Here is a 72,089-nt window from a genome sequence, read left to right as displayed (position 1 = left end):
ATCCCTAGGCGTATAGCGACGCCCCAGGCCTCACACTGCTAGTGTCCTGGATTTAGGAACATCTGGTCGGTCCGTAGGTCGGTCCTCGTCGTCGTCTCGCGATGCGACATAAAGTCTACCTAGAAATGGCTTTACACGATTGACATGAACGACAATCGAACGAAAAGGCGGTTGGTGCTTAAGAGTAACTGGCGACAACACCTCCAAGATCGGATTCGGTCCTTTCCAAAACTTCTTAAACTTTTTTAGCTGTCTCTCCTTTAACACTACGATGCTCAGGTGGACAAGATCTCCGACTAGGTAGTGTGGCGCAACTGCTTGGCAATCGTGTTGTTTCGCGGCTGATGATCCCGCAGTTTCACTCCCTTCCATGCCTCCTTTACCTTGCGCGCTAATTCCCTTACGTGTTCATTGCTGATTCCAGAGGACGATCATGCAGAGTCCAAGAGTGACTGCATCCTTCTTCCGTATACGATTTCGTGCGGACTTAGGCCAGCTGATATGTGCATTTCTGCATTGTAAGCGCTCACGACGTACGGAAGACACACAGCCCAATTATCATGCGTGATACTTACGTAGTAGCTAACCATCATAATGACTGTTCTAAGAACTCGCTCATTCTGGGTGTGCTGTTGTAATTCTTAGTTGCGTTATTTGCATTAGCTTACAAGCCTGTTTAAGCAATTCACTCATGAAATTTGAACCTTGGTCACTGATTATGCTTAATGGTGATCCAAACATCAGAATCCACGCTTTTACAGAAACCTTATCCGCAGTCTCGGCACTCTGATCAAGTACTAGTATCATGAGAAAATAACTGGAGAAATGGTCTGACAAGGTGAACAAGTTCCCATTTTAAGTCTTAGGCAAAGGTCCAGCGATATCAAGTCCAATTCTTTCGAATAATTGACTAGTCTCTGACAGTTCTTGTAATGGTGCCATAGTTTTTCCCGAATTATTCCGTCTGTTGCAGGAATCACATTGTGAAACAAACTCAGAAACGTCAGCTTTACGTCTTGGCCATCAATATACCACAGCTATTTTAATGTTTGTCGCTTTCATACCGCAGTGTCCAGATAATAAACAATCGTGTTGTTCCGTCATGATTTGCTCTCTCATGCCTTCCAGAATAACTAGGCGGTTTCCTCTACTAGTGCTCTTGTACAGTAATCCATCTATTTCGACAAAACGTTGATCTATTTTCCATATTTTGCTTTGTGGACCCTCCTCCAGAGCTGCTTTTAGCTCTTCCCTGCGACTTATTGTAACACAAAATGGTTCAAATGGCTCTGAGCACTATGGGACTCAACTGCTGTGGCCATAAGCCCCTACAACTTAGAACTACTTAAACCTAACTAACCTAAGAACAGCACACAACACCCAGCCATCACGAGGCAGAGAAAATCCCTGACCCCGCCGGGAATCGAACCCGGGAACCCGGACGTGGGAAGCGAGAACGCTACCGCACGACCACGAGATGCGGGCTATTGTAACACAAATCGCGTCAGTATTTACGTGTAATTTGCCAGGTCGATGAATAAATTTAAAATGAAAGTCTTTGCAGTCTCAAAGCCCATCGTGTTAGTCTGGACCTTGGGTCTTTTAAGCTCAATAGCCATTTAAGCCCGGCATGGTCTGTGATCCCTGTGAATTCTCTTCCTGTCAAAAAATATCAGTTATGTGTTATACCAAAAACCAAAGCACAAAGCTCCTTTTCTGTTGTAGTATAATTACATTCTTCTTAGTTTAATTGTCTGGAAGAAAATTGTATTGGTGGTCATGGCCACCAGTTTCTTTAGACAAAATAGAACCGACAGCGAAATTTGAGGCATCTGTTGAAATAATGTAGGGATAACTGAAATCTTAATAGACTTACACTGGAGCTGTGGTTAGGGCAGTTTTAAGTTCTTTCGTTGTCTTCGTACGTTCTGTTGACCAGTTGAATATAGCTCCCTTTTTCAGTAGCTTCTATATTTGCGTAACAGGCTATGAAATGCCTATAGAAATTTGCTAATCCCACGAATTGTTGTAATTCCTTTAAATTCTGTGTTTCCGGAAAATTCTTGACAGCTTCAATTAATTTTGGATCAGGCCAGACGCTTTCACAAGTTATAACATGACCAAGGCAATTCACTTGATTTTGTGCAAAGTGACATTTATCTATTGACAAGGACAGATTTGCACTTCTCGTACGCTCGGAAACTGCTTGAAGTCTCTCAATATGCTGGTTCATGTTTTCACCGAAAATTATTACATCGTCGAGGTATACGAGAGCTTGTGTTGGTGTGAGCCCTCGTAAACCCGAATCCATCAGGCGTTGAAAAGTGGCTGGTGCATTGCGAAGTCCAAATGGCATACGCAAATATTTATATGCTCCTGTAGTAGTAACAAACGAAGTTTTCACTTTATCGACTGGATGCACTGTCAACTGATGATATCCGCTTGTTAGATGACAAATCGAAAAAATTCGACATCTGCCCAAGTAATCCAGGATTTCTATCAGATTTGGTAAGGGGTAAATGTCTGGTGTGGTTACTGCAATCAGAGAACGATAATCCACGCAAAAACGGAACTGTGGTTCTCCGGAAACAGATTTCTTGTTTCTTCTTAACAATAAGAACCGGTGAACACCATGGTGGATCTGCAGGATCTCATGGTTCTATAATTCCGGCTTCCAGTTGTTCTATAATCATTTCTTCTACCAGCTCTCTCTGACTTAATGGTATTCTGTAACGTCTCTGAGTGATCGTTGCTGCGCTTGGTGTGTATACGATGCTGAACCAGATGAGTGACAGGTAACTTTGAACGTTCTCGGGAAAGATCTGCATACTCCAGTAAAACAGGTGCTAAAATCTTCTGCTCTTCAACTATCAAATGTTCTGTCGTCTGCCAAATCTTGCGCTTTAGCTTATTATTAATTTCGACTCCTGATTGCAGTTTTTCGGTACCACTGGAAAAATCTGTCTTCGTAAGTGTGACATTTGAAACTTCATTTGGAATCTGTATAACATCACTTTTACATATGCTCGACATTACAGCAACTTTTATTCCTAGTGGCAATACAACGTCTTAGTTGCTCGTGTTCGTTATTGTTATTGGGACTTTAGCTACACTCTGTCTGACAACTGCAGCTACTCCAATGCTTCTGGCAGCATAACAATGCATTTTGTCCAGTAACTCACATTTATCCGACCGCTCAGTAAATAACAAAGTTCCTTCTTTGCGTCGGGGCGACTTGACTTTGACTTAGATTGTTTTTCGTGTTCCCTGGGGAATTTGCTGAGGCTGATCAATCTGTTCATCGAATCGGAGTGTTTGAACTGATGCGGCGGTCGCGTTGATACATCTCACAACGTCAGTGTTGTTGCTTATTTCAGTACGGCCTGAAGAATGATTTCTTACATCGTAGTCTCTACGGCCAGGTCTGATCCTTCTATCTGCGACAAGTATCTCTGCCCCGTTAGCGGGCAAGAAATCAAATCCAAGTACACCGTCGTAGCGCGTTTCATTTTTTGTAACAAGTTGCACCCTTTCCGTGTAGTTTTCTTGGCTAAACTTAATTCTACGTCAGCCTCTTCGTGGTTACGTAAATTCCCGCCGTTTAACCGGCGCACCTTTACCTGTGGCGGTCTTAAAGTACCCCTTTTGTCAATGTAACACCAAATTAGTGAGATCTGCGCTCCTGTGCCAATCTTTAGCTTTATCTGTCCTCCACGATATGCAGCACCTATCACGAAGTCATTGTCGATCTGATTTTCAGTGGAGCTAACAGGGATCACTGTCTTGGGCAGAGCCGGCCGTGTTGGCCGAGCGGTTCTAGGCGCTTCAGTCCGGAACCACGCGACTGCTACGGTCGCAGGTTCGAATCCTGCCTCAGGCATGGATGTATGTGATGTCCTTAGGTTAGTTAGGTTTAAGTAGTTCTAAGTTCTAGGGGACTGATAACCTCAGATGTTAAGTCCCATAGTGCTCAGAGCCATTTGAACCATTTTTGTCTTGGGCAGAGAGCCCACGTACGTCCCCGCACTCTTTTAACGATCTGCCAAGTTGTCTGCTCTCGCATTACTCTTTCTCTTATTGCGGCAATCTTTCGACATGTGGCCCTGTATCCCAGAGTTGACACAAAGTAGTTTTTCCTTATAGTCTTTACGTTCATGACCATGCATGTTACATCCGTTCTGATGGTTCAAATGGCTCTAAGCACTATAGGACTTAACATCTGAGGTCATCAGTCCCCTAGACTTAGAAATACTTAAACCTAACTAACCTAAGGACATCACACACATCCATGCCCGAGGCAGGATTCGAACCTATGACCGTAGCAGCAGCGCGGTTCCGGACTGAAGCGCCTACAAACATTCAGCCACATCGGCCGGCATTTACATATGTAACATTCTGCTTTTGTATTGAATACGCGACGCTCTTCTTTTCGTAAATCATATGGCCGTCTTAATGCTTCCACGAAGCTAACAGCTGCTTTTGCTACTTCCCGAAAGGTGTTACATCGAGCCAATCTACCTGTTTTGCTTACTTCATCACCATACAACCTGTAAACGAATGTTCCTAAAGCTCTCTGATCGGCTTCGAATAGCTGAATGCGATTTTCATTCTCGTCTTGGGACAGCTCGTATGTTTGAGCGGTAGTGTTTCGAATTCTGTCAGCAAACTGCTCAATAAATTCGTCCCGTCGCATCCGTAGACTCACTGTAGAGTCAGATAACATTTTTGAGTTTGAACCTCTGAACAATTGTCGCTTTGAATTCATTGTAAACTTCTGATTTCACAGAAGTGGGCTCCGCTCTGATTAAATCTTGTGCGGCTCCCCGAATTCTTAATTTAGCAACAGCTAATTTATCAGCATCCGTCCACGATCCCAACGAGGCAGCTCCTTCGAGTTTACGGAAGAGTACTTTCACGTCTTCCTCGGGTTTAACACTGGTCGTGATGGAAATAATGAGAAATTCTTTATCGGATCAGCACTGCAAGAGCTATCATTTGACAAGTCGTGTGAAAGGCAGCGCTCATTTCGGTCTGCTTTTAACCGTTGAATCTCTTCCCGCAAATAGTTTATAACGGTTTGGAGATCGGCAGTATCATCCGGGTTAGATTCTGTCATACTGCTTTATGTACGCCAGTAAAATCGCTCTATTACAGCAAAAGTTTTACGAATCCGTCACTGCCTTTCGTGTTGCAGCCAAATTTGAGTAGACTAACCTGAATTTCAGCGTTGGATGACCCCGTGTTGTCGGATGCCGTCCTCGCTGCTCTTCCTGCTGTTGATCTGCCGGGCACTCCGAAATTCTCTGAAGTTCACACTTCACTGCACCTCTTCAGAACTGCAGGATTTCCATAATTGATCACCACGCTTACACCACTTCTATAAGGCGTCTATGCGGTTTCTATCGTCAGCTGAAGGTCTTCAGTGGTATTTGTCAGGATTATTGCGAAAATTGGGTCCATGAGGTACAGAAATACGCGAACTACGATTTATTAGCCATCACAACTTTATTTCTATGAAGAAGTTTATGATAACGTGCTCGCTACGCCGACCCGTCGTAATTGTGTCTGACATCCTAACACGAATAAATACGGATTTGTCAATACTCCATTGTGAGTCAAAAATACGTAATTCCGCGTCAGAAGCACGCCCGCTGGAAACCGTTCCGCAAGTGCAGGCGGCCTGCGACGCAAAACGCCCGCGCGCGCGCGCGAGGCGCTCTGCGCCCGGCGCCCGGCGTATGCTGACGCCGCAGTTCCTCAGCATTCCACGATAACGCCAGCTCGCACTCGTAGCCGTACCTGGGGGCTGCGTCCAATCCTGTGACCCTTAAACTGTTAAATGAAGTGGATTAAGAACACATGTGTCTACCGCGTGGAGGAGGGGAGAACAGCAGAAGTGGGAGGGAAGGTCAGTCTATGGTTTGTGGTCATGCACTTCCCTTCATTATACGTCTGCAAACTGAAGAGCGAGCAAGTGATTCCTCGCTCTATCTATCCCACTACATCTACTTCTATACTTTACAAAACACTATAAAATGCACGACAGGGGATACGTGGCAAAACGTACATGTAGGAGGACAGAAAAAGATCAGGTAATAGCAAATCAGTTACATAAACATAGTGATTCTTTTATATGGTAAACAGAGACGATTTATTTGCAGCAACAAATAAGGCACGTGCGGTCGTCACGAACAGAACTTTATACCACTTTTATCCAATAGAAACGGAAATTACAGGTACGAAGACATTATTACAAAAGTTTATTCCTTGGAAGTCTATGAGAGCATTATTATAATTGAGCTACAAGTTTACGGGGAACATGGGTTGCACTCCGACTTACATCAGAGAGACTAATATTCCAAATAGGGTCATCACAAGGAATCATGTAATTCATGCAAATTCATACCATAATGAAGGCGAACAAAGATTTACTTTATCCTCATAGACCATTAAACGAGGCAGAGAACCAAAGCAGAGGTCGGTAGCCGTCGTTATTGGAAGTGTACGCAATTTCAGTTATTTTGTTAAAAATAGAATGTGATTTCTGAGGTCCCCCAAGGTAGTGTTACAGGCCGTCTGCTGCTCCTTGTCTAAAGAGAAAAACGATTTAGGAGACAGCCTGAGCAGCCGTCTTAGGTGGTCTGCAAATTATGCTGTCGCTTATCGTCTGGTTAAGTCATCAGAAGATCAATACAAATTGCAAAACGATTTAGAAAATATATCTATAAGATGCGAAAATTGGCAACTGACCCTAAATAATGAGAAGTGTCATGTCATCCACATGAGTGCTGAAAGGAATCCGTTGAAATTTGGTTATAATGTAAAGGTCGTAAATTAAACTAAATACCTAGGAATTACGATTACGAACAGCTTAAATTGGAAAGAACACATAGAGAATATTGTGGAGAAGGCGAAACAAAGACTACAATTTGTTTTCAGAACACTTTGAAGATGCAACAGATCTTCTAAGCACACTGTTGCACTACACTTCTCCGTCCTTTTTTGGAGGTCTGTAGCGTGGTGTGGTATCCTTACCAGATAGAATTGACAGAGTACATCGAAAAAGTTCAAAGAAGATCAACACGTTTTGTATCATCGAGAAATTGGGGAGAGAGTGTCATGTATATGATACAGGATTTAGGGTGGACATTATTAAAACAAAGGTATTTTGCATTGCGGCGTTATCTTCCCATGAAATTTCAATCACCAACTTTCTCCTCAGAATGCGAAAATATTTTGTTGACGCCTACCTACATAGGGAGAAACGACCATCATAATAAAATAAGGGAAATCAGAAATCGCACGGAAAGATATAGGCGTTCGTTTATTTCGCGCGCTGTTCGAGAGTGGAATAATAGAGAATTATTGTGAAGGTGGTTCAATGAACCCTCTGCCAGGCATTTAAGCGTATTTGCAGGGTATTCATGTAGATGTAGATGAACTTCACAATAAATTCCCCAAAAACGTCTCCCTACAAAAACTAATACGAAACAGAAAAGACAGCGCATTTCTACAAATTTAAACTAACACATTCAAATGTCTGGGTCCACACTAGAATGTGCCAGGCCACCAGAGCATGCTCGTTCCCATATCTAGCCACCGACATGATGCCTAGCTGAAACGGTCCCACTTTTTAAACCGCGGTGGTGGGGAAACGTCTCCCTTGACTCTGGCCAACAACAGCACGAATAAATCTGAACCTAGGATTTGTCTTTTGCTCTACTCTCAACTTTCTTTATTGGCTTAATGTTGTGTACATAGTTCCGCGTAGTCAGCGCGTACACCCTCCACAACACCAACTCCCGTATCTTTTATCCCACAGCTGGCGTCCCCTAGGGTTCTGTCCTTTCCCCTATCCTTTATCTCTTGTATACAGCTGATATGCCCAAGCCACCCCCACCAGTCCACCTTCTCCAGTATGCTGATGACACTGCCTTCCTGGCTCTCTATCCTACCCTTCAACGGTCTCAACGTACCCTCCAAACCCGCTTTAACCAGTTCACCACTTGGTGTAACCAGTGGTTCCTCCGTCTCAACCCCTCCAAAACCGCCGGCCGAAGTGGCCGCGCGGTTCTGGCGCTGCAGTCTAGAACCGCGAGACCGCTACGGTCGCAGGTTCGAATCCTGCCTCGGGCATGGATGTGTGTGACGTCCTTAGGTTGGTTAGGTTTAACTAGTTCTAAGTTCTAGGGGACTAATGACCTCAGCAGTTGAGTCCCATAGTGCTCAGAGCCATTTTTGAACCTCCAAAACCCAGGCAATCATCATAGGCCGCACCACTCGCTCCTTTCGCCTCCATGATTTCTACCTCACCCTTCATGGTCGTCCTATCCAGCTCACCCCCATCCTGAAATACCTTGGCCTCACCCTCGACCGACACCTCACCTGGACCCCTCATCTCCAGACCGTCCAGCAGAAAGCCCATTCCCGCCTCCGCCTTCTGAAACTCCTGTCTGGCTGGACATGGGGATTGCATCCTTCTACCATCCTCCACACCTACAAATCCCTCATCCGTCCTATCCTCTGTTATGCCAACGTTGCCTGGATCTCCGCCCCCACCCGCTTTTACAAGGCCCTCCAAATCCTTGAACGCCATGCGCTCAGCCTTGCCTTCCGTATCCGCCTTCCTTCCCCCACACGGCTCCTGTATGAACTGATCCCCTTCCCCCACCTCCTCCTGTTCCTCCAACATCTCCGCATCCTTTACATTATCCGCAGGCTTGATCCCCCCCACCCTCTGGTTTCCTCCTTCCTCTCCAACCCCCACCCGTTGCCGCGCCTCTATCGCTGTATCCCTCCCTCTCTCCACCTCCACACCCTCCATCTCCTTCATCAGGGCAATTTCCAATGCCTCCCCCTCCCGGATGACGAACTTCGCCGTGACATCTACCCTTCCTTCCAACTATAACCTGGCCTTGTTCCCCCCCCCCTTCCCCAGGGCCCCCTTTTTTCTTCTTCCCTCCTTCTCCCAGAGCGGATTTTCCTCCATCCCCCCCTCCCCTGAGACCCTGCAGCCCATACTTGCCTCTTTCCTTACCACATCCCTCCCTACCTGGCCCTCTTCAGCGCGCCCCCTGCTCATCTCCCCCATCTCTTCCCCTCCCTCCCTTCTTCAGGTCTCCCTCATCTCCTAGCGCCTGGCAGATCCTCTGTATTGATCATCGTCAGTGTGCCACATCAGTGTTGTGTTTAGTGCTGTTTCTCCTGTGCGTCAAGAGGTGTGATTTTAATTCTGTACTGCCTTGAGGTTCGCCGTCAGTGTTACGTTATGTGCTATGCCATCCGTCGATACCTTTATGCTCCAGTCATACTGTGCCTTGTGTTCTTTTAATCGTTGCAGTGTGTGGCTTTTTGTGTGTGCTAATTTAAACAGTTTTTTATCTCCATTTTACAGTCACCCCGTTTTTTGTCTGTTGCCTTCCATGATGTTCCCCCTTTTTTTATATCTATGTTCACCTTATACTCTCCTTTTGCTGTTTTTCAATGTCTTCTATTGTTTTGTTCTATGTCTTTCAGCTGAAGAGCAGTGCATATGCTGCTGCCAGCCCGCCCCGATGGGGAATTGAAATACAATAAAAAAAAAAAAATCAGCACGTACGCAACTTTCCCACTAGAGCGCGCCCCACTAAGCACAACAGCGCAGGCGCAGCACTCGTCCGTCTCCGCACCATGAGATGGCGCTGCCTTAGAGACGGACCAAATTCTGCTTCTGCCGATCCGCGTATTAATATGTAATGCAGCCAATTAGATTTCTGCTAATGTAGAACCTTTTCTCCTCGTGGATCACACTCGCACAGTGATACCTGAACGCGCGAGGTATTATAACGAGTGTACAGACCTCCAATTAGTCAGTCTGCATTTGTCTGCACCAGTCCGTACCAGTCTACATTAGTCTGTACCAGTCTGTAGTCAAGTTTCAGTCTGCGCCTAATAAGATTATCATATTCCTGTACATAGCCATGAAGATAAATGTATAGACACTTTGTCAAGTATCAGAGATATGTGAGAATAAGATTAACGTACCAAGACCAAAGGAACTTCAGATTGTCAATTGTAAACAGCATCCAGAATCCAGTTACGTAATGTCTATGCTTTTTATTATTTTAATAAATGTGTGTGAAAATTAATCAAGTTCTATTTAAAGTTGGTCACCGTCAATCTGCTACTCTAAGCGTGCAAGTGGCATTTCTATCGTCTGACCTAACGGCAGAAGATAAACACGCCACGATAAGACCACGAGACATATTGCTGACACTCGCCTACTTCGTTAGAGCGACAAGTAAAATAATCTGATGGTGTGTGTACCGAAGGTCTTACAGTACGCACACCACACTTAACCACCAGACCATGTTAAGTTGGCAGTAATTTCACATCATCCATGCAACCTGAGGTTGTACGCAAAAACATTTGAATTGCAGACACACTCATATCAACTCAGTCATGTTTAAACGTTGGATTGAGTACCGACAGGAAAGGATATTTTTTGATAAATAAGTGAACAGATTGGCCTATCTCTTCGCCAGAGGCCACTGGCAACTCGAACTGAGAAACATGTATCACGTAATCCAAAACAAATATATGCAAGATGCATCGCGAGTACGAGAATTATGAAACAATTCTGATTGAAACATATCAGTGTATGGTACCGATTGTTCTGAATTCACAAATTTATTGATATACTAGACACCTAAAGTAAACACAGAGATGACTGAAAATCAGCACTGCTTTGAGGAGACTGTATGTCCAGGTTAACTGAATAACTAGTTAATTTTGCAAAGTGTCGTAAGAATGGTAAAGAACGGAAAATATGTATACAAAAGGCTGTTATACATGGTGTTCAAAAAGAAGGTAAATAATACTTTGAGAGGTGGTAGTATTTATAGAAACAAGAAGAATAAAACCAATACACATGGATCCGGAAATGCATGCTTTCTGTGATAAACACGTGTCTATAAAAGGAGTTCAACGTGGCGTCCATTAATGACAATGCACCCCTCTGGCCTCCGGCGTAAGGAATGACGCACCCTTTGAAGGACATCTACACCTACATGGATACTCTGCAAATCACATTTAAGTACCTGGCAGAGGGTTCATCGAACCACCTACACAATTCTCTGTTATTCCAGTCTCATATAGCGCGCGGAAAGAATGAACACCTATATCTTTCGGTACGAGCTCTGATTTCCCTTATTTTGTCGTGGTGATCGTTCCTCCCTATGTAGGTCGGTGTCAACAAAACATTTTCGCATTCGGAGGAGAAAGTTGGTGATTGGAAATTCATGTGAAGATTCCGTCGCAATGAAAGACGCCTTTCTGTTTAATGATTTCCAGCCCAAATCCTGTATCATTTCTGTGACACTCTGTCCCATATTTCGCGATAATACAAAACGTGCTGCCTTTCTTTGAATTTTTTCGATGTTATTATTGTACTTGCTGGCACCCATTGAAGATTCGACCCTGTAGTCGAATCTTTCGTTGACTGACGTGGCGTAGACCAACTCCTTCAGGTGTCCCCATAACCAAAAGTCAGCAGGCTATGGTGTGGGATCCCCCCGTCCCCCTGAAAAATCTAACGGTCCCGAAATATCTGTGTCAGATGTTCGCGCACATCTTGGCAAAAGTGTGTAGGTGCTCCATTATGCATGAACCACGGCTGTGTTCGTTGTGCAGTGGCACAGCGTCCGGCAAGGTAAACAATACCTCAATGAAAAATTCCAGATAATGCGCCAGAGTTAGCTTTTATGTAGCACGTATGGCCCTATTAATCTATCGCCAAGTACGCCTACCCACACGCTGATTGAGAATCGGTGTTGATGCCCTCTTTCCTGAATTTCTTGGGGATTTACATCTGCCCATACATGCTGGTTATGGAAATTCACAACACCATCTCTTGTGAGCCCTGCCTCATCGGTAAATAAAATCTTGGATGCGAACAGTGGATCTGCAGCACACTTCGACATCAGTCCATTGGCAGAACCGCCGTCTGCCATCATGATCCTGTGGCCTTAGGACCTGAACGCGCTGTAGATGACATGGGTAAAGCAGCTGTTCATGAAGTACCCCGCCCTCCCTCCCCCAGATAAGAAAGTGAGACACGCCCTCTGCTCCTGCCAATCGACGCACACTGGTCCCAGGCGTTTCTTCCACCGAACTTAGCACACTCTTCTCCATGTCAGGGGTGCAGACTGTTCAGGGCCTTCCACTGTCACTCTTCCGAGGTGCAAGGGAACCTGTGTCCCTCAGACACTGAAAAAGTTTGCCGAACAGCTTATCAGAGGCCACTCTGCGCTGTGGATATTATTCAGCGTAGAGGGCACGGGCTCGCAGGCTACGTCCATTTGCTAAACCGTAGCAGTAGACTTCGATGGCTAACAAGTGGTGGAAGAAAGAAAACGAAAATGTACTACACCATTTGTATATGCGAACAGGACAATAACAGTGAACACACAAGTGAATCCGCATTTGAGCCGGCCGCGGTGGCCGAGTGGTTCAAGGCACTTCAGTCCGGAACCGCGCGACTGCTACGATCTCAGGTTCGAATCCTGCCTCGGGTATGGATGTGTGTAATGTCCTTAGGTTAGTTAGGTTTAAGTAGTTCTAAGTTCTAGGGGACTGATGACCTCAGATGATTAGTGCTCAGAGCCATTTGAACCATTTTTGAATCCGCATTTGGAAGAAGTTAAAATACGATGATACGTACCCAGCGTTGGCAGTACTGTACAATAAGGCACACAAACACGACGAAAACTAAAGTAGCCTACAGCACGACTCGACCTGGTAACGGGCTGCAGACCACCTTATGGTAGGTTTTGTTTAATTTTGTCGTACGGCTAGGGCCCCTCGTCGGGCAGACCGTTCGCCGGGTGCCGGTCTTTCAATTTGACGCCACTTCGGCGACCTGCAGTCGATGAGGATGATGATAATGACAACACAACACCCAGCCCCTAGGAGGAGAAAATTCCCCGACCCAGCCGGGAATCGAACCCCGGCCCAAAGAATTGACAATCCGTCACGCTGACCATTCAGCTACTGTGGGCGGACTTATGGTAAGTAGAGTACCGTGAATAAGACATCATAATACCCTGTCGACACATTTGACGGAGCGCCAATGGAACGACCTTGCTCATATCCGAAATCAAGCGTCGCGCAGCCCTTCCTATAAACACGTGTTTATCTTGGAATTTATGCGTTTCCGAATCCTTGTTTATTGGACTTACTTTTCTTTCTCTATGAGTACTACCACTTCTCAATGTATTCAACATATTTTTTTAACACCCTGTATAGCACTGATTCCGCATTAATGCTGAATAAGATGAATGAGTCAATTCTTGTCTCTCGTTTTCAGGCAAGAACGTGATATTAAATAAAGGTAATATAGCAACAATTCCAAATGTGCACAATTAAATTCATAGCGAAGAAAAAGAACTGAGAATTTTTTCCAAGACAACCCTGAATAACACCTGAAGTTTCCTTGATGCAGAGAAAAACTGCTGAGGTCAGCAACAATACAAAAAATTTAATAAAAAAACTGAATATATCGTACAGAAATGAACATGGCTTGAGAGGAATAATGATCATGAATAAGCTTTGTTGCGTAAAATAGTTACCGTAAGGCAAAGAGTTTCTTACTGACTGGGAATCCTGATATCACTATGGAAACAATTGCACTGAGAAATAGGCCAAACTACCCTCTGTCTAAACGACTTATAGGACGAAGAGGTTATGAGCTCTGAGGTCATCTGAGAGTGTAACAAAAGCGAATTTGTGTTCAGGCAAAAGCACGCGCTTTTTATACGTGGTATGCACTTATAGCTGGAGTATCACTTTTTTACGTTTTACAATGCTGACGTGAGTTTTTAATGTCTGCGGATCATGTTCAGGTTCACTGAGAGATATAGAGCTTTTTTAAGAACCATATTTGCACTAGACTATCAAACTGTAATCCGACTTGCACACTCAAAGTAATACGGCTTGAATCTGAATGGACAGTGTGTCAGTTAGAAATGAAAAACTAGGTCAGTTCTTCAAAGAATCAGTGGAGGAAACAGCTGGATGGACTATTCCAAGGTCGGCCGCGGTGGCCGTGCGGTTCTAGGCGCTGCAGTCCGGAACCGCGGGACTGCTACGGTCGCAGGTTCGAATCCTGCCTCGGGCATGGATGTGTGTGATGTCCTTAGGTTAATTAGATTTAAGTAGTTCTTAGTTCTAGGGGACTGATGACCTAAGATGTTAAGTCCCATAGTGCTCAGAGCCATTTGAACCATTTTTGACTATTCCAAGACTTTTAGTCTACTGCGGCAGAAATAAATAAAGACCGGAGACTTGGAGTCCTGAACAACTCTACAAAGTTTCTAAGAGGGAACGATAGAGGAATAGTCTCAGAGTGGTTCTATACACCCTCTGCGAAACACTTCAGTGTGAATCACAGAGTAATCATGTAGATGTAGAGTGCATTGCAATATACAGTACTAGGTGTACAATCAGTTATTGAAATCAGAGACACCATTTATATAAACTGATCATGTTCGTGTAACAGATATGCTTGTACTTACAATAAATGTTTGACCTGGATCCCAATTTATTGAATTATCTGTTACAATTTCTGTATTCCGATCCATGCCATCAGCTGAATGCGCGATAACCAAAAGAAAACTACAATTTTATGTAGCTAAACACAACACAATGACAACATTTATAAACCGTTACACATTGCAGAAATAATGACTATAGCTACTCAGTAATCACGTAAGGATTAGTATTTCGATCTGAGATCAATGTGTTGTTGAAATAGAAATATCAAATACATTTTCTCCAGTATGCATAGTCAAGGAAATTACGACAGAGTGACAACGACACTGTGTTTTGTGCCTCAGTGTTTTAGGTGACTCCTCTCGCAAACGAGTGACGACTACGCAGTCCCAGTATGTGGCGCAAAATGTGTGATTCGGTAGCGGGAGTGGGCGAAACGGCAGTAGTTGAGATGTTTGTTCGGTGTCGCGCCGCGGACATCTACATAGAGATTACACATTAACGTTCGGTGCCAGAAATGTGCCACTTGCCGGGAAACAATGACCAGCATCCCTTCGAATTCGCCCTATAACCGCGTTACGGCGCCCATTTGCAAGTCAAACACAGCACAGACTGTGATTACTCCATTTAACAGACAGAATCTATGCAGGGCGCTAATGGTCAGCTTTGTGCCGGGTAATAGCAAGTGATAGGCGCTGGCCGCCTCCCCAAAGACGCGGGCGCCTGATGATAGCTACTTACATCTTACATCTAACTCTGCCCACTCCGACAGCACACTAATTCTGAGTTTTCTTTCCTCGCGAGTTGTTTGGAAGGTTTATGTCATGGAACCGCAAGCGCATTACCGGGCTTTTACGCACTATTACACCCTCGCACCGTGCGGGGTTGGCGTAAACAACCGAATCGCCATCACGGGGAGTACTACAACTGCACTAAACAAGTTTAGATCCACTCTCCTCTTACAGATCTCTGCTCTCCGAAACTTCATTAAAGTATTCGCGAGAGAAACCAAACTGGGGAAACTGGAGGAGGGAAAGACACTTCACAGTCCTTACAGAAACCTGAAAGACATAGTGCCTACAGTATTATTGCTTTAGCAATTTTTCTCCCGTAATTTATTTGTATATGTTCTAAAATAATGTACTACGCTTTTAATAGTACCAGAAGAAGAAAATTCTTTTGTGCACAGCTACTCTGGCACACACTAACTGAAACACTACGACTTAATAGCTTTTTCGTCTTTGTATTTATATATGAGATTCATTGGATCGTTCGCAATACTTCCACATTCTTGCATAAGTAATAAGAGTATGAAGCTTTTGCCCTTTAGTGTTAGAAATCTCAGGTGTAAACTGCGTATCGGTCCAGGATCACATGTAAAGGAGAAACGTCGTTTCCCCGCTTATTCTTAGTTTGAAGTCATCGCTAATACAGCATGTATCAAAATTTATAGGTCGACGGCTAGAGACAGACGCTTTAGACAGAAAATTCACCGCTTCGGATCCATTACTTGTTTGCTTAGTTCAGCTTTAAAAGTAAAAATGAAAGCAAATATGACGTGGTTCACAACGTCATATGAAGTCAAATACATTACAAAGGCCGGCCGGAGTGGCCGAGCGGTTCTAGGCGCTACAGTCTGGAACCGCGCGACCGCTACGGTGGCAGGTTCGAATCCTGCCTCGGGCATGGATGTGTGTGATGTCCTCATATTAGTTAGGTTTAAGTAGTTCTAAGTTCTAGGGAACTGATGACCTCAGAAGTTAAATCCCATAGTGATCAGAGCCATTAGAACCATTTGAACATTCCAAAGCAAAGTATATTTTATACTTACCAGATGTTTTAAATATGTTTCATTTGCGTAGACAGAAATACTCTGCGGAAATTAGATTTTATCGTTACCTAAACATAAGTTGTGCGTTATACATAAATTGCGTTTTATTTCAGCCCGTAAGTTACAAACCAATATGTCAGATTTTACGCATATTAAATAAGAAAAATGTTGTAGACTGGTTGAATACGAATATCACCGTACCAGACATGTATTAAATCTCATGCAGCAGTAGCAGCCCAATTCGTAATGGTGGAGATCAACCTAAGTTAAAGAAAGAAAAAAAATCAACATATAAGTCCACGAAATTATAGGTGCTTCATAGCTGCTCTACAGAAATCGTTGTTAAGTATTTAAAATGCAAAAGCTCTTCGTAAGCTTTAACAGTGTAGTCAAGAAGTAACTTTAAATTGTGAACAACAGTATTGTCCTACGCCTCTATGAACAAAAGTCGTTCACTACACTTTACACAAGCAGCAACCAACCACATATTTTTTCAGAATATGTGAGTTAAATACAGTTTGTACTACAGACACAAAGAATCTTGAAATAAACATTTCTGAGACAGACATCGTTTGTATTACACATTTACATACAAATGTAGCTAACTGCACTGATATTTATCGCACTGGGCATATGCAAGCTTGTACTTTTCATTTTTGCATCTAGATTGTCGAAACTGGAAAATAATTGCATATTTCAGAGCCAGGATGACGAGGAGCCGAAGAAGCTACTTTTGACTTCACCGTCTCACAAAATACAAAGCTTGCTACAGCCAAACAAGACCCAGGAGATTTATATACGTGTCTCTCTCCACTCAGTCTTTGATCGAATCGGAATCATGTCACCGTTTGAGTCTGTTTTCGTCGTGGTACAGTTTATGTACCGACACACTAACTTCTACATAGTCTTAAGAACTGATTATGGTATACTGCCACCGAAAGCGCTAACTGTTCGTCAGTACCTACGGCTGAAAAGGAAATACAAAGATTTCCGTTACTATGATCGCTGCATTTCTAGAGGTATTTGCTGAATATCTGTTCAGAAAGTTCGTGATACGTTCTAAACACGTCTTGTTCACATATTTCAGTGAACAACAATCCACATGTCTGCATTTTTGTTAGTCGTTGAAACTGACGTTCTTGGGAAGTCACAAATCATCAGTCAATGGCTTCGAATCCATCACAAAAATAAGTTGTTGTTGAGGTTTGAGTTTCTCCAAATAACGGAAAATCTTGTTTTGATCAGACGTGACAACATTTCATTTAGTCTTTAAAAATATATGTCATTTCTGCTACAGCAATTTATGTTTTGTGTTTTCAATTCACATGACAGAATTTTCCAGAGAAATATACGAAATTTGTTCACTTGATGGCAACTTCTATTTTTCCTTTCCTTGATGTGCTACTACGTCATTGCAGAACACAATACTTAAAATAATGAATAACCAATGACATATGTATGTTCGTACTTGTGTTAAAATTTATGTTTACCTCTGTCCCTGCAAGACCGACCAGTGTGTGTGCTATACGATACGGCGTTTCATCTACGGAGTAGTCAAGGCGTTTCTCTCTGCAGTAGCAATGTGACCGGGTCAGTCGAGGCTCTTGAGAGCGACTGAGAGGGTGGGCCCCCACTTCAACGATAATTACTGTCCTTCGGTGTCATGAAAACACAAAAAAATGGAAGCAATGCTGATGTCTCAAAAGGAGGTAGCATTATGGACGGCAGTTTTAATTTGTTTTTCATTTGTTGAACTTGTTAGATCGCTAGTTCCTTACTAGGAAAAGATAGTGTTTTTTTTATTTCCATTACAAACTACTAAAACATGTAGTTGGCGCTTGGTACGTAATAAATACAAATCTATGTCCTGCAAGGAATGTCTCAGGAAAAGTCACGACACTTTCAGCTGGTGATTGACACCTGTATGTGGCGTGCATGTGGTTTCAGTCATATTTCACCATGTATTGCAATCTATCCTGGCTACGAGGAGACAAGCTCTGATATTTGCGTACACTTGTCTGTTTTATCGGCCCATTGACGTACACAGGCCCTGCTATTTCTTTGAAATTTGACATTGTAAAACAGCTTTATAAGAAAGGTAACAGTAGAGATGGCCATAACTTCTGACTTATTTCAGTACTCACATCAGTTTCAAATCCTTCGAGAAGTTGATCTACTTCGGAATAGTATTCTATTGTTGTTGTTCTGGTCCCCAGTCCGAAGACTAGTTTGATGCAGCTCTTCATGCTACTCTATCCTGTGCGAGACTCTTCAGCTGCGAATAACTACTGCAATCTACATGCTTCTGAATTTGCTTACTGTATTCATCTCTTGGTCTCCCTCTACAATCCCCCCCCCCCCCCCCCCACCAAACATTGCTCCAATACTAAATTGACGATCCCTTGACCTCTCAACATCTCCCATCAAGTGATCCCTCTTCTTGGTTAAGTTCTGCCACAGATTTCTTGTCCCTCCAGTTACATTCAGTACCACCTCATTAGCTACGTGATCGACCCTCTAATCTTAAACATTCTTCTGTAGCACCACATTTCTAAAGCTTCTGTTCTCTTTTTGTCTAAACTGCTTTCGTCCATGTTTCACTTTCATACACGGCTATGCTCCATACAAATACTTTCAGAAAAACTTCTTGACACTTAAATCTATATTCTATGTTAACAAACTGCTCTTCTTCAGCAATGCTTTTCCTACCATTGCCAGTCTGCATTTTATGTCCTCTCTACTTCGGCCATCATCAATTATTTTGCTGCCCAAACAGCAAAACTCACCTAATACTTTAAGTGTCTCGTTTCCTAATCCAACTCCCTTGGCATCACCTAATTTAATTCGACTACATTCGATTACCCTTGTTTTGCTTTTGTTGATGTTCATCTTATATCCCCTTTTCAAGACACTGTCCATACTTTTCATCTGTTCTTCCAAGTCCTTTTCTATCTTTGACAGAATTACAAAGTTATCGGCAAACCTTAACGTTTTTATTTCTTCTCCCTTAACTTTAATTCTTACTCGATATTTCTCTTTGAAAATGTTCCACTCACCTACTTCTATCTGATGAAAGGGCGATGGTAATTTTACGTAACTCTGGTGGTTATTACATTAGGAACCAACTAACAGCGTCCAATGCTAATTGCTATTGTGGAGAGGGATGCGGACCATCAGTGTGTACTGTGCCAAGTGAATAATTATTTTCATGCAGATATTAGCACCTTAGATAGTTTGTTACAAGTGTCATAACTGTCAGAGCCAAAGTTAATTACTAACTCTCCTTCAGTCACAAGGCACAGAAGACCTAAAAACTACATTATGCACGATTGCTCTCGATGCGCAGAAGCAATTTGTTTCTCGAACATGGCCTCTTCAAGTCATTGTTTATACACTCATCCACGTCCTACGAGATGTAACAGTATCTCTAAAACCATCATGCTTGTAATTATTATTAAATTAACTTATTTTATATGTGACATAGCATCTGGGTATCTGGTGAAGTTGGTGTGGCGCACGCCAGACATTTTTTTGTAGTTCATACACAATAATTAAGTCATTAATTAATCTTGCTGAACAGAGTTGAAGAACAACTTGGTTCGGCAATAGGAGTGTACCAGTGTGGCTTTAAAAAGGGAGCAATTGTACAGAACAGATATGTGGAATAGAAAGGATAATAGAACATAGACACAGGAAAGGAGAAAAGACAACAGTGACATTTTTGGACATTCAGAAGACCAACGATTCAGTTGACAGAAGTATTCTGCTTAATGTGTTAGAAGATAGAGGACTGGATGCTACAACACAAGCAATAATAAAGGAAACGTTAAGAAGCACTATTGCCAGGATCAGTCATCGCAGCATGCTGTCAGACAGCTTCGAAATAAAGACAGGAGTCCGGCAAGGAAGTAGTGAGACGGTGGAGACAACTAAACAGTAACATGAAGATGAAAGGTGTGCAAATAGGGTACAAGGACAAAAATAGTGCAACAGTGGACTGCCTGGCATTCGTAGATGACATGGCACTCTTAAATGATACCGAAGAAGAGGCAAAGACAGCACTAAAAAGTCTAGCCTACACAGCAGTAAAGTTCGGACTGAAGATTGCATTAAGAAGACCAAGGTATTGAATACTGAGTCTGACGGGAAGATGTGGTTGAGAAAGTCAACAGTTTTCTCTATTTGGGGGAGAAGATAACTGGCGGCATATAGAGCAACAGTAGCGCAGTAGACAGGGCACAGCTTTTGCAGAAGCTTCGGTATGCGGTGAAAACAACAAATGACAAGAAAAATCTGCCACGGAATGTCAAATTGCGACATTATACAGCAACTGTAAGAAATGATGCTCTGTATGCATCAGAAACAATCACTATTTTGTCTGAAGCTGACATGGTGAGACCGTGGCTGCGTACAATTAATGTAGGTTGATTCTTACAAAAAAGAAGACAGAAACCAGCCACTATTAATACTGCTATTTATTTAAGTAAATAGCGCCGTAACCGGTTCTGAACTGACAAGTTCATCATCAGACGACTGTTCACAAAGTTTACAAGAGTTTTAATTGTACACAGCCACGGTCTCACAATGTCTGTTTTAGACAAAATAGCATTAAGCTTACCTCGCCATGTAGTGAGAAATGTTCACGATTTCAAAAGATGCAAAAGAAACTTAACGAAGACAATCCGCAACATCAAATATAACAAGCAATATCTATTAGCAGTAGTAACCCCAAACTACATAAAAGTGAAGATTAATGCAGGTAGCAGCACTGCAAAAATAGTCAAAGCTAAATGTGAAATCATGTGGCTCAAGACAGAGATAAAAATGCAACACATAAAAAAAGAGCTGATCAGCAGACAACCGCACAATCTTCACTTGCAACTTAGCAATTGCCTTTCCAGCCTACAGTTCTCCGACATGTTGCAATTCGTTGAAGACATCATTTCTAAAGAACATCAGAAAATAACTTGTAGGCATAACAAAAAACTTGATGGTCTGAAAAGTAAAAAAGGCAGCTTCAGTGCCAAAAGTCCCCTAGCTAACCTACATCAGTTCTATGAAAGAGTTATTAATTCAACTAACATCACTTTTACAAATACTGAACATGCCCTCATAAACAAAGGCCTTAAGCACAACACAGAAGCAAATCTTAATGGCAATAACCCCAAAAACCTTAATGCATCCACTAAGCTTGCATGTGATGCTGCAAAATTAAATTCCAGTGAAACCAATGCAATAGCCTTCAAAGCCAATCACAAGACACCTAAAAAATAGTTAACATCAAAACAGTGACCAAAAGACACTGAATTTTATCAACTCCAAACTTATTAACAGTAAAGCTCTAATAGTGAAGGCCGACAAATGTAACTGTGCAGTTGTAAAATATGAAAATAAATATGTTGACAAAACCCTGGAATTTTTCAGTAGTAACAACATAATCGAATTAGACTTTCATCCAACTTCTAAATTTCAGGCCAAACGTAAGAAAACTCTTAAGAACTGTAATTTCCTTCCAGCTAAGTGGGAAGTGCGTTACTGGATTTTATGAACCCCACTGAATACCTATTATACTTTTGAAACCAACTATTCCATTAGAAACACATATGAGCTCATTGACAAAATTAAGGATGTGCTCCTTCCACCAACAGCCACATCTGCACCGCTTGACATTGGTAATCTCTATACTAACGTCCCTATATAGTGCACCATAAATATAATCAAGAACAATCTGTTTAAACATAAGAAACTGAGCATGGCAGAAACCTATGAGCTCATTGGTGCTGTCATACAATTATTCAGTTTTAATAACAATATTTACAAACAGAATTATGGGTTGGCAATGGGTAGTAGCCTAGCTGGGTATTTAGCAGACATTTACCTTCACCACTTAGAGCACACATTTTTCAAAACTAATAGTCACATCAACAGCAAAATCATCTATGATAAAAGGTATGTAGATGGTGCAATTATTCGTTTTGATAGCACTAATGAAGAAACTGACACATTAGCAACCAAGCCGAGCAGCATGCATAATAACATCAAATTCACTGTTGAACATGAATCTAATAACAGCATCAATTTCATAGATTTAAAAAAATTTCCAGCAAAAACTAGGAACATCACTTTGAAATTTACAGAAAGCAAACAGCCACATGCATGCATCAACAGCTCATCTGGCCGTCCAAACCAACATAAGATAACATACTTCAGGCCCATGCTGAATTGCCTGCATAAAATTCCACTGGAACCAGTTGAACAACATAAAGAAACCAATATCATCAAAACCATAGCTCTAAACAATCTCATGATTGACAAATTATCACAAAAAATCCAAAAAACAGCAGACAACAAAGCCCCACACCAGACACCCAGACACCTATGCAGTCAACACAAAAGTCTGTAGAAAGTAGCAGTAAATACATCTCACTTCCTTTTCTAGGGAGCATATCCCGTAAAATAAGTAATCTTCTCAAAAACACAAACATAAATATAAGCTTCCACACAAACCATAAACTTCAGCAGCTAAACATTCATAACATAATAACAACTCCCCCCCCCCATGCAAAAGATCAGGTATATATAAACTCAGATGCCAAAATTGCCCCTCCTTCTATATTACACAGACTGGAAGAAAATTTGAGATTAGATTCAAAGAACATTTAGATGCCATAGATTTGAACAATCCTTCAAAATCTGCATTTGCAATGCACACAACTCTCAGTAAACATGGAGTAAGAACAATGAAGACCACATCCAAATACTGCATCATGCTGAGAAAGGTAGCCTCATGAATCTGCTTGAAGAGATAGAAATATATACACATAAAAGCAAATCACCACATCATATTCCCAATGCAACCTTTCTACAAAATTTCACTCACCTATTATCCAATTTAAAACATAGATAAACACTACTCCTTTTAACAAAAACATGCAATCAATAATCCAAACAAAGTATTATATCATAATATGGCTGCCTGCTCAGTCACACATTACTGTAACTGCAAACTGAATTATAAAAAAAAATAAAAAACGTTGTGTGCCATACTACATTAACGTAATTCCTACCGTCACATTAGTCATGTATCTCATCTATATGTTGTTGCCTGTTTATGGCATAGTGTTTACACAATACCATATAAGTAACATTCGTACTAACTGGTCACCACATTTTTTGGCGAATGACGCGTGCTACCTAGTTAAACTTCTCGGTCTTGTTACGTCGATTCAAAGAGGGATATTCGAGTCGTTGCTTTTGGTACGTTTTCTTCAGCTACCTATCTATCGAATAAGTGATAATTGATCAGTTATCGACTGGGGTTGAAAATTATTAAATTACTCAAATCTGTATTAAAAAGTAGGGATTGGTGGTAGAAGGGTGAAAATTTAGGGTTGCGTGTATTTTGAAATGCCGCATCATAAAAAATACAAAAAATTTCCGTCCAAAAAATAAGAAAATTTTTTTGGGGTGGACCACCCTTATCATTTAGCGGTATGAAAAATAGATTACGACCCATCTTCAGACGTACCGAATATACATGTAAAATTTCATCAGAATCGATCGAGCGGTTCAAAGCAATCTGTATACTGTAATACCTCTGACAGAGAACATCTCTGACACTGTTGTATTTGTAAAACTGCAATCTTTGTGTCAACTTCACATGTATCAAATACTTTTGGATGTGTGTGTGTGTGTGTGTGTGTGTGTGTAGTGCTTTGCACAATATGGTGATACGCAAATCATATAAGTGCTGCATATATTTGCAATATTTCAAAAATACAAGCCCGCAACTTTGCAACAAAATTGCGCGGAATTTTCCATGTTAGTACTATAATCACTTAACCATACATATTTGTTTACTTTGTATTTCATCGTTTGGTGGTTAGTTATGTTCACATAGGGCGCTTCTAACACTGTTTTCTACCGTAGGGCACCAACACACCAAGAATATTTCGCTACAGTGGAAGAATGAAAGTGGACAACTGACGATTATGTAAAGTGCATCTTGTAAACCTTGTGAACAGCCGCCTGATGATGAAATTGTCAGATAGAAACCGGTTACGGCCCTATTTACTTAAATAAATAGCAGTACTAATGGTGGCTGGTTGCTGTTTCCTTCTTTGTGAGAATCAACCTACAGAAACGATCACACTCGGCAAGAGAGCTTGCATATAGCTGGAGAAGAGGAGCGGAAAATTCTGAGAGACATGGGGCACCTAAAAGCATGGTGATATCTGGATACACAGAACACGACAGGAACTGTATACAAATATTGAACCCATATCGAGTGAGATACGGAATAGCAGATTACGATTTGTTGGGCACCTCATCAGGATGGACGTAGAGAGGTTGACTAAGAAGATATGGAATGCAACATGTCATACGGGAAACAACTGGGTGAATTAAGTCAGAGGTGACTGGAAGACTGTAGGAATAAAAGAAAGGGATCTGCAGGCAATAGTACAGGACAGGGAGAAGTATAAAGGGTTGGTGGATGGTCACAGGTGGCCGGACACCAAAATCAATGTTGTCTTAACAGACGAAGAACGAAACAGAAGAAGCGAAAGAATGAATAGATATTGAGAAGAAAGAAGACGTGCAAAACAAGCCACACGCGATCCTGAAGGGTCCTGACGAAGCAAATGAAGAAGAATTAAGTCATTAATATAACACTACCATACTTACCTCCCATCTCACTTTCCTGTCAGCACTGAAGAGGATTTCACTAGCTTAGATTAATTTAATTTACTTAAATACAAATTATGAGTTAGTGGAAGCAAAACTTTCTCACGTGTCTCAGGGTTTCTACATTAAGAACTACCCACTCCTTCCGTTAAGTTCGTTTTCCGTTAGAGCAATGCGAACGCGGATTTTCAATTTAAAAAGTCACAAATCATTTTTCTGGCGCCATTTGGTGATTTTATCTGAGGGCATGAGCTCCCTTTAGACAGCGATAAAAGCAATTAGGCGATGCAACCCTATCCGGTGTCTGCCCGGGGCGGGGATTTGCTGGAGGCCCACGGACTGTGAACCCCAGACTCGCACCGCGGCATCCGGTTACTTGCAAAGGCCAAATAATTAGCCCCGCCCAGCGCACGCTGCAGGTAATAATTAACTCCTGCTTCTCTGCCACGTTAAACGTTTTTTCCGCTTGCCTGGCCCGATATCTGCGGTGGATTACTTCGTTTCACTCAAGTATGAAACGAAGTTTAAATGCCTTTTAGCAGCCAAAGAACCGTGAATGAAGACTGATGGCAAACTCCCTGCCTTGAGCGCTGAGAGTGGCTCCCGATTTCCTTGCGACTAAGAAGAGTCTTAAACAACAAGTTTGCCTGCCAGCAAATGAGGAACAAAACTCGGTTTTAACCTCTGTAACGCGTACTTCAAAGTTTAGAACTAAGAACTATAATGTTGAGAACTACTGAGTACTGTAAAATTCCCACGAATATGTACTGTGTGTTTTGAACTGCTGTTTTATAGAATGTTAGTATTCTTTAACAGTCACTTTGTGGGAAGGGAACAGCGAATGAAACTCTAATATCATCTTCACAAACATTTCCTCTGATTTATTGATTTAATTTACTTATTCATTTATGTAACCGACAATTTTAGGATTCTCAAATTATCTCTTACATCCAAACAGATATCTTTCACAGTTTCGGCTATAATGAAGTATAGCACATTGTTGTGGATAGCACAGCTGATAAAAGCGATGATGAGAATCAAATAAATTATTTGCATCCACAATAAGAAAAAAAGTAGTAATAATATTTATAGCAATCATTTAGGCTGAGAAACAATAATGGTTTCAAGAAAGCACAGTGAATTTTTACTGTGGTCCGTGACAGCAATGGACGCAAAGAAAGCAGAATCAACAGGATGAACAAAAACAGTGCAGGAGTAAAAGACTGAATATGTAAATTACAAGTCAGATTTCAGATACCTGAAGAAATATAATTATCCTGGAAGTGGACTTCGTATTGATTAAAAAATGTTTCATTGGATAATTTAAAAGAAAGAATGACGAATAAAGAGACAGAGGAACAGCGAAACGAAATATAAAGTATTGTGGTTTTGGGCGTACGATTGTAGTCTACATTGTTGCCAGGTCTCCTCCGTCCGTATCAATGTTTAATGACGCCTCCTTTCCCCACTCCTGCCCTCCTACCAGAACCCTACTAGACCACTTGGCCTATTGGTGGGAAATTCAAGGGCAGTTAAGCTACTGGTCGGGGGTTTCAGCGCAACTTGCGTAGTTCTCAGATAGCAGAAGGTCACGAAGTTTCCAGAATAGGATCTTGGATACTTTATTACGGCAGAAGACCACCACTGTGATGTCATTCAAATGTAAAAATAGCCCCAAATTCTAGTGAGTCAGCTTGCATAATGCATAGTATATTTATTTAACCATTTAGGAACGATTTCGTGCCATGGAACACATCATACCTTTTAAGGGCATGCATCTAGTAGTATTTAATAGGGAGGTGGTATCCAGGATGATTTATTCTTATTACAGACTAGTTTTTTGAACAAGGGTTATCAAGATGGTGGATCTAGCCCACTAGTTTGTGTGAGATCCTTTTTTTTTAACGTATTGCTCTCTGCCTACGTAACATTTCCACTGTGGAGGCGTTGGATTCATTTTTCAAACAAACTATTAATAATAAAATATACTTCTACTGCATAACAGTTACAATGTGGGGGTACAGGTCTCATTTTTTAAACAGATTACACTTATAACCCCTAGTTCTATGTTTAAGAATTACAGCAGCCCGATGGACATGGGTGTAGCAGTATGTCAGAATTATCACAGAAGCAGAGACGCTTTGTTTAAACCAAGTGGTGGGCTCCGTCACACAATACGTCCCTGGCCACACTAGGCAGGGGTCGGCGGTGCTCTACGGTGCTCCTGTCACTACGGGCGCTGACACGCATCTGTGATGCGAGGGAGAGCGCCACTCCAGACCTGTCTCAGTTCTCTTATCTCCCATGTCTCGCCGCATCCAGTTTTTGCCTCCATATACGAAGGGAACGTCTCACAAGTCCTGGACCAAATGCCGAACGTAACACAAGCTTCCAGCCCAAAAATTACTTGTAAAAATTCAATTTAATTTTCTCATTCATCATTAAGGCTGGGGCGCAGTTCAAGATGGATGTGGAAATTATTAAACAATTAGGCAGAGATTACATCCGTTCTCTCGTCAGTCGCCAATAGTGCACTGTATAGTGACTTCCCTCATATAAGTTACTTATAATTACACGTAGCTAGAGTGTTTTGTGTTCTAAACATCTGTACACAGAAATGGGGCAAAATATCGTGATTATCCTCTACAACAGAGTTTAGCTGAAGTGTAAGGTCGAGCAAAAGACTGCGATTTACTGGCAGAACACTTTGCCTACGCTATGCCTGTCAGTTCTCTATTTGAGTAATGCTGCGTAGCATGGAATCCTTACCAAATCGGATTGATGGTTCCTTAAAGAAGAACACGACCTACTTAGCTACCCATCCTTACCTAAACTGTGCTTACAATTCCTCAGATTTTTACAACAGATAACATTTTACGCTCGGTAATCTTTTTCTAGGTGATACTATTGTCTATACACAGACTGTACCGAAACTAAGATGTGCAAAACCTGCGTGCCACCGTAAGTTGTGTGGTGAGAGTACTGCTGGTAGGTGTATTATTTAACCCCTGTCCCTGTTCCATTCTCTTTTGCCTTGGTAATCTTCTTTCAGACGAATATTATGTTTGGGTGTTAGGTAGTCACACTTCTCCATTTTGTTGAAAATCCCAGCAAAATATTGTATTATACCCAGCTCCATAAGGTAACAGTCGTCTACACGAAGCTGTTGCCATATTACAGGCACCTGGTCCATTCGACCACCCGTTTTAACACCAGCCAACTTTCCTGTATATAGCATAGCCATAGGATTTTTATATTCTCTTGAAATGGTTTCCAGTGCTTCATTGCCATTTTTTTCCAATATGTGTTTTGCTGTCATATTGTTGCTCCTGTGTAGGAGAAATGATAGTTTTGCCTTGAGACCAGTCTCTCAGAGATCAACTTGGTGAATTTACCACATAGATAACTGTTAGATACACCACAGTTTCTTCTTTAACATTACAGAGCTGTCCTCCTCTAATTCTCATTGACTGTCCACTTGGTCACATATTTTAACCATCACAACGTTGTCGCAATGGAGTTCTGTAATGGTTGTAAGCACATTTCACCACTAAGAAGCACACAATTTTCGATGTAATCTATGTTACCAATATCTGTAACAAGATAGTCCAGATGTCCATGACTTTCCCCTTGGGCGGCCGTCATTCCTCGTCGATTCTGATTCTCTCCTCAGGGTGAAGTGCTCGATTTATCTCCTTGTTAGGATATCCATTCTTTTTGGATGTGGAACGTAGATTTTAATCTCATCTTTTAAATAAGTCGGTTCACAAATTTTGTACGCCCTGAAAACCTCTTTTTTGATCTGGTGCGGTGGTTAGAATATTTAGAAAGGTAACGGTAAGTATGCTTGGTTTTCCTATGGCCCAGCGTCCCGACCCCTCCCTTGATAACAGACGCATCCAAACAATTCGAACTATTATTAAACTCGCCGATGAAGATTCGACTGAAGTTGAAATTTCTGTACTAGCCAAAGGAGTCCGTTTTTCAGTGACGCCTTTAAAAATACCCACGGATGATATTATAGCAAATCAGTTTGCGCAGCAGTCTGCTGACGTAATCTGGATGGAAATAGTTAGAATTTTACGTACGTGTAAGCTAGCTAACAGTAACTTGTCGCAGGCACAAAGGATTGCGCTGGCGGATATCAATGCAGATATTGTCGATCTTACGCCAGACAAGGGTAATGCCACGGTCCTGATGTTGAGTGAGGACTATCATGAAAAGATTAGTAATAGTATGGATCCCACCAATTATAAAAAGCTTCAGAAGAATCCGACTACAAAGATTTTAAAAATCACCAATCGACTGGCGAAAGCGCCTTCATTATCCTCTGATGCTAAGAAACTACTCTACAAACGGAAGTGTACCCACCTAGGCTCTAGGGATTACCCAAGGTGCACAAACAACAGGTTCATTTGAGGCCTGTTGTGCGTGCTAGAGGGTCACCCACTCACGAATTAGCTATACGAGGTGTGGCTAGAAAAAAACCGGACTAGTACTGGTGAAACAATAAAACGAATGCAATAAGGCTGAAAGTCGCCTGGCCTGTCACGTGACTCTCGCTCCGCCTACTGATCGAGTTTCATCTGCCTCCTGCACTCAGTCTGCCCGTGGCGTCTGTTTTAAGTAGTTGACGTTTTGTCTGTGCGTCGGAAAATATTGAGTGTACAGAAAGAACAACGTGTTAACATCAAATTTTGTTTCAAACTAGGAAAATCTGCAAGTGAAACGTTTGTAATGTTACAACAAGTATACGGCGATGATTGTTTATCGCGAACACATGTGTTTGAGTGGTTTAAACGATTTAAAGATGGCCGCGAAGACACCAGTGATGACACTCGCACTGGCAGACCATTGTCAGCAAAAACTGAAACATTGAAAAAATCGGTAAACTTGTTCGACACTTTCCTTGTCAACTCCTGTTAACTCAGACACTACTCTGATTGTTAAACGGCGATCTTGTCGAACAAGTTTACCGATTTTTTCAATGTTTGCATCAGTTTCTGCTGACAATGGTCTGCCAGTGCGAGTGTCATCACTGGTGTCTTCGCAGCCATCTTTAAATCGTTTAAACCACTCAAACACTTGTGTTCGCGATAAACAATCATCGCCGTACACTTGTTGTAACATTACAAACGTTTCACTTGCAGATTTTCCTAGTTTGAAACAAAATTTGATGTTAACACGCTGTTCTTTCTGTACACTCAACATTTTCCGACGCACAGACAAAACGTCAAGTACTTAAAACAGACGCCACGGGTAGACTGAGTGCAGGAGGCAGATGAAACTCGAGCAGTAGGCGGAGCGAAAGTCACGTGACAGGCCACGCGACTTTCAGCCTTATTGCATTCGTTTTATTGTTTCACCAGTACTAGTCCGGTTTTTTTCTAGCCACACCTCGTACACCTTGCCTCATTGCTGCAAACTTATGTAGGTGAAACTGACAGTCATGTTAAAAGTTCACATCAATTCTTTGATAAATTAAAAGAAATGCACATGGCCCCAGATGATACCCCTTTAGGTTTTGATGTTGTGTCGTTATTTAGTATGATTCCAATGAACGAAGTTATCTCATATATGGTGGATACTTTTTCAGCAGATATTCTGGAATTACTCAGACACTGCCTCACCACAACCTATTTTCTTCACAATAGTTAGTTTTATGAACATATTGACGGGAAGGCTATGGGCAGTCCTCTTACTCTGGCCATGAGCAATTTGTGTATGTAGGCCATAGAACAATGGGAGTTGCAGACTGACACTAAAAGACCAGGCAGTTGGTATCGCTATGTTGATGACATTTTCGTGATATGGACATTCGGTGTAGAGGAACTGGATGCCTGATACATCTCAGCAGTGTCAGTCTGAAAATCTAATTTTGTATGGACACAGAGGATAATGTTCAACTGAAATATTTTGGATGTGTCTGTTACCAAGTGAGGGGACGGGTCGTTGGGCCCTAGGGTGAACAGGAAAGTCTCGCCTACTGACGATAAGATTCTAACCACCACCTCAGACAAACAAGTGGTGTGATTAAAACTTTGGTAGACACTGAGTACAAAATTTGTGAACAGACTTATTTAAAAGATGAGGTTGATAATCTACGGTCCACATTCAAGAAGAATGATTATTCTAACAAGGAGATCGATCGAGCACTTCGCGCTAGGGAGAGAATTGCATTCCACGAGGAACGATGGCCGGCCAAGGGGAAAGTTTTCCTTCCATTCATCAGTAAGATTACAGATCGTATTGGGAAAGTGTTGAGAAAGTATTGGATGGAAACTATCTTCAGACCCACTAGAAAGATAAAAGAATATATAAGCTAGGCAAAATACACATGATATCCTTTAGTTACACCGGGAGTAACTCGAAAACTTCGCATTTACCATGAGCACGTGTACAGGGTGGTCCATTGATAGTGACCGGGCCAAATATCTCACGAAATAAGCATCAAACGAAAAAACTACAAAGAACGAAACTCGTCTATCTTGAAGGGGGAAACCAGATGGCGCTATGGCTGGCCCGCTAGATGGCGCTGCCATACGTCAAACGGATATCAACTGTTTTTTTTTAAATAGGAACCCCCATTTTTATTACATATTCGTGTAGTACGTAAAGAAATATGAATGTTTTAGTTGGACCACTTTTTCCGCTTTGTTATAGATGGCGCTGTAATAGTCGCAAACGTATAAGTACGTGGTATCACGTAACATTCCGCCAGTGTGGACGGTATTTACTTCTTGATACATTACCCGTGTTAAAATGTATCGCTTACCAATTGCGGAAAAGGTCGATATCGTGTTGATGTATGGCTATTGTGATCAAAATGCCCATCGGGAGTGTGCTAATTGTAAGTATGCTGCTCGGTATTCTGGACGACATCAGCCAAGAGTCCGGCCCGTTCGCCGGATAGTTACGTCATTTAAGGAAACAGGAAGTGTTCAGCCACATGTAAAACGTCAACCACGACCTGCAACAAATGATGATGCCCAAGTAGTTGTTTTAGCTGCTGTCGCGGCTAATCCGCACATCAGTAGCGGACAAATTGCGCGAGAATCGCGAATCTCAAAAACGTCGATGTTGAGAATGCTACATCAACATCGATTGCACCTGTACCATATTACTATGCACCAGGAATTGCATGGCGACGTCTTTGAACGTCGTGTACAGTTCTGCCACTGGGCACAAGAGAAATTACGGGACGATGACAGATTTTTTGCACGCGTTCTATTTAACTACGAAGCTTCATTCACCAACGGCGGTAGCGTAAACCGGCATAATATGCACTATTGGGCAACGGAAAATCCACGATACCTGCGGCAAGTGGAACATCAGCGACCCTGGCGGGTTAATGTATGGTGCGGCACTATGGGAGGATGGATAATTGGCCACCATTTTATCCATGGCAATCAAAAAGGTGCAATGTATGCTGATTTCCTACGTAATGTTCTAACGATGTTACTACAAGATGTTTCACTGCATGACAGAATGGCGATGTACTTCCAACATGATGGATGTCCGGCACATAGCTCGCGTCCGGTTGAAGCAGTATTGAATAGCTTATTTCATGATAGGTGGATTGGTCGTCGAAGTACCATACCATGGCCCTCACGTACACCGCATCTGACGTCCCCGGATTTGTTTCTGTGGGGAAAGTTGAAGGATATTTGCTATCGTGATCCACCTACAACGCCTGACAACATGCGTCAGCGCATTGTCAATGCATGTGCGAACATTACGGAAGGCGAACTACTCGCTGTTGAGAGGAATGTCGTTACACGTATTGCCAAATGCATTGAGGTTGACGGACATCATTCTGAGCATTTATTGCATTAATGTGGTATTTACAGGTAATCAGGCTGTATCAGCATGTGTTCTCAGAAACGATAAGTACACTAAGGTACATGTAGCACATTGGAACAACCGAAATAAAATGTTGAAACTTACCTACGTTCTGTATGTTAATTTAAAAAACCTACCTATTACCAACTGCTCGTCTAAAATTGTGAGCCATATGTTTGTGACCATTATAGCGTCATCTATCACAAAGCGAAATAGTGGTCCAACCAAAACATTCATATTTCTTTACGTACTACACGATTATGCTATAAAAAATGGGGGTTCCTATTAAAAAAAACGCAGTTGACATCCGTTTGACCTATGACAGCACCATCTACGGGCCAACCATAGCGCCATCTGGTGCCCCCTTCAAGCTTGAGAAGTTTCGTTCTTTATAGTTTTTTCGTTTAACGCTTATTTCGTGAGATATTTGGCCCGGTCACTATAATGGACCACCCTGTATAGCGTGTCTACTGAGATTTATAAACACAGTAATAATTTTAACAGAAAAGAGGAAGGTGTTAAATCAAATAAAATTTGGGTGTCAATGTTGACCGTAGGAATGACGATCGATTACTATCAATAGAGAAAGTTGACATTCCAGATGTAATGTCGATGCCGACGTAATGTGATGGACCGTGGTGCTCTCTACACTGCCTATAATTTGGCGCTCCGCCAAATTCTGGTAGCAGTTCGCCGCTTTAACTCTGAAAATGTTTCCCGCAGTCGGAGACGAAACGTTAGCAGAAAGGTTTATACATAGACCACGGCCTATGTGTCTGGAAGTTTTAAGTGATGTCAGTACCGGCCGTGAAAGCTTACACTGTTTGATGAACCTATACCGTTCCTTCAGGTGCCAGAACCTTCTTTTTCATCTCTGAGCATTCCTAGAGGGACGACCCCACCTGGCACAGTGAAACAAGTTGTCACAAAACAGTCCTTAGCACATTTGGAAAATTTCCGTGCTAACTGAGAAATAAAAGAAAAAAATTGTTTCGACGTTACTATAGGTTCTCAACAACAAAAGAAATTACATAAAACTTTCGTGGAAGTTACATTCGCGGATACATAATAAACTGCAATTTATTTTGCTCGTCTCCTTTTGCCGTGTAACGGAAAGTTGTTCTCCGGCAACTGACCTCGCAGATCGAGTGGCGATTAATTTCTTACGTATATTCAGTGACCGCTTTAACTTTAAACATCGCTTACACCATTTCTGGTTATAACAATACTCTCTTGTCGGATGCGGCATTAGAGGTTCGTAATTAAAAACTGAGGAGCCGACATGCTAGGAGTAACTAAAGTAACCCTATTCATACTTTGGAGGCAATTACTGAAGCAATTTAATTAGTGACCAGGGCGGCGCTACCCTGAACCGGCTGGTGCCCATTTTTCATGTTTATTTTTCTGCGCACAAATCCTCTTTCCCCAAATGAGCTTACGACCCCTGCTCAGGGAGCTGAGTACTCACGGAGTCACTCGAAGGATATTTAATAATTGAAACAGATGTTATGGGGCGTCGCAGGACGTCGGCCGTGATCCTCTTTTGACGCAGGTACTTCTGTCTAAATTAGCTAATTAGGTAATAGGTTATTACGTGACTGAGATAGGAGTATTAACTCCTATCTTAACTTGATTAACTGTGATATTTGCTACTTACAGTTATTTCTGAATATGAACTTGCTCTAACTGTATGCGCTGTCGAAATGTAAATCCCCTTTTGAAGCATTCTTGTTTGTAGTGAGCGTTATGCCGCACTACCATTAACAATCTTGACATACTAAGGAAACAAAATTAACGATACGTTTACTATAAGCAGATTTCAGTTGCTCTTATTGCTATCTTGTAAGTCCCCGTAAAGTCGATTTCTTGAGATCTATTAAGATCCGTTAAACGTCTGAGTAACCTGTAGCAGCCGCTGTGTTCATAGTGAAGAATACGAGAAGCTTTAGAAAACTATGTATATTTCCCGTTGTTACCTTCACTTGTGTAACAATAACTGTTTAAATTTATTTCTTCGGTTGTTTATAGAGATAAAGACAATTTATTACTGGCAGTAGTCCCAACATCTTAACGTCGCTACATGTTTCTATTTTTTGGTAAAACGTATGAGCAGAGCGAAACGAGACTCCCTAGACATTACGCAATGGATTCTACTCCGAATTTTCATATCCAAATACTGAAAACCGAACTTACTGATTTGAGGAAAAATTACACAATGCATTTTTGTCAGAATTTTCATAACCAAACGAAGAGTCGGAAATGGATGACCAGAGTGAGGTCTAGATTTGCAAAAAAATATTTTAATGCCTTGAAAGTAATCAGGATAATCAAGAAAAATTTTATTAAATAGTTTTCGAGGGTGCTGAGCCCAGCCATACAATATTTCTTGAGAGACTAAAGCGCCATTTTACTGTGTATTACTGTATTTATCTTCTGTACTATCTAGATTTCGGATTTTATGTCATTATCAAATTCAATTCTTTGACAGTTGCATCTTAAAGGTATGTCTTAGTCTTGTTTACCTGCTTTGGACTACCTTAACAGATATGACACGTTAACGTTCTAAGAAATTTTAGCAGTGTACTTGCTAATGGCATAAAAGCCGTAATCTAGATAGTACAGAAGATAAATACGGTAACACACAGTCAAATGGCGATTTATTCCCTCAAAAAATATTTATTACTGAACTGAGGTAAAAATTTTGTACGACTTTCCATACCAAAACCAAGAAAGTGAAATGAACAAACCAGTTATCAAACTGACCAGAGTGACGTCTAGTTTTTCAAGAAAGAATGTCATTGCTTGAAATTAATTAGTGTAATTAGGAATGACTAAACTATTACTTTGAGGGAAAACAACGCAATGAAATTTGTCCCAATTCTCTTAACCAAACTAAGAGTGGAAAACGAACAGATGATCTATCAAAGTGACCAGCGTGAGGTATAGTTAAAAAAAAGGTTCATCTCTTGAAAGCAGTCTGGCTTCTTGAGAAAATTAAACAGAGGGAAAATTACACAATGGATTTTTAATTGAAATTTCATAGGCAGATGATGAGAGGGAAATGGAGAAATAGATTATCGAATTACCAGCGTCAGGTTTAGTTTTACAGTAAAATAATTGAAAAAACTGACAATAATTTAGGAAATGATTTGAGTAAAAATAAGAAATAAAATAGACTAGACAAACATTTGACACACCTTTGTGTGATGTTCGGAATCATATACAGCGTATGAAGTGCCGATTGATATTTTAATGTTCAGTGTTTAATTTAGAACCTTAGAATTTCAAAGAGTGCTAGAGAATATTTGTGTGGTGGATTATACAGACAGTGTAGTCAGCTGCTGTGGGGCCTCGACGTATTTCTCTCATCTTTGCCACAAGGTATAAATACCCTGTAGTACTCTGTAAAATTCTAAGTTAAAAGTGGAACTTTACATTGTCATTCGGCAATTCATTTGCTGTACATCATTTCTAGAATCATTCAAAGGCGCGTCAAATGTTTCTCTAATCTGTTTTATTTTTTACATTTTGTCAAATCTTTTCATAAAATGGTTTACCGGTTTTTTATGTTGTAAGGAACTAGCATTTTGTCTGTTACAAAACAAAAAAGTCTTAGTAAACCCAGTCGTGATTCGATTTCGTTTAAAACACATCCCATCAGCTTGAAAAAAACTAAATCAAATATGGAATTATAATAGTTAATGCCTTAGGTTTACGTATATTGAATGGGTATATGCAGCTGATTTTATTCTGTGCCTTCCCTGCAGCTTTTTCTCTTGTCAGCATTGGATGAAGGTGGCACATGCCCTGAATTTTAAATTGTTTTCGTACGTTCGATTCAGTCTTGTTCATTTACCACCCCTACAGATTTTACTTCTCGAATGTTTCACTAAGTAGCGAGCTAATAAACAGTAGTGACTGAGTGTTTGGTGTGGAGGTGAGAAGAAAATCACAAGGGAATCGGGGAAATAGCTGTTTTAGGTGTGGTTGTGTGGAAATATCATTGTTTGCAATATTAATAGTAGTATTAAATATTAACAATATTAAATATGTATTAATAATATTGTCTATGTATATAAATAATACTAAATTTTATTTTTTACCTGGTCATTCATAAATTACTTTTCTGTTATTCTACATATATGTTAGTTTTATAAGATTTAATAGCAGTTTAAATAACGTTTTTAATTACTTTATATCTTAATTTTATTGTTTTCGAGCACTGAGTGTTTCGTGTCAGCCTTCCCAGGTGAATACTGGTAGTGTTCCATTGATATTGATACGATCCAGGCTAGGGCTATAATTTGAGAGTGGATCATCTCTAATGGCTTCGACGGTACATTGAACTTGATTTTACTTCCTAGCATTTATTAGTTCTGCATATTTTCATCCATACGTAATGTGCAATAAATAGGGTACCAATGATTTCAGCGTTATTCATGTGTCTTTTGCAGGTTTTGGTAATGTATATTCATGGTCAGCTTGATATGTATATGGAAGTGTATAACGTGAACAGCAACTGCAGCTTTACGGAAGTTTAGGATATCGACATAGTGCTTCTTCTTCTTCTCGGAACTCCGAAGCAATTTGTCAGCAAGAGATATTAAAAAGGGTACACTTGTTCCTTTGCCTGCCGGTTCATCTGAAATGTTGCCCACAGAAATTGCTATAGTAATGTTTGGTCCACAGCTTACTGTTTTACAATCCTTCAACAACCGTGTTGATACATTGTGGACTCTTATACAAACCACGTGTGAGAATATTCTCCCGTAACGCGTTATGGCTTTCTTTAGAACAAAAAACTGGTTTAGAAGAGCTGTTTCAAATTATACTATCATAGATAATGTATGTACCACCATGTACCTCATCTGAGGTATGAGATTAGTATCAGTCACATATATTCTCTCAGGTATTAAAACTTCAACAAACGTTGATAGTTCTTTGTACCTGTTGCCAGATGTAATTAGCCCAACAAACGCGTGCTGTCGAGCACTTCTTATCTCGATATCATTTAATATTTTCACACCGCTGTTCTCTAAGAAGAAACACTTTTCTCGTGTAGGTCTCTTTGAAGTACTGACGGTTCGATGGTTCGATATTCGTACACAGCTGTACAACTTCTCATCTGTTGTTAAATACTGCCTACCAATTTTCTTCTTCTGTTCGCCAAAGTTTATGAGCCACTCGATAAAAGAACTGTGCCGTAATTTTGACGGTGAAAAGTAAGTGTACTGAAGTGCTGTCGATGGCCATTATACTTTCACATGATAATTCCCGGCAGTCCTCGCATTTCAAAGGTTATCATCACTCCGCATTAGGAGTTTCGCCGAGAGACATTTAAAACCATTCCGTTAGTTTCTTAAAGGGCTGTGTTGTTGGAACGATGCTACCCCTAAATTTATTTGAATACACGATCAGGTTACAGCTCTGTACAAGTGAAGAGTTCCGAGCACAACTGCGGTTATGCAAAGACTCAGCACTACGGAGCCCCGCAACGGACGTGTTACGTCACGCTAATTGCGTAGCTCGACATACAACGAGAGCGCTCGGGTCTCTCCGGGGCCCATTGGAAATCAATATGGCAATGAAAAGGTTCCCAACAAGGGTCTTAACTTTGTCACGTGTTTCGAGAGCACATTTCAACCCGCAGCTACAAATCATTAAATTCGTCGGAAATACCAACTCGCTCCCCGCTGGAGACGGTCGCTGGACCTCGTGAAACCTATAGAGTCACATGTTGTGACGCACAGGACCCTTATATATAAGAGCCTGCGCCACGTGACATGACATCACGCGGCCACAGTGGATGTGTCGCCCTCCAGCGGCTGTCTGTTCGTGAGTATGTGATACTGTCCACTGTGGAAGCCAATAAATGCGAGTAGTTTCTCTCTCTGAGTCGACATCGGAATCGCTGATTACAACAACTCTCTCACTCATATTTCAGGACCTGAACAAGTAATCAAGTGCAGATGCAGCTTTCGATCCAATAAAACTTTAGAAACGTTGTTTTCGATTAGTCCATCTTCGTTCGCATACATCTCTTCATAGCTACACCTGTGGGCTCTAGTTAAAGTTCGTAGAAAAGTTACCTTTACTAGCTGGGAAGCACTGATGTGCTCAGTTGTAAACTCTTGCCAGTGAATGGATTTAGAATGGTTTCATTTATCACCAGGTACTACTACTCTAAAGATATTATGTGGGCTCTTCACGACTGTAACTCCGCTACGAACATATGTCCTTGTTTATTTCAGTTTTATAATTTTTTCTTGTTGTTGTTTTCGTTGTTATTGTTGTTGTTGTTCTTCTTCTTCTTCACTTCATGGCCTATGTTTACAGCATGTTCCGTCATCAATGAAGCCATCTGTTCCTCGGTCTTCCTGCCACTCCCTCTGTGGTGTCACCGCCAGACACCACACGTGCTAGGTGGTAGCATTTAAATCGGCCGCGGTCCATTAGTATACGTCGGACCCGCGTGTCTCCACTGTCAGTGATTGCAGACCGAGCGCCACCACACGGCAGGTCTAGAGAGACGTCCTAGCACTCGCCACAGTTGTACAGCAGACTTTGCTAGCGATGATATACTGACAAATACGCTCTCATTTGCCGAGACGATAGTTAGCATAGCCTTCAGCTACGTCATTTGCTACGACCTAGCAAGGCGCCATTACCAGTTTATATTGAGAATGTAATAATGTATCATCAAGAGCGATGTTCTCCAATTATGGATTAAAGTTAAGTATTCCAGCAGCTACGTACTTTTCTTGATACTATAATTACTCTTCCTGTTCCAGACCTCACGCCAGCTTGCGCGAGCTTAAACGCGTGCATTTCGGCCTCCTCTAGCAACACGGTGTTGGCTCTTCTGCCACCACATCACCCTCTCGTATTAATTTATAACTACTTACTTGTTTGACTAATCAGTCTTCCTCAATTCTGTTGATATTTTGTTTCCATTTCAGGAATTCTTGCTGTATTTTTTCGTTTATGCACTATATATACATATACTAAGTTGTTCTCTTGTAACACTGTTTTGTATTTCATCTCTGGGGGTACATCCTCAAATTAAACTTTCTTAGTTGATGTTCAAGATTTCGTTTCATATGTTAGATAAATTTTAGCACTGTCTCCTCCCTTGTCTTCTCACCAAGTTTTCCGTGTGTTGCACCACGTATCATTTGCAGCTTACTATATTTACTAGTGATATCGATTCAACACTTGTGGCTAATATAGCAAACTAGAAGTTGAAAATGTGTCGCTTCTTCTAACGAAAGTTCATCTTGTACTATATCTGAGGGTACTGGGAATTTCCGTTAGAAGGACATTGCTTTAGTTTTTTTAGTGAAAATGTTAGATGATAGGTCTTACATATATGATTTAGGCGATAGATTGTAAATTGGAAGTGATTTTCCGTCTTCGGATATTTGATCATCTCCCAAGAGTATTTACGTGTGCATGTCATGTTATTAATCTGCCACCTTGTTAACTTTTCACTTCCACTGTGTGTCATCAAAGTATGTAATGACTATAGTAGATGAAAGGTTATACACTTGTCGCACTACTCTGTTGATATTTATTAGTTCTTCTTCTCCTTCCATGTACTCGTATTTATTATACTATCTGCGTGCTGATACAAAATCGTTATTCCTTGTATTAAATGTCTCAGGTACAGAGTTTCCAGACTGTATTTTCCTCTTTTTCAGCTAACTGAGGTACAATAGCAACATTCTGACTATAAGCTAGTCCCTTTCTAAAGTAATTTTGTTCCTCCACTAGGAGAGTGCCAGCTACCTTTGCACTCAGTTGTTAATAACTCTTGCTTAAAATTGTAAGTACCATCGGTCTTACTCCTCTATAGTTCTCACAGACATTTCTTCCTCATTTTTTGTACAGTGAAATCATCTCCACTGTCTTTCACGATACAGGTGCCACACTCTTCTTCCAGCATTCATGGCAACAATAGGTTGAAAAAGAGGGTGTTCAGAAATTCACGTTACAAGCTTCTAGGACTTGTAGAGGGAAGTGCTTACTTAAATTCTGAATGGGAACCCATGTCCGGAAACGTACCGTTTCCGTCATCAGCCGTTTGGAAACATGTTTGCTAGTTAGGTATCCCACTGGGTAGTGATGGTGTGAGGGGAGGGGGGTCTTTACGTCATGTCGGCTGATGTCATTTGACCTGCATCCTACCTCTCTGACCTTTTTAGTCTCCTTCACGTGTCTCACGTGTCTGTGAGTATTATGGCAACATGACTCCGTAAACTTTTGCCAAATATACCGACATGATCCTTCTGAATGACGAACTCACGGTAATGGGGGAGCTGTTCGTCCCCTTCATCAAGATCGTTCTCCACAGCGTCTGACTCCACCTCATACCCTTTCCGCCACAATTGCGCAATGGCTTCGAGAAAGGGTACCTTCATCGTCAGCAGGCGTGACTGTGGTGCTCCAAGAAGACGTCGCACACCCATATTGGAAGAATCCGTGCCGCATCTCGTTGAAGAGAAGTCGTTAGCGAGTACACGAACAATTTCTTTGGCTATTAATGAGTGTGATTGTAAAACAATTGATGTTATAAGTGCCCGACCGAGACTCGAACTCGGGACATTTGCCTTTCGCGGGCAAGTGCTCTACCATCTGAGCTACCGAAGCACGACTCACGCCCGGTACTCACAGCTTTACTTCTGCCAGTATCTCGTCTCCCGCGAAAGGCAAAGGTCCCGAGTTCGAGTCTCGGTCGGGCACACAGTTTTAATCTGCCAGGAAGTTTCATATCAGCGTACACTCCGCTGCAGAGTGAAAATCTCATTCTGGAAATTGATGTTCTAAATCACGTCAAATCAATTACTTGTAAAAGTGGTCGCATTACCAACATGTTTCAAAATGGTTATAGGACGGAAACGGTACGTTCCCGGATATGGGTTCCGATTCAAAATATTAGCTACTCATTCCCCTCTACAAGTCCGAGAAGTCTGTGACGAGAAATTCCGAACGCCCTGTACCTACAAATTTATTTGAATTCCAGGGACTACTACAACTAATTTTTGTGAATCAAAATACGTTGTTAATGTGCTCCGATGCATGAATATGAACCCTTTTACTTAGAAAGTTATTGCGTATGTTTCTTCTTCATAAATTGCGTAAGCTAGCTTAAATCGGTCGTCTCTTCTGCACACGAATATATAGAGTTCTGACAGACACTAAGCTTCTGCTCGACGGCACATATTTCGGCTACAATTTTAGATTTGTTTCATTTATGTGGTGTATAACGATAGTTTTTGGCCGTAATACAACGCTTTTCGGTCGCAATATGCTCAAGTGTTGCTTTCAAGACTCAATGAAACCTCTCCACCTGCATTCCCTGCGTTGTGCACCACATTCCCAGGCAGTCGGGCACTTCTGCATATAGTGTCACAACGCGCCCACAGCAGCAGCTCGGTTCCGGACTAAAGCGCATAGAACCGCTCGGTCACAGCGGCCGGCTCAACATTCTGACAGTAGTACTCCTTGTTACAGGTAGTTTAGGGTCCTGTAACTGCATCTCAAGTTTCTGCCAATAGCCATGTGACTGTAACAGCACCATCCCACTTTTGTGAGTTGCTAGGCGCCACTCTCTCATCTTCCTCGCGAAGGACATATACAGCCACGTATTCTGACGCCAAGAAGTTATCCTTCCGCCTTTTGACTTTGTCAACAAACTTGCAGGCTTCCCTTCTCGGAGGGCAGTTCACGCATGGTGCCCTCTGTGCTGCTGATGATCTCACGTTTAGGTAATGTTCTTGCAACTGGTACAAAATTCAGACGTTTTGGCAGCACAGATATTGCCACCTCGTCTATTTCCTTTTCCAGTCAAATTGAAAACAGTCCTTAAATGAGTAGTGGCCACGTTCTGCAGGCGAGCAATTGGAAGTCGGTGAAACTTCTTTCAGTATTTCACGGTAGTCCCCCCTTCTCGTCCCTCCCCCCTCCCCCCCCCCTTTCCACCCGTCTGCGAGGTGTCTCCCGGAAGCACGCGATTGTCTCACCCACTCAGCCCTCGACACATGAGTCTGCTGTCCAGTGGCTATAAGGGAAAAAAACTTGACAGAAACTCAACATTCTGCTTGAAGATGACGAATGGTAAACTCGTCAAAACATTGAGACAACTCGGCGCCACTACCCGTCTGATGACGCGAGAATATTTCATCAATGAAATTCAAGCATTTCCGTAACGTCATAAACCATTAAAGTGTTTCTAATACAAAGAACTTTACCAGGTGTGATTGCAACGGACGACGTACGCCTTGCTGTCCTTAATCTTGTGCTCACTTAACCTGTTGGAAGTGAACCTACAGTTTTACGAGTTATCCACGCGGTGCAATTCGTCAGTTTTGAAATACCCAAAGTAGAAAAAAGCTGAAGCAACTATGTTGGTAAGTGGCAGACTACAAAGCAGTAAATACAGACTCCGTAGATCTGTTTCAGAACCAAGACTTTTTTCTGCTTTCAGTGAGATTGACATCTCCGAAATGCATTGCACATGTGAAAATTACGACGTTGCACAGTGCTTCGGTAACCATTTTATACAGTAGTCCTCCCTATGAGTGACGTCGTAAGCTAGTTTTCATATCAAAGGAACGTAATCACACATAAAATTATAAGGTTCATGTCTACTATAGCTCGTTGTTCACGCAAGCCTTCGGGTTAACGACTGTTCTTCTTACATTATTAGAAAAGTAGGTTCATACAGGGGGTAGTCAAAGTTTTGATTATCACCTAGAAAAATGAAGTTACGTAATTAATTACTTGTTTATTTGCAGGTAAATGGCTACAGTCCTAGTCTGGGATTGAAATCCCCTGACCACAGTACCGTAGTGCGCCGCTAGAGGAGCCTGAGTAGGGCCAACACCATCATAAAGTTTCATGGCTGCAGCTTGATTTTTTCATAATACCTTATGACTACCTCTCGTACCTGCAAGCTTGTCTGGCAATTAAATTTTTAAAAAGTAAAGAGCTGCACAACTCGAATCTGTATGTTTTATTTAAACACTTCAAGCAAAAGTTGTCTTTTCTTTCGATTAGGTGTTTTGGAACTTTCCCCACTTCACGTTTGTGATCTGACATTTAATGAATTCCTCAGCGGCGTTACACGCCCGAAGCGTTAAGCAGCAGCCGCAGACGCGCGAATGAGGTGACCGCTGGTAAAGGGACAATGCGGGAAGTCAACTAGAACACCGGCTAATTAAATGGAAAAGTAGAGTTGATTGAACCAGGGCAATGTACGTGACAGAACCCAGGTGGGGAATCTACATGCGATAATAGAGTCGCTGTATTAATAGGGGTAGTGACGGGGCGCGTGGCAATTAGACAAGGGCTGAAAGAGTTAATTGGAAATGGCTGCGCAGATGCTCGGGGAGGGGCGGCCGGGCTGGTCTGGTCGGGAAGTTCAAGTGAGCGCTCTCGCCGCCATTGTGCCGATGTGCTTCTAATGAGCCGCAACGCTCGGCCAGCTGTGAACCGTCCTCTTCTCACGCCAAATGTGACAGCTCGACCGGCTCCTTTGGCGTATTGTGTTGCCTCACGGGGAGTGTCTAACAACGAGTAAATAAGAACAGCAAAACTCTGCTACATGTCTTCTTTTCTACATCACATTTTGCGAGGTCAAGGACAGACGTCCCGGCGTTGCAATGAACGACCGTCTTTGAAATGAAAAGTTGCACTTATTTTTCCGCAGTCGTCCCTGATGGACCTAGATTCAATCGTGGGTAGGAGTGGGGACTTTTCCTCGTTCCAGTCGTTCCACTAAGTCAGCTTTCAAATTGTGTGCCGTGGCTCTTTCTCATAGTAAAAGGCGGCCGGGGCGATGAGCTCTCCACCCTCCCCCTCCTTCTGCCGCGGGAAATGAAAGGCTGCACTCTACCCGCAGCCAGGACCGAGACCCGTTCACAGGTAGAGCGCCACAGACTTTACCCTTTTTACTACGAACGCTTGGATGAGAAACCTTGATCCGCCAAACAGCCGAGACGTGTTGTTGGATCAGATCACTAAAGGAAGTTCATCTCTGCTGCCGCTTTAAGGATGTGAAGGCCTTGCAAAATTTAGGCACCTGTGGCCGAGAAGGAAATGCAATGATGTACGTGCACGGTAATAAAGGCTCACGTTTGTGGAAGATTTATAAAAACTGTTGCACAGGGCAAATATTGTATTGTCAAATGAATAGTTTAGTCATGTAGGTTTCAGATGTATACTTTGCAAATTTCGCTACATTTTCTTAGAAAATAGAAAACAAATAAATTGACAGGTATTACTTCCTGACTGAGCCTCCTGCTTTAAACTGTGCATTTGCTTCAAATTAATACCTTATAGATTACAATATTTCTGCTCAGTCAACAAAACTTTCTTAAACAATTACCTTGCAATGATTGCGTTGTGCAGAGTAAACTGTTAGCGATAGTTAATGCATGGGGATTCGTTTTCGAAGCAGACCTTGTTGCAGCTCTCGACACTGGAGCAACTTCGATGGCTTTGTAAACAAAAGCAGAACGCTCTTGCACGGAATCTATAGCGGGTACCTTACCCCATTTCTTCTCGATGGAGGCTGTCCTTCGTCAGTAATAACCTCACTGTCGACAAGAGAGTAAAGCCTAACCTTATTATTAGCCTATTATTTTTAGATTTTAATCGTGCGCTTCTATGGGAGAAATGATGGAATGACGCAATTTGAAAGCCCATAGACATTGAAATCATTCGCCAGACGTGTAGACTCTGTACATCTATGTTGTGGGCTCATCCGTAGACAGCACAATGCAAAAACGTTAATGCAGTTTACAATAATTTCAGTAAACTCCTGCATGTTTAGAGTGCTTGATTACAAAAAAAAATTGTTCAAATGGCTCTGAGCACTATGCGACTTAACTTCTGAGGTCATCAGTCGCCTAGAACTTAGAACTAATTAAACCTAACTAACCTAAGGACATCACACGCATCCATGCCCGAGGCAGGATTCGAACCTGCGACCGCAGCGGTCGCTCGGCTCCAGACTGTAGCGCCTAGAACCGCACGGCGACCTCGGCCGTTGCTTGATTACACCCTCGGCGCCTTTTCAGCAGTTTTTTTCTACAGTTACTCAATGGGCTCAGGAAATGATTCCTTCTTCAATATTTAAGAAACAATTACAGACATAATCTTATTTTCATCATTTAAGCGCCTAATTACATACACCAGGATTTAGTGCCATTGTATCATACTTTCTGATACCAAGGTATGCGAGAAACGGAGGTCTCGACGAAGAGGCCGTTAGTGACAGGACAAAGTTAACCATTTCAAATCAGCCGTCCCATCATTCACCTTAATCTATTTATGGAAACAGAAGAACACCTAAATCTGGGTGCGGCCTTGGAATAGCAGTCACGTTCCTTAAACAGTGTTCAGTCTCTCTCTGACAAAATTCGCCGTCCGCGGTGGCCGTGCGGTTCTAGGCACTGCAGTCCGGAACCGCGGGACTGCTACGGTCGCAGGTTCGAATCCTGCCTCGGGCATGGATGTGTGTGATGTCCTTAGGTTAGTTAGGTTTAAGTAGTTCTAAGTTCTAGGGGACTGATGACCTAAGATGTTAAGTCCCATAGTGCTCAGAGCCATTTGAACTATTTGACAAAATTCCACTAATACGTCAATTTATATTACAGTACGTGTTTGGTTCACATATTCGAGATACTGATCCAAGAACGATAAATTCCAAAAGACTACTGTTTCAAAAAGGAAGCGAGCTGTTGTGGACAAGATGTTGCCTTATGACAACGGCATATTAATGTGAGAGTACTAACCTGCATTTTTCAAGAAGGCACGAGTCGTCTCTCACGGGGTATATGCAAACACTATTTCATTTTACGGTTGTATCTGTAATAGGCTCGAAAAGGCTCGAATCTTGTGTACATGTAATGACACTGATCACTTATTGCTGTACTGTATGTTTCTTACAAGGTTTCAGATGAATCTTACTATGCACCCTATATGCGTTTTTATTTTCAAGCTATTTACCGTAAGATTCCAACACAGCTAACAAGCCTTTTGGCTGTCGTAATGATCTACACCATTCCAAGCGACCAAGAGACAAATCGTTTCTAATGAATTCAGATATGGAAGCAAATATGTCGTCAGTGAACTGAACGATGTGAATAGAATCGACCCTCGTAAATTAGTTCCGGGCGATTGGGTACAAACAGGTTCAAAGGTTTAATAATTAAAAAGAGGTTCATATAACTACTGGATTATAAATTTGTGCCCAATTTTATCGCAGTTTATTACAGTTACTCTTTAGGATCACATACAGAAAGAAGAAAGCAACAACTGCACATAAATGGGTTTAACAAAATGCAAGGGTCGTTCAATAATTGTGCCCAACATTTTTTCAGAACATATTTATTGTTAAGTCAGAATTTGGTGACAATATACATTAAAATTTCTTGTCCATGTCCTATCTTTCTACATAGTCTCCATCACGTTCTATGGCCCAATGCCAACGTTGTGGAGGAGCATGTATTTCCTGAAGGTAAAACTCTTGTCCTGTAGGCGTTGTCACTTTTACACTGCATGACTGCCACTCTCGTTATCTTCAAATGAGATGGAAGTCTGAGGGCGCCAGGTCTAGACTATATGGTGGATGAAGCAATGATGTCCAGCCCAATTTGGAGATGTGTTCCCGGCTTCTCAGACTTGGGTGTGGGCCAATATTATTGTGTTGTAGCAAGATTTCTGCTGGATTCTTGTCCAACCGAACACATCGGAAACGGTTCTTGAGTTTATTCAGAGACTTCACGTATGCCTCTCAATTGATACCTGACCCTCTTGGCTGATTGGAAAAACCATAGTCTGCATCAGATCATATGAATTTATGAGATCTTCCAACAACCTTTCTCTTGCTTAATCATATACAGAATTAATATTTATGTCAGTTCCTATAAAGTGAACCAAGACCTCTCTCTAGCTTGAGCAGAAATTCTCAGAAGTCAGACTTGAGGGACCCATAAATAACAATTAGAAGTTCAGCTTCACTAAATTCAGCTGCTACTGCATAACTTTTAAGTACCTGTTCAGTGGAGTGCCATGATATGTCTACGGACTCAAATGGAATACTGTGTTTTATGTACATGGCCACTCCCCCACTCCGTGAAGAACTACTTGAAAAACAGGCAGCTAATCTGTATCCTGGTAAAGGAAGCCTCTGAATTGTCAAATTATTTAATTGGTGCTCTTGTATATCAATAACGTCAGAGTCCACAACTATAAGCAGTTCACTAACTTTATCTCTATTACCTCTTACATTTTGATCAGATACGCTAATTCCTTGACTACCTGGATACACTCCTTTGAAGGTAATTCCTGTGTTAGAGGGACTTCCTTTAAACGGTGATACTTGCCATATGACTTCAATCTAAAAAATGTGCATCTCCAACACAAACTACTACAGGAATGTTTCCACGAGTGATCTCACCACCGCCCACTACACTGTCACCTTCTCCTTTCCATACTTATTGAGGTGCAGGCCATGCCTAATGAAACCCGATCTATTGATACACTCAGCTGGCACCACTGCAATGTGAGCCACGCTCTCCGCCATCAGTGCCTTTTCCAGCCCCACGTTAACACGCCTAAAAGCAGCATTAAGATGAAGCCGATCATGACGCTGAAACAGTTGCAAGAAGTGTTCATTAGTGCCACCAGTCTGAGTAGCTATCTTTTCCAGGTCACCGCCTACATCGTACTTCCCGTCTCTAACAAGACTATTCCCAGCTCCTCCCACAATCACTACCTGATACTCTTTCGTAAAATTCCTACGTAACTCCCCTACGTTAACAGTCACCTGAGCCAGCCCTGCATTTGGCTTCACAAAGCTGGTGACCCGGTAATCACCCCCCAACACTTCCTGCATTTACTGACTCACACTTCTGCCATGCGAACTACCTAGCAGCAAAATCTTCTTCTTTCTGTAAGAATTTTCAACTGACTTAGGCTCCCTAACTGCTGAGGACTGCTGCACGTTTCCTACACCTACAGCTAAAAGAGGCTCCTCTCCACTAAACTTTGACAGCTGGTCAAATCTATTGGTTATATGCAAAGTGCAACTGTCTTAATATCTTCTCCTCCTAGCTGCCTTCTTTCCAACTGCCAGTTCCCATTCCTCAGCGCCCTTCACCCTCCTCATCCTATCTAGCTCCTCCTTTGCGCTTTCCAACTGCACCTGAAGGGCACAGATCTTACGCTCCTGTTTCTCTAGCAATTTGTTTCTGCTGCAAATTCTACATTTCCAAGGGAGGGTCTTGATAGAATGCCCACTGGCTACCCCACTGAATTCACCTCTCCCCTCTCTCCCACCAATTGAAAATACTTTGAACAACTCTTACACCGTAACCCACTACTCACAAACCTACGACAAAGCCCACACTTCTCATTCACGGTAAAAAGATGACAGTTGCTGAAAAAACTAAACGTCTACGTTATCTAAGGGCAGTTAATACAGTAGGACTATTTAAAGAACTAAAAATAGTGATCACGAATATTGCTCTCTACTAATAAAGCAACTACTTTTATTAATACTACTAAACCACAACTAATACCAATACCACTAAACCTTCACAAAATTTCTTATCTAAAACCAAAATTTCAAGTGACCACTGGAACACTTAATGTAATTAAACACAGTGAACGAAAGTTTTACTGAAATATTTCTCTACAAACAGTAAGAAACATCAGCTGGAAACTACGGTACTAAATTTAACAAATGACTTCAGCGCACAAACAACTCTATAAAACACAGTGGGTGAAAGTTTCCGAAAGTTTATTAAATCATTATTTCACCAAAAACCGCACGAGACGTAGTTGAAAGCTACTACATTTAATAACCGAATAACAGTGCACAAACAACTCTGTCAGAACTTAAGAACCGCTACAGCTGAAACTGCACACCGCGAAATGTAAACACACTGCTAGTATTCGGATGAACGGATGAAAACTACTAAATTTAGTATTCGAGTACAGTGCACAAATAACTTTGTCAGTACTTAGCTTTAGAACCGCTACAGCTGAAACCTCACGCCGCGAAATGTAAGCACACTGCTGAGACTGCGATGAATGACGTAAGCACACTCAAGAATAACAGACCACTCGAATCAGTAACGCAAAAGGAAATATTGAGATGAATGAAAATCAACTAATAAGATACTTTTACAGCACATGTTAACACCAATAGTCTTTAAAATAAGAATGTGAAGTCTAAGATTTTATAAAATATAGGCGAGCCATTTGAACAGCAGTCTAGCACATGTCACACAACTTTTTTTAAGCATTTGTTGAGTAAGCTCAATAGTGTCAAATTCTGTCTTTTTAGAGAACAGTAAACATGATAAGTTTCTGCTTGCCTAAGCTGGAAACCTTGTAAATTTTTATTTGTAATACATAATGTACAATTTACGATTTGATAAATATGATATTGGCATATTGGAAGATATACCCCAGATGATATTATTTTCCAAATTCCTTTTAAAATAAATGTATCGAATGAACTCTAGTAAATTTGACGTCTTTAACAAATGTTAATCCCTCATAATTTATAAGAATTAATTTTTAGATGTCCAACGTTTATCGAAAATTCTAGAAAATTTTATTAGTAGTTGCGCATATGAAATTTGACACGTCTCAACGTTACTTTCTGAGGAGACTTGAAGAAAATGCATTAACATTTCGTAGAAAAGAATCGCTTTTTATTAATAAAATATATTAATAATTACAAAATCGTAAATTTCTAAGGCTAAAAAAATTTAAAGTAAATAATCTCCTTTACTGGCCATATCAACAGTAAATACACAGCCGGCCGCGCTGGCCGAGCGGTTCTAGGCGCTTCAGTCTGGAACCACGCGACCGCTACGGTCGTAGGTTCGAATCCTGCCTCGGGCATGGACGTGTGTGATGTCCTTAGGTTAGTTAGGTTTAAGTAGTTCTAAGTTCTAGGAGACTGATGACCTCAGATGTTAAGTCCCATAGTGCTCAGAGCCAATTGAACCATTTTTTGAGTAAATACACAAATGTTCTGGGTATGGCGGCTGTCTTGGTTGCACAGCGGTATATTCCTTTGACTCTTGATCACATGAAATAAAAGAATAAAAGACTCGGAAACAGATAGCTGTTTCTTTTGGATTCGAAGGACTGGCGAGCGTGTAGTTGGCAGGAGAACGGAAGGCAGGGCTTGTTTTTCCCCGTGGCTTCAGGTGCGCGTACCCTTGTGGGGGGCGCCCGCTATTCTGTTTTATTTCTCTGAATAAGACTTTTAAGTGGCACTTACACGATATCTGTAATGATCCTGAAAATTGGATCTGACTCGCGTTCAATCACCATAAAATACGTAATTTCCCTTCTCCTACCTCTTTCCTTTTTAAAGTCTTTTGTCTAATATTCAAAGAATGTATCCTCGCGGAATTATATCGTCACTGGCCAAACTGTACTGTTACATCGCCATAAACTGGGAAGCCCATAAAACAAGGCCCTATAAAGGCGGGCGTCTTCATAAAGCTCACAGCTCCATCACTGCCACCAGCACGGTACTAAAATTTTTGCTCAATTTGCGCTTTAAACGGTATCCAACAGTAATTCTGTGTGATAGTCAACGTCTGTGCAAATACACAGAGAGACTAAATCTCGCAGATATAAGAATAAATTAATTGTTTTTTCACAAATTTCTGTCTCATTTTCACATTTCAACTAAATTTCTTATGTATTCTGAAAAAGTCCATTCGCTCTTTTTAACTTACGCAAGCTATTTGTTGCCGTCACAGAATGGTATACCTTCTATTTAAGTAATTCTCTGTAACGTAAGACAAACGAAAGCACCATAACGGAAGTTGCTAATGTACCTATCTCAAACATCTGGGAATGGAAACAAACTTGCCACTGGTAGAGGAGCACAGAGCGTTTCCTAAATGTCTAAGGGAGAGATTTCAAATTGTTAACTTAAACTAACTCAGTTACTATGTTCTATGTGTCGGGTTGAGTACCCTACTCATAGAATTAACAGAAGGGAGCGAGACAGATATGTCTGTGAAAAAACATGTACATTTAGTCGTAATCTACTGTCATATCCAAAGTACGAATCTCTGATTAGCAGCAGAGAAACAGTAGCTGTAGGAAACTTAGGTGATTTGCTATAGGAGAGTAAATGTAGATGCTTGCACGCAAGATCTGTAATTACCGTTGAGGTGGCCAAAATAAACAATGATGGCTACTGAACGAGTGCCCAGTGGAAAAGATAAAATGTGCCATAGTTGAAGGGATTGGAAAGATATAACGTATTGAAAGAATAACTAAAATAATGTAGGTAAATAGTTTATTAGACTATTAACGTGTTCTCCAATACATAGCCGAGTCTGAAAGGTAGACTACATCTCAAATACCTAGCAACTGTACATACTCCAGTAATATCACCATCTCACGGATCTGTTCAGATTAACTATGAACTGACATACAAAAGGTCGCATCTTAATCTTACACTCCATTCTTTCATAGCCGATACACTCTTCTATTCTTTAATTTATTTTGCTTTTTCCCGCATTCGTCTTCTTCCTCTTTCATTCGCAATAGTCTTCTTATTATTTGTAACCGAAGGTGGTGTGTTATTTCAAAGGGTACATTAGTAAATTTCAGTATTATGTAAGCGCTTGAAATAAAGAGAAACAAGCGTAGAACAGCGTGCACTGCTTCGAAGGTTGTCTGTCGGTTCGCTACTAGGAATTAAAAACAATTTAGCATTAAAAAACTGAAGTTATGTACTCACTCATAAGATCCGTGTTGGTTATCATGAGAAACTAATATCGTGTGACTAGGGCCTACGGTCGGGTAGACCGTTCGCCGGGTGCAAGTCATTCGATTTGACGCCACTTCGGCAACTTGCGCGTCGATGGGGATGAAATGACGATGATTAGGACAACACAACATCCAGTCCCTGAGCGGGGAAAATCTCCGACCCAGCCGGGAATCGTACCCGGGCCCTTAGGATTGACAGTCTGTCGCGCTGACCACTTTTTTTTTTAATAGCCGGATATCCTAGCGAAATTTTTTAACAGAAATGAAAAATAGGAAAAGGATTTTGGAAGGTTTGTTTTTCTGCTTTTTTTATTTTTATTTTATTTTATTTTTATACAAATGAATAAAAGGAAGGCCGTTCCTCTTCGGCTACATAAACAGAACACTCAGTTACCGTGGGCGGACGATTATCATGTTGACTGGCTAAGCATAATACCAGCTAAGTGAAATGCAATATTTCTGTCTCAGGTTTCTCGTAACAAGCGCAGTGTGAAACATCGTATTAAAAAGCTAAAGACAGTGATAACATTTAACGTCAGTATCACATACGAGTAACTGTTAAAGTTTTATTTCGTTTGAAGAGGGAAAACCAGCAAATACGCGACGACCAGGATCTAACAAAATGCTGAAGTTAGCCACAGCACCAACAGATACTGGGGAAGCTGTAAACGCTGAAGCTATAACATTTTACAGATCCCTTCTGTAACTACATTCTAATTAAACAAAGCCCGTCTAAATATTTTCTTCAGTGATCAGAACTTCTTTTAACGTCACCAGTTATTGCGTATTCCCAGACGTACCTGATGCATATTGTTATACGATCACGAAAAAAGCAACCTATGGATGTCGTACTAAAGCCTGGTACGCGATGCACGTACAATGATTCAGTGATGTGTTAGTCTAGCGGAAAGAGGAATGAAATATTATGGATCTAAGGGTACAAATAATGACTGTTAGTAGATAGTTATACGTTTGCATTCGCTTTTTGACCATATACAAAACATTTCTCAAAATTAAGAGTATCCCCTTATTTAAAAATCTAGAAGGCCACATGCACTATCTAACCAAAAAACGTGAAGCACTCTGGAGACGTGATAGGGCCGGCCGCTGTCGTCGAGCGGTTTTAGGCGCTTCCGTCCGGAACGACGCTGCTGTTACGGTCGCAGGTTCGAATCCTGCCTCGGGCATGGATTTATGTGTGATGTCGTTAGGTTAGTTAGGTTTAAGTAGTTCTAAGTCTAGGGGACTGATGACCTCAGATGTTAAGTCCCATAGTGCTTAGAGCCATTTGAACCATTTTGAAGACGTGATCGGACGTCAATGTAATATCGTACACGTACATACCGTCGGAAGATTTGTAAATGATTTATTTACTATTCTCTACCAACGGCCTTGCCGCAGTGGTAGCACCGGTTCCCCTCAGATCACCGAAATTAAGCGCTGTCGGGCTGGGCTAGCACCTGGATGAGTAACCATCCGGTCTGTCGAGCGCTGTTGGCAAGCAATGTGCGCTCTGCCGTTGTGAGGCAAACTGAGGAGTTACTTGACTGAGAAGAAGCGGCACCGGTCTCGGAAACTGACATCCGGCCGGGACAGCGGTGTGCTGACCACATGCCCCTCCATATCCGCATCCGGTGGTGCCTGTGGGAGGAGGATGACACGGCTGCCTTCAAGGCCTGTTCGCGCGGAGTTTAGTTTTAGTTTTAGTGACAGGTATAACGGCCACAAGAGTCCATTACTATTGTTTATGTTTATTGTTGTTACCAGGCCTCATAAGGTATATAAGAGGTGTGAACAGCGTCAGATGTTGAGTGATCGCTGTAAAGGGCACGTAGATGCATTGTACTCTTGTGAGACAGCGTTAACAGCACTTGAAACAGTTTGAAAGAGGCCTCGTTGTGGGTCTCCATTTGGATGGCTAATCGAATTGCGAAATATGAACATTTGTGGGGCATTCGGACGTGATAAACGGCCGATGTTAGAGTACAAGAAGACGTGAGGATGCTCTCACTCGTCGGCAAGGTTCCGGTCGTCCACGTCAAACAACCACAAGGGACGATCGCCGCATAGAGCACCAAGGACATCGTAATCCCTGAACATCCGCATCTGCCATTTGGGAATTAATAATGGACTCCCTGCAACATACAGTACCATACAACACCATGGGTGGGAGACCAGCAGCTGCTGAACTAAGAAATTGCCGTCCTATCTAGGCTGTCGATAACACTGCACCACAAAAGGCTGCGTCTGTAATGCTCTGCTGATTAGTGACATCGCAGTGTGTTCAGTGATGAATCGTACTTCGCACTACTCTAAATGACCATTGTTCAAAATGGTTCAAATGGCTCTGATCACTATGGGACTTAACTGCTGAGGTCGTCAGTCCCCTAGAACTTAGAACTACTTAAACCTAACGAACCTAAGGACATCACACACATCCATACCCGATGCAGGATTCGAACCTGCGACCGTAGAGGTCGCACGGTTCCAGACTGTAGCGCCTAGAACCGCTCGGCCACCGCGGCCGGCTACATGACCATCGTCGGTGAGTATAGTGCAACCTTGGACGAGGTGCCATTCTTCCAACATTTTGGTGTTGCATAGCGATGCTTCCCCTGCCGTCATGGTGTGGGGAGCCATTTGTGACAGAGAGAAATCTGACGGCACAACGGAACGTCATTAACGTCCTGCGTCCTCATTTATATCCTGGCGCCATATTTCAGCAGGGCAATGCTCGTCCGCACGTAGTGTGTGTCTCTATGAGCTGTCTGTGTGATGTTAAGGTACTACCGTGGTCAGAAAGATACCCACATCTACCCTCAACGGAACACATGTGGAACGAGCTCGGTCGCCACCTTGGTCCCAGTGCTACTATCCAGGATATCGAGCAACAGTTACGAAAGTTGTCGGCCAACTCGTCTCATAAGAAAATACAATGGCTTTATGACACCCTTCCCAACCGAACCGCACCGGCCGGAGTGGCCGAGCGGTTCTAGGCGCAACAGTCTGGAACCGCGCCACCGCTACGGTCGCAGGTTCGAATCCTGCCTCGGGCATGGATGTATGTGATGTCCTTAGGTTAGTTAGGTTTAAGTAGTTCTAAGTTCTAGGGTACTTATGACCTTAGCAGTTGAGTCCCATAGTGCTCAGAGCCATTTGAACCAACCGAACCAGTGCATGCATCTTAGGCTGAGGGGATGTATGTGATGTCCTTAGGTTAGTTAGGTTTAAGTAGTTCTAAGTTCTAGGGTACTTATGACCTTAGCAGTTGAGTCCCATAGTGCTCAGAGCCATTTGAACCAACCGAACCAGTGCATGCATCTTAGGCTGAGGGGATGCAACGTCTTACTGATAAGTGGGGTCATACTGCCAAGTTCTTTGCAAATTTGACTCCATTTTGTAATAACTGAAATAACATTACATACCCTCCCAACCTGTGAAGTTTCATTCCGTTTCCTCCTCCCCTGCTAGGTGCTTCACTTTTTTTTTTTTTTGTTTTTTGGCCAGGCAGCGTATTTATGAAAAGATTACAAATTCACAGGTGTACTTCAAATACTATTTTTCTGACTTATCGTCTTCGTTCTCAGTGCACTTGTGAGCCAAAGGATGAGCTTTATGATACCTTCGTCAAAAATTCTCCCAACCGCCTCTTTGGCCCATTTGTTTGACGGTAGTCTCGACCTCATCGTTGGCAGAAAACCTTTCCCAATCATAAACAACTTCAGAGAGGTGAAAAGATGAAAATTTGAAGGTGCCAGTTCAGGGCCGTAGGCAAGGAGGTTAATGGGTACCAGACGAATGAATCCAAGACTTACTTAGCGCGTTGGCTCTGTGGGGATGTGCAATGTCATCCTACAAGTTCATTTCTTTCGTTAAAATACCACTTCTTTTGTTCCGCATCGCCTCCTGTAGTTAGTTTTATGATTTAACAGTACCGCGCAATATTAACTGTTTCCCTCTGGAGCAAACATTCAACGAAAAATGTCTGTTTACTGTCAACAAACACAGAGGTCATAGTTTTTCGCGTCGAAACATCGGTTTCGAGTTTTCGCTGGTGTTGAGGAAGTATGATGCCAATGCATTGACTTTATTTTAGTCTCAGAAAGGTAGTGGGCCACCCACAGTTTGTAGCCAGTAACAACAAAGTTAATGAATTACTCACATTCCATTATGAAGCCGTTGAACAACAACAAAACAATGTGTTTCACTAACGCTTTTATGCAGAAGCGCTATGGAATTTTTTGGAAAAATTGCGTTCGTCTTGTCCAAAGCCAATCGACAGTCGGCACTAATCATTTGTTCGATCCTGTTCATCATCTCACCAGTCATGTTTGAGGGACGCCCTCTCCTTTGTTCAAGAAAGACATTAGTTCTGCCAGCTTTAAATTCACGCACACATTAGTGTGATTCATCTACACCATCCCCATAAATTATTTCATAACGTTAAAAAGTCTGCGGTTTCCGTTCGCAAGAAGAAGCCGAATTATGCTCCTCAACTTGCAGTTGGCGGAGACACTCATTTCAACGCGTCCCTACAACAAGAGTTTTCAGCCGACACCCCGTGGAGTCATAGTGAAACTTCCCTGAAGATGGGCAGGTAAACGAATAATAACAGCAGTGTTGTACAAAGAGAAATCAGACTGTCTAGCCTTCAGGACTATTGAGCACATGCGAAACGCAGCAAAGGAGTTGGAATTGAAGCAATGAAGGAAAAATCCCGACTTTTCACTACACTGCTACCCACGCAATACGCTTCATCATTTTATTCTTGCTTTCGCTGTTGTTTTATATCAGAATTGATGGGATAAGTCTTCATTATTCATTCGTTACAACCAACGTGCAGAGGTGCCTCGTCTGAGTTACCTCTCAGGACGCGTAGTTGGCTGCGGTGGTCTCGATTTGCATCTAGATGAGCGCCACATTTTCTCGTGCTTCTACAGCGTGGGACCTGTGTACACGTTCCAGATACGAACAGATGCAAACCTGGTAGCTTGCACAAGCAACCCCATTGTCTCTTAACAGAAACGAATGGCAGAATGACGAAAATACGTAGCAGTTCGTTATGTCGAACATAGTTCTACATTAGTCGATACTAAAGATCAAAATGGAAGACTATAAACACTCAAGATTCAGATCAAACAAGCAACGATAAGGATAAAATCTGAAAACGAAACTAAACAAGAACTGTTTCAGTTTCAATATAAAATAATGGAAATTCTCTGAATCTGAAGCCATGTACACAACACAGCGAATTTTCGTGCGAAACGTTTGAGGTTTGCATTTATTAGGTCATTAAAAATAAACCCAACATTAATCGCTGTAGTGAACAGACACTGTCACCCTAATGAGTAACAAACTAAAATAGTTTATAATCACTTATAATCTCGATTACGGAAGATAATCGAGTAAACATCAAAACAACGGGATGCGGTTTTAGAAACAGTCTTGGCATGACAGAGACCATGTGTTTTACTCATGTTATGATTCAGAAATGTCCTGTTTAGCATATGAATGATTTCGGTTACTGTACTGACTAGGAAAGCATATATGTAAAACAAATCATTTTTATTGTACCGAAAGACGTTGGACCCAACTGCAAAGACATCAACGCGTACATAACGCTGTACTAGAATCAAACTGCCGAAAACAAATTTCGGTATTCCGTCATAAACTCAATGCGATCAGCCAGGAATCCCTTTTACCTTCAACTTTTTTTTTCACAATGCACTCAGCAACGTTGACAACACCGTTAACGTCAATGACAAACGAATAAATAACATATTCTGTATTAATGAAGCTCTGGTAGTTTTATCACGTAGAAAATGGTGAACTTCTCTTCCAAGGACTGGATTTTTGTAATTTTTAATATTTACGGAAAGTGAAGTTCAGAACTCAAATATCAGTCCGCCAAAGCAATTCGAGGCCACTTCCAAAAATTCTCGAGAAATCGACTTTGAAGCTTTATGAAGTTCTTTAATTCACTAAAATTAAAGCAGTTCGTTTTAGACGGGCTCGCGGTTCATTCTCAGCATTGGATGATGATAATTACTCTTTGCTTTTTCTGCTCAGTTCGAATACCTGCATCACTTAAATGTAAAATTTATCAAATATGTGCTAATCAGCATATACCTAATCATCACTTTTTATGAAAAATTATTTATTCTTGATTATCGATATTTTATAAGAGGTTGTTAACAAAAGTTGTTTAAATTAAAAAATACAAATTAAACTTTTATAGTACAAACTTTACTATTAGTTGATGACGGTTCCTTTTAGACGTTCACTTTATGGATAGTTATGGCGTGGTGTGTGATGGGATCAGCTGTTTAAAATTGCCTGGTTAAAGGCTAACAGCTTTTCTAGTGCAGCCAACCTAGTTAACCATAGCTGGCAGATGACAATATGTCAAAATCATGTCACCGACATCTGGCAAGTTGACTTCAAAGTTGTATAAATATTTTTTAATCAGCGATGTAAAGCCATGTGTCAAAAAGGAAAGGTTTCTTTTGGTAATTGCTTCTTGGGTAGGACAAACCAACTCCGTGTTGTTCAATGAAGTTTTTAGAAACAATAAGTGTCTGCCTGCTTACATCGTGCCAGTAATTATACCAAAATGCACAGCTTAATACACCCTTGTGAAGTGCATTTTTACAATCAAGTAAAATACTTGATCAAACGTTTGCGGAACTGTATGTATCTGATTGAACAATGTCCCAAAATCATTGATAGAGAGTAAGCATAAAAGCTCACTCAGTCATTAATTGCTAACTATTCTCTCCATTCTTCAATGAAATTATCAGGCACTCGTGGTTCTCTTACAGGCTTTGCGATAAAAGATAAATCTTCATGAACGTGCATGACGTTTCCATTCCAATTGATATCTACATAAAAGAAATTCGACTGTATAAATCAAAAATTGTAAGATGTGCTCGCTGCCATGAAAATTATTGTTCTCCATGATTTTAATATTCTTATAACTCTGACTTGAGTGAGACATTTACAGCATAAAACAAAGGACATTCTCCAAATAAACTGTAGCTGAATTTTCATTTTTTCCCCAAAAATTTAATTTTTAATGTTTCCTTTTAATTTAAACAGTCCTTATTAACAACATCGTTAATTAAGAATTTATTTTTGCAATGCAAACTGGAAGTTTGGTTGCAACAATAATCAGAAACAAGGAGACGAGAATTGTTCACAAAAAATGATGACTGGATAAATATTAATCCATACATATTATAAAAATGTACTTGTGTATATATGTTCCACATTTCCTCGTAAATGACTTGGTTAATTTCAGCCAAACTTGTCACACATATCATTTAAGGTCTGGAAGCAATTGCTGTTGTTGTAGCAATCACCCAACTATCAAAGGAACGGTGGTGAGGATGGAAAAGTACTGTAGCTTAGGATGTGCAGATAGCCAGACCATATTCATTCAGTATTTGAGAACGGGAGCACTCCGTAACATGCAACTAACTTTACACTTTTCCTTTGGAAGAGCACTTCCCCGCGAAAGGCAAAGGTCCCGAGTTTGAGTCTCGGTCCGACACACAGTTTTAATATGCCAGGAAGTTTCATATCAGCGCGCACTCCGCTACAGAGTGAAAATCTCATTCTGGCAAATTGACACACATTTTCAAATCCTGAAGGACCTTTTTTTCTCGCTGACGCCCGTCAAAAGACGAAGAAAGGAAAAAAGTTTATCGCTTACTACATTTTCGCAGTTCATGCAGTAGAACTACCGCATAAGCATCACGTTTTAATTTATTACTTTTTTACCACTTACTCTATTCGACACATATTTCGCAAACAGTATCCACATAAGCTGCTAAATGTACCCAGAAAAATCTATCATTATTTGACACACAGTTCAGGAATCATGACTTCATAAACACTGAGACGCGTGAAAAGCTGCCGCATCTTGCATGACGTTTAAATTTATTACATATTTGTTACTAACTCTGTTCGAACAAATTTTGCAGACAGGATCCACATATGCCGCTGAAAGTACCTATAAAAGTGCACCATTGTAAGACACATAGTTCAAGAGATACTGCGTTAAATACTGAGATGAATGAGAAATTGACACGTCATGATGTAATGTTAAGTTATTACTTCTGTACTTCCAACTCTGTATATACACTCCTGGAAATTGAAATAAGAACACCGTGAATTCATTGTCCCAGGAAGGGGAAACTTTATTGACACATTCCTGGGGTCAGATACATCACATGATCACACTGACAGAACCACAGGCACATAGACACAGGCAACAGAGCATGCACAATGTCGGCACTAGTACAGTGTATATCCAACTTTCGCAGCAATGCAGGCTGCTATTCTCCCATGGAGACGATCGTAGAGATGCTGGATGTAGTCCTGTGGAACGGCTTGCCATGCCATTTCCACCTGGCGCCTCAGTTGGACCAGCGTTCGTGCTGGACGTGCAGACCGCGTGAGACGACGCTTCATCCAGTCCCAAACATGCTCAATGGGGGACAGATCCGGAGATCTTGCTGGCCAGGGTAGTTGACTTACACCTTCTAGAGCACGTTGGGTGGCACGGGATACATGCGGACGTGCATTGTCCTGTTGGAACAGCAAGTTCCCTTGCCGGTGTAGGAATGGTAGAACGATGGGTTCGATGACGGTTTGGATGTACCGTGCACTATTCAGTGTCCCCTCGACGATCACCAGTGGTGTACGGCCAGTGTAGGAGATCGCTCCCCACACCATGATGCCGGGTGTTGGCCCTGTGTGCCTCGGTCGTATGCAGTCCTGATTGCGGCGCTCACCTGCACGGCGCCAAACACGCATACGACCATCATTGGCACCAAGGCAGAAGCGACTCTCATCGCTGAAGACGACACGTCTCCATTCGTCCCTCCATTCACGCCTGTCGCGACACCACTGGAGGCGGGCTGCACGATGTTGGGGCGTGAGCGGAAGACGGCCTAACGGTGTGCGGGACCGTAGCCCAGCTTCATGGAGACGGTTGCGAATGGTCCTCGCCGATACCCCAGGAGCAACAGTGTCCCTAATTTGCTGGGAAGTGGCGGTGCGGTCCCCTACGGCACTGCGTAGGATCCTACGGTCTTGGCGTGCATCCGTGCGTCGCTGCGGTCTGGTCCCAGGTCGACGGGCACGTGCACCTTCCGCCGACCACTGGCGACAACATCGATGTACTGTGGAGACCTCACTCCCCACGTGTTGAGCAATTCGGCGGTACGTCCACCCGGCCTCCCGCATGCCCACTATACGCCCTCGCTCAAAGTCCGTCAACTGCACATACGGTTCACGTCCACGCTGTCGCGGCATGCTACCAGTGTTAAAGACTGCGATGAAGCTCCGTATGCCACGGCAAACTGGCTGACACTGACGGCGGCGGTGCACAAATGCTGCGCAGCTAGCGCCATTCGACGGCCAACACCGCGGTTCCTGGTGTGTCCGCTGTGCCGTGCGTGTGATCATTGCTTGTACAGCCCTCTCGCAGTGTCCGGAGCAAGTATGGTGGGTCTGACACACCGGTGTCAATGTGTTCTTTTTTCCATTTCCAGGAGTGTAGATACGGGCCACGCGGGTTTAGCCGAGCGGTCTCAGGCGCTGCAGTCATGGACTGTGTGGCTGATCCCGGCGGAGGTTTGAGTCCTCCCTCAGGCATGGGTGTGTGTGTTTGTCCTTAGGATAATTTAGGTTAAGTAGTGTGTAAGCTTAGGGACTGATGATCTTAGCAGTTAAGTCCCATAAGATTTCACACACATTACATTATAGATACGGGTGAAATATGTGTACAAACACGTGTGAAATTTGTTAAATGCATGTGAAATACACTCTAAGACAAAAAAAAGCAATGTACCACGACGGATTTGTCCGAACAGGACACGAATATCATTGAGTATAGCAGAACTGTATTCAGAGCTGAGCCCCGATGACAAGCGAAAACGTGTCTGTAGACGCCCCGGACAGCGTTGGGATATCCACCCGACTAACGCCTTCCATACGGCCTGACAGCCAGGAGTGGCGATCTGGGGTGCCATTTCTTTTCATAGCAGGACCGCTTTGGTTGTCACCCTCGCCATCCTTGCAGCACGGCGGTAAGTCGACGATATTCTACGCCCCCTTATGTTGCCCTTCATAAAAAGTCTTCTTTGGCTTAAATTTCAGCAAGATAATGCCCGTCCGCACACGGCATGAGATTCTACTGCTTGTCTTCGTGCTTCCCAAACCCTACGGTGTCCAACAAGATCGCCGGACGTCTCCTCAATTGGGAACGTTTGAAGCATTATGGGCGGGGCCCTCAAATCACCACGGGATTTTGACGATCTAACGCACCAATTGGACAGAATTTCACACGATATTCCTCTGCGGGACATCCAACAACTCTATCAATTAAGCCAAACCGGATAATTGCTTGCGTAAGTGCCACAGATGGATCAATGCGATATATACTTTCCTAATTGTTGAAGCTCTTCCTCTTGAATAAATAATCCAACATTTCTGAAAGTATAATTATTTTTTTATCTGTACTCATACATAAAATCGACTAGTTTCAGTTTCATTCGGCTAATTCCTTCGTGGTGCAGCTTTTTTTTTTTTTTTTTTTTTGTCATACATGTGCATACTCTGGCCAATCCACTTGTAAAAAAAAAAACTCCATCCAACCCCTTGGATCTACGTAAACTGTATTTGGTACATAATTACAGACAATCCACAAAGCAAAGTGTGATTACATGGTCAAGACAGGATGCGTCTGTTAAGAGTCATCGAGGCTCATAACTTTTGTGGGAGTAGTCTGACTGGTACTTCTATGGTTTCTTACAACTGTTTCAAAACAATAGTCTGTCAAGTAGCAAGATATTCAGGTGAGGAACTTATGAAAGAACATTTGCATACAAACTGTATTTTGAGGCACAGAGACTTTCTCAACATGTTTATCTGTCTGGGCTCAAAGGTCACATAAACAGTGTGCAGTACTAAAGCATCGACCAGCGCAGCGCCGCGAAACGGCATCAAGAAAGCGTTTCCCCGTGCGCCAGTGGAGAGAGCGGGCGGGGCCACAGGGATCAGCGCCCCCTGTCAAAGCTAACTTAACCAGCCGCCCAACGCTGGTCAGAGCAACAGTACTGAGTAATAGATCGATGATACATGGCCTTCGAGTAGTAATATTGTGTAAACGTAATTGCATGTAGGAGGTACAGAAAGCACATCAAGCCACCTCATAACGAGAAGTTCCTTCTTAGAAATAAAGTGTTCTATTTATCTTCCTTGTTTGTGTCGGTGCTGACTCCCAGAGTAGCCGACACAATGAACTGGAACGCAGATGAGTACAAAAGCTGTACGTATCATGGAAATTTCGATCCTTGTTCTACTCCTAAACATATTCTGAGTCATCTTTTCAAATGGAATATTTCCAGTTATAATGTACCAGTATTTGGGAACACTTCAACACCTAGAAAGTGTGATCAACATGTACTCGAAGGAAATGAAGAACCTTGTACCACCATCAAGTAATTAAGACTGCAGAGTGTTCAGCTACAGAAATATAATGCAGATGTATTGTCCTCGCTATTATTTTCGAATAATCGTTAGTTTCAAACACAGCGAAATTTTTCTATGGTTAATCATTCTGAAGCCCAACAATTCTAAACTGCTTTTAAGTATCTTGAAATTCTATCACAGTAAGCAATTATTTAAAAATTATTGCCCATTCTATCTACGATCCCAGTATCACTTTAGCTAGTGGTAGTTCAAAAATCGTTCAAATGGCTCTGAGCACTATGGGACTTAACATCTGAGGTCATCAGTCCCCTAGAACTTAGAACTACTTAAACCTAACTAACCTAAGGACATTACACACATCCATGCCCAAGGCAGCATTCGAATTTGCGATCTTAGCGGTCTAGTGGTAGTTTGGGCTATATTAGGGGATCGTGTAGACTTTCCTGTTATCGTACAGTTACGAAAAGCTATATCTAGCTAATAGGCCCCTCATTAGCACTCATCACCAACTCTTGAACAAAGTCTCAGACAAAAGTGTTCAATCATATTTTAAAACGGGTGTATTCAACACAGTACCTAATGCAGAAAAGTCTCTCTGCCTTCTCTTATAGCCTTCACGATTCCCACATTCTAAGAATCATGCATTTGATTGGTCAGCACATGCTTTACGTCACATCAATCCAATTATTTCTTAATTATTATTAATTATAATTATTAATTATAATTAATTATTAATTATTGTTAATTATTATTCCTTAAAACATGTCATATTTGACAGTATTTCAGATAGGGATTACCAATCATCGCGGACCCCCTTAAAGGGCAGTCGGGGGCGCCGATAGGCCGGTACAGAGGATGTGTCTAGGAGGCGACAGCAGCGCTCGTATCCATTTCCACACCGTCCGATGGGCCTTCACACATGACGGGCCGCGATACTAGATGAGATGCATCTGGTTTTCCGCCCTTGAGTTCTGTAATAGACAGCTGCAAGCTAGTGAACAAATGATCTTCATTGATTGGCTAAACTGAAGAATTTTTGTCTAGAAAATAGGAAAACTGAAATGTAAGAAATGTCTAGGCTCGTTAAATCCAAGTCTATTATCTATAATGCCAGTATAGATCCGTATTCTAAATGCACATTCTCCAGCAACACATTCAAGATAATTTAATTTACTATATACTGCTCTGAGTTTACTCCCTATATTATTATTATAACGTTAGCGGATGAAAGTTACGCTCTCGAGGTGGTCTTCTACAGACACACCGTTGCTATTTCTTCTCCTTCTTTTTGCAGCTTCTTTTCCCCAGCTTCTCGATAAGACCACAAATTCTTCACTTATCGATCAAGAGGCCCGCAGATTCTGTAACATTAGATGAGAAAAAAACACGTATTCTTACACTCCTGGCCATCAAAACTGCTGGGGACGTTTGCAAGACAACCACCATCTGCATGAACAGTTCGACGACGTTTGCAGCAGCATGGACTATCATCTCGGAGACCATGGCTGCGGTTACCCTTGACGTTGCATCACAGACACGAGCGACTGCGGTGGTGTACTCAACGACGAACCTGGGTGCACGAATTGCAAAACGTCATTTTTTCGTATGAATCCAGGTTCTGTTTACAGCATCATGATGGTCGCATCCGTGTTTGGCGACATCGCGGTGAACGCACATTGGAAGCGTGTATTCGTCATCGCCACACTGGCGTATTACCTGGCGTGATGGTATGCGGTGCCATTGGTTACACGTCTCGGTCACCTTTTGTTCGCATTGACGGCACTTTGAACAGTGGACGTTACATTTCAGATGTGTTACGACCCGTGGCTCTACCTTTCAATCGATCCCTACGAAACCTTGCATTTCAGCAGGATAATGCACGACCGCATGTTGCAGGTCCTGTACGGGCCTTTCTAGATACAGAAAATGTTCGACTGCTGCCTGGCCAGCACATTCTCCAGATCTCTCACCAACTGAAAACGTCTGGTCAATGGTGGCCGAGCAACTGGCTCGTCACAATACGCGAGTCACTACTCTTGATGAACTGTGGTATCGTGTTCGAGCTCCATGGGCAGCTGTACCTGTACACGCGATCCAAGCTCTGTTTAACTCAATGCCCAGGCGTATCAAGGCTATTATTACGGCCAGAGGTGGTTGTTCTGGGTACTGATTTCTCAGGATGTATACACCCAAATAGCGTGAAAATGTAATCACATGTCAGTTCTAGTATAATATATTTGTCGAAGGAATACCCGTTTATCATCTGCATTTCTTCTTGGTGTAGCAATTTTAATGGCCAGTAGTGTAGATGTAAGAATATGGCCGGGGTCGATGAGTCTACGACGACGTGGCACCACGTAATTGGAGCGGTTCCGTCGTGCAGCTATTTGATGTGGGCACACCGGCTGGCCGTTGCCACGTTACGGCGGAGGCAGCTACAGGTATGTGCATGTGCCGGGCCTGCAACGTCCAGCTGAGCCGGGAATGGCTGGCAGCCAACTGCGTGACATGTGGTCTGCGGCCGTGTTACGGCAGGAGCCACGGTGTAGATACTGATCAATAGATAAGCTTCTAAACAGTGTTAGATGCTGTAGAACATATGTTAAATTCGTATATTTCCACTGTGTGTGACAGTATAAATTTTGAACGTTACTAGTCAAAAATTTTCTATATTTTTTTTACATATGTTGTTCGTTTTTCCTTTGATTCCCTCGGTAATATATTAAAATTATGAGACAAACATGGGAAAGAGAGAGAGAGAGGAGGCGTTCCTTTGTTTTTGTATTTGATGTGTGAAATACATAACTACGTGTGTCCGTGCCATTTTACGTATAAAATCCATACCTTCGACCTTGGTGTTATTTAAGTCTTACGCCAGAGATATGTATGTGTATATAAATAATGCGTAACTGTGACCTTGGCATCACATTTAGAATTATTGTTTAGTGATTACCATTTATCACTCAGTATTTAGTGTTTATCATTCACTGTTTTCTGTTATGTGTATGAGTACTTCGCATGAGAGATATCATATATTTTCGAGGAAAATGTATATGACCAATGAAATACAGAGCTACGCCCGCGCACGCGCACGTGTGTGTGTGTGTGTGTGTGTGTGTGTGTGTGTGTGTGTGTGTGTGTATCTGCGTGAGAAATTTTACTTGTATAATGCATACCTTTGACCTTGAAGTCATTTTAATATGACGCCAGAGATATGTGTGTGTATACAAATAATTCATAGATTTTGACCTTGGAATCACATGTAGCGTTTATCATTTAGTGATTACTGTTTTCGTTTAGCATTTACTTTTTGGCATTTAGCATTTGCCAGACACTAACTTTTGTGTGTCAAGAAATGATTATTGATCACATGTGTATTTAAGGACATGGGATTTTTGATAAATGAAACACAAGGAGAAATGATTACAGTAAATGAGAGACATAACGTGTTTCTAAGAACTACAATATTTGATGTATTTGATACACAGATATGTGATTGTGCGTCACATTTTACGTATCTAAGCGTACCTTTCAACTTGGAGTTATTTTAATATTACACCATACTTTATATGTGTACGTAGTAATGCATAACATTGACCTTGGCATCACTTTAATATTAAATATAGGTACGTGCATTTTACAGAAACAATGCATATCTTTGATATTAAACTGAAGGTTACGTAACTTTTAATGCATATCTAGCACCATTTTTAAACATAATTTTAATATTGCACTCTGATTGGTTGGTGAGGGGGACTATAAACCACAATTGACATAGTTGGACTTTTTTAATTGGTTGAAGAAAGTGAAAGGGGAAGGGGAAAGGGGCATGGTTTGATGTGTAAGTAAAATGTCTTTTTGGAAATAATATAATTTGATACCGTTTTTACACATCATTTAAATATTACCCTTTGGTTGGAAACATGAAGCGGTTTTAAATGTACCACTAATACAATTTGGCTATTTCCACCAACTTTGATTTTTTGATTGCTTGTTTCTGTTTAATACTGCTGTATGACTGACCGAAGATAAGGGCGAGGAGGGGGGAGCAGAAAGGAGAAAGGGAGAAGGTTTTTAATTTCCCACTAGCACCATTGAGCTAGTTCTACCACCCTAGATTTCTGTCATTGCTTCTTTCATTTTTAATATTGCACTAGGATGAGCTGAAGATGGGGGGTTGGGGTGGGGGGTGGGGGGAGGAAGAGAGGAGGAAGGGGCAGGGCAGGGATATGATTATTTCCTAAGGTAAAGGTCAAGATCAAGATCAAGGACAAGCTGGTGCACTTTGCACTTTTCAGTGTAATTTAAGTGCAAAGTGGGCTGGAGTCTCTGCCGCTTTACTACTAGTGTTCAAACCAACTTTCGGGTTATTTACAGTCTCATTTTCTCATTTTAGGTATTTTTACACATGAAAATAACCAAACGGAAAAAAATTGAAACTATAACTGAGTAATACCTTCCTTAATAAGAAAGACACTATAAAACATCACAAAATTGTGTATGAAGATTGGTGCCTGCACTCATTACCAACGTAATTTAGGGAAACGAGAAGATGGTATATTATGTGTAAGGGATCGTTGTTAATTTGGCCGTTATTACAAAGTATTGTTGTTCGTATTGTTTCAACCAACAAAAACAGTTTGTCATGAGATGCAAACAAGAGCCCCTGTTACTGCTCTGCAAAATAGTCGACGTAGTACATGCATCGTGCTACAGCGTTGTAGAACAAGCGAGTATTCACTGAGGGCTTGTCTCGCATCATTGTGCTAGCGACGAACATGTGCGGCGTGAAAGTACGTTTTTTTAGTGCTATGAGCTGTAATGATACACGTTGGTTGGTGCAGATCTGCTTCCAGGTTTTCGAATGGATACTTCTTTTACAGTCCCTGATACTGCTTAATTGTGCAAATCCACTCTTAAATTTATCCATTACTTTTTTCTACGTTTGACATAGTAATCACTCACAGACATTCTAGCTTCCCAATAGCGTATACGAATAGAACATTTATACGGTATAATTATAAACTGAGTATCGGGACGTAGTGTTTGTTCTAGATGACGAATAGGTAGAAACGTTCTTTTTGTCACTGAAACAGTTATTTGTTTTGTTTTAGTACGAGGCAACATGATGTCACCAGACAAATGTGAGACCACTTTCTGGTTGCACGTTATGACCACACTTTGCTAAATTACTACCTTTTGTGAATCACTCATTCATTCCCGCACTGCTGTCATAATCTGTAAGGAAATCCTAATTCCTCGACTGTATTTAAATCTGAGAAAGTTTAATATCTATATAATTGCACTTCCACAATTAATTGCGTTACCACAGAATGTTGGTTTGATTATCTTGGTATGACCAACATCTTATTATAAACATTCATTTAACAGTGTACAAGGAGCGTTCAATAAATAATGTAACACATTTTTTTTCTGAAAACAGATTCGTTTTATTCGGGATTCAAATATACCATATTATTGCCCACTCTTTTCCCTACAAAACCCTATTTTTCAACATTATCTCCGTTCATTGCTAAGCTCTTATGCCAGCTTACTGGGAGAGCCTCTATGGTACCGCCGTACTTGTCAACGCCGGTGCCACCGTCATGCTGCATCAATAAAATGGCCACGATCAGCCTTTTAACATGCAAGCAATTCCGCACAGATGATCCTCCATTGCCCTTTATGGTCTTCTGTGATGTGACGAGGAACCCAGCCCGTACTCACCTTCTGCGTACCCCAATTGATGGACGAGTATGTCAGCACTACCAATAGAGACGTCCAGTTGAGCAGCGAGGTGTCTGCGATCCGTCGATCACCTCGAATGAGAGTGTCCGCACGTTCCAGGAGTCACAGCTGCGTGCGGCCGGCCGACGCACGGGATCGGACAGATTTGCGCGACGTTGTTGCGGAGACAGACGCCTCGCCATAAGACTCACCGCGCTTTTGTTCACTGCCAGGTCTTCTTAGAAATTCTGCAAGCGACTATGAATAGCTGCGAGCTTCTGGTTTTCCGCCAAAAGAAACTCAAAGGCAGCTCTCTGCTTGGAACGCACCTCCGTTACAGACGACATTTTGAAGGCTACGTGTAGCAGCACCACCTATCGGAACTTCATGATACTATAGGGGCTGAAGAAAGAATAATCCACCATGTCCCACAAAAAATTCCGCATTTTTTCAATCCAAATTGGCCGAGAAGAAATGTGTTGCATTACTTATCGCACACCCTCGTAATAACGTTTTCCATTTCCAAAAGCGATACAAAGCTTTTGGACATCACTTAAAAGCTGAACACTTCTATTAGTACGCCGAGGGCCAAGTCGTTTTATTGCATGTTTAATCCCCGTAACTCCTGCACCGTCTGAGACACTGAAGCAATTACGTATCTTTTAATAGCACGCTGTTGTTTTTAGCGACATTCAAAAGCTCTTGAAAAACCGAGAATAGTGGTGTAATGGTTGTTAATGTTGGCATTCTAGAGCTAGATGAGGAATCTGACCAAAATTTATTCGTTACAAGCTGCACATTAAAACTGAAGAAAATGCAGAAAGGTAGGATATGAAGGAGATGGAACCTGGTTGGATTTAAAGAAACAGACGTTCTTAACAGTTTCAAAGGGAGCTTTAGGCAACGACTGACTGAGGTGGAGGAAAGAAATACAGTGCTATAAGAATAGGTAGCTTTGAGACATGAAATAGTGAAGGCAGCAAACGATCAAACAGGCAAAAAAACGATGCCCAGGAGAAACCCTCTGATATAATACGACATACTGCATTCAATTGAGGGAAGGAGAAAATGTACAAATACATCAAATTGGATAGGCTAAAAGGAACACACTTCTAAGAAATAAGACTGACAGAATGTGCAAAATGGCTAAGCAGGTATGCAGAGAGAACAAATACAAGGTAGTAGGAGCATGCTGGTCTTGGAAGGATGGAAATACTTGTAGACGTCTATCTAGACGAAGATAAGTCTGGGCTCCGGAGAAATGTGGGAATATGCAAAGAAATATTGACCCTATGAGTTATCTGAGAAAATACTGGAATACATTCTTCGAAATTATAAAGGTAGCAGGTATAAAATAGAGAAGGCGAAAGATAATTCACACCTGGTACAGAAACCTTGCAGAGGTTGTAAGAATCGAAGCACATTAGAAGCGAATGAGACAAGGTTGTTGCCTTAGCCCGATGTTATTTAATTTGTACACTGGGCAAGCTGAGAAACGAAAAGAAACTGAGGTTAAGTGGAAAGAAATGAAAATTTTGAGGACTGCTGGTGACACTGCAATTCTGACAGAGACCGCAATGGACTTGGAAAAACAGTTGAATCGAATGGGTAGTGTCTTGAATAGAGGTTATAAGATGAACACCCATAAAGATAAAACTAGGGTGTTGGAACGTACTCCAGTGACATCAGGCGATGCTGACGGAATTAGATTATGAAATGACACAGTATAACTAGTAGGAGAGTTTTACTACTTGCGCGGCAAGGTAACTGATGATGATAGAAGTAGAGAGAATACAAAATGCACACTGTTAACAACGAGAAAAAAATTCTAAAGAAGAGAAATTTGTTAACGCCGTACATAAATTTAACCGTTAGCAAGTCTTTTCTCAAGACATTTGCTTAGAGTATAGGCTTCTAGTGCAGTGAATCAAGGACGATGCGCAGTCCAGGACAAGAATAGAACCAAAGTTTTTGAAATATGGTGCTAGAGAAGAATGTTAAAAATTAGTTGGATAGATCAAATAATTAATGACGAGGTACTGAACAGAACTGGGGAAAAAAGAAAAGGAATCGGTTTAGCCTGAGGCATGTGTGTATCATCAGTTGTGTAATGAAGGTAAGTGTGAAGGATAAAAGTTGATGAGATAGA

The sequence above is a fragment of the Schistocerca nitens genome, chromosome 3, assembly GCF_023898315.1.
Source record: "Schistocerca nitens isolate TAMUIC-IGC-003100 chromosome 3, iqSchNite1.1, whole genome shotgun sequence".
Taxonomy (NCBI): domain Eukaryota; kingdom Metazoa; phylum Arthropoda; class Insecta; order Orthoptera; family Acrididae; genus Schistocerca; species Schistocerca nitens.
This window is presented reverse-complemented; position numbering follows the sequence as displayed.